Here is a 72,089-nt window from a genome sequence, read left to right as displayed (position 1 = left end):
TCACCCAGACTGAACCAAACCCGCCCTCACCAGCCCCAGTCCCAGACTGAACGAGACCCAAAATCACCAGCCGCTGTCCCAGACTGAAACAGAACCACACTCACCAGTCCCTGTCCCAGACTGAACTTGATACACCCTCACGAGCCCCTGTCGCAGACTGAAACAGACCATCCCTCACCAGCAACTTTCATAGACTGAACTAGCCCTTGGCTGATCAGCCCTTATTCCACTCTGAACCAGGCCCTCGCTCACCAGCCCATATCCCACACTGAAGAGGACCCACCCTCACCAGCCTCTGTCCCAGACGGAACCAAACGATCCATCACCCATCCTGTCCCAGAGTGAACCAGACCCACTGTCACCAACCCCTGTCCCAGACAGAAACTGAACCATCCTCACCAGACCCTGTCCTAGACTGAAATAGGCACTCCCTCACCAGCCCCTGTCACAGACTGAACCAGACCATCCCTCACCAGACCCTGTCCCAGACTGAACCAGAACATGCCTCACAAGCCCATGTCTCAGACTGAACCTGAACCACACTCACCAGCCCGTCCCAACTGAACCCGACCCACCCACACCAGCCCCTGTCAAAGACTGATCCCGACCCACCCTCACCAGCCCATGTCACAGACTGAACCCGACCCACCCACACCAGCCCCTGTCAAAGACTGATCCCGACCCACCCTCACCAATCCCTGTCACAGACTGAACCAGACCCACCCTCACCAGCCCATGTCACAGACTGAACCCGAGCCATCCTCACCAGCCACTGTCCCAGACTGAAGCAGAACATCCCTCACCAGCCCCTGTCCCAGACTGCACCAGACCCTCCCTCACCAGCCCCTCTCCCAGACTGAACCAGATCCTCCCTCACCAGCCACTGTCTCAGACTGAACTAGCGCTTTGCTCATCAGCCCTTATTCCAGACTGAATCGGGCCCACACTCACCAGCCCATATCCCACACTGAAGAAGACCCACCCTCACCAGCATCTGTCCCAGACTGAACCAGAGCATCCCTCACCAGCCCCTGTACCAGACCGAACCAGACCCACCCTCACCAGCCCCTGTCCCAGACAGTACCAGTCCCTCCCTCCCCAGCCGCATCCAAAACGTAACATGTCCTCCCTAACCAGCATCTGTCCCAGACTAAACCAGAACATCCATCACCAGACCCAGTCCCAGACTGAACCAGACCGAACATCACCAGCCTCTTTCCGAGACTAAACCAGACCCAACTTCACCAGACCCTCTCTCAGACTGAACCAGACACAACCTCATCAGCCCCTGTCCCACACTGAACCAGACCCACACTCACGTGCCCCTGTTCCAGTCTGAACCAGACCATCCCTCACCAGCCGCTGTCCCAGACTGAACTAGACCCTCCCTCACTAGCCAGTGTCCCAGACTGACCCAGCCTTTCCCTCACCAGCCATTGTCCCAAACTGAACCCGACACTCCCTCACCAGCCCCTGTTCCAGACTGACCCAGCCGCTCACTCACCAGCCACTTTCGCAGACTGAACCAGATGCAACAACACCAGCACATGTCCCAGATTGAACCAGACCCACCCTCACCAGCCCCTGTCCCAGACTGAAACTGCATCACCCTCACCAGCCCCTTTCCCAGACTGAACCAGACCCTCCCTCACCAGCCACTGTCGCAGACTGAACTTGCCCTTTGCTCATCAGCCCTTATTCCAGGCTTAACCAGAACCTCACTCACCAGCCCATACCCCACACTGAAGAGGACGCACCCTCACCAGCCGCTGTCCCAGACTGAAACAAAGCATCACTCAGCAGCCCCTGAACCAGCCTGAACCATGCCGACACTCGCCAGCCCTGTCCCAGACTGAACCAGACGCACCTTCACCAGCCCCTGTCCTAGACTGAACCAGAACATCCCTCACCAGATCCTGTCCCAGACTGAACCAGAACCACCCTCACCAGTCCCTGTCTCAGCCTCAATCAGACCCACCCGCACCAGCCCCTGTCTCAGCCTGAACCAGACCCACACGCACCAACCCCTGTCCAAGACTGAACCAGACCCACCCGCACCAGCCAGTGTCCCAGAATGAACCAGATCCTCCCAGTCTGAACAACACTCTCCCTCAGCAGCCCATCACCCAGACCACGTTCTCACAAGCCGCTATCATAAACGGTACCAGACACTCACTCGCCAGACATTTTCTCAAACTGAGCCAGACGATCCCTCACCAGCCACTGCCTCAGACTGAACCAGGCTTTCCCGCACCAGCCTCTGTCCCAGAGTGAACCACACGTCCCGTCACCAGCCCCTCCTCCAGACTGAAACAGAGCCTCCATCAACAACAAATGTCCCAAACTGAACCAGATACTCCCTCACCAATCCCTGCCCCAGAGTGACACAGACCCTCCCTCACTTGCCCTTGTCTCAGAATGAACAAGCCAGCCTCATCGCACCCTGTTCCAGACTGAACTAGACACGGCCTCACCAGTTACCATCCCAGAACAAACCTAATCCACCCACACTAGATCCTTTCCCAGACAGAACAAGACTCAACAGCCCCTGTCGCAGACTCAACCAGACCCTCCCCCACCAATCCCTGTCCCAGACTGAGCCAGACCCAACCTCACCAGCCCCTGTCCCAGACTCAACCAGACCCACCCTCACCAGTCCCTGTCCCAGACTCAGCCAGACCCACTTTCACCAGTCCCTGTCCCAGACTGAGCCAGACAATCGCTCAAAAGTCCCTGTCCCAGACTGAGGCTGAAGCACACTCACCAGCGCCTGTCCTAGTCTGAACCAGAACATCTCTCACCAACCTCTGTCCCAGACTGAACACGACCCACCCTCACCAGCAAATGTCCCAGACTGAATCCGAACCACACTCACCAACTGCTGTCCCAGACTGAACCAGAACCTCTCTCAATAGCCACTGTCGCAGACTGAACTAGCCCTTGGCTCATCAGCCCTTATTCCAGGCTGAACCAGACCATCCCACACCAGCCCATATCCCACACTGAAGAGGACAAACCTCACCAGCCTCTGCCCCAGAATGAACCAAACGACCCATCACCCATCCTGTCCCAGACTGAACCAGAACCAATATCACCAGCCCCTGTCCCAGACTGAAGCAGACAGACCCTCGCCAGCCCCTGTCCCAGACTGAGCATGATCCACCCTCACCAGCCCCTGTCCTAGACTGAACCAGAACATGCCTCACCAGCCCCTGTCGCAGACTGAGCATGAACCACCCTCACCAACCCCTGTCTCAGACTGAACTTAAACCACCCTCACCAGCCCCTGTCCCAGACTGAACCAGAACATGCCTCCCCAGCCCCTATCCCAGATTGAACTTAACCAGAACCTCACTCCCTAGTCGCTGTCCTAAACTTAACATGTCCCTCCCTAAACAGCACCTGTCCCAAACTGAACCAGACGACGCGTCACCCATCCTGTCCCAGACTGAACCAGACGCAACATCACCAGCACCTGTCCCAGACTAAACCAGACCCAAAATCACCAGCAACAGTCCCAGACTGAACCAGACCCACCCTCACCAGCCACAGTTCCAGACTGAACCAGAACATGCCTCACCAGCCCCTGTCCCAGACTGAACCTGAACCACTCTCACCAGCCCATATCCCACACTGAAGCTGAAACACCCTCACCAGCCCCTGTCCTAGACAGAACCAAGACATTCCTCACCAGCCCCTGACCCAGACTGCACCCGATCCACCCTCACCAGCACATGTCCAGAACTGAATCAGACCCTCCCTCCCCAGCCGCTGTCCAAAACTTGACATGTCCCTCCCTAAGGAACACCTGTCCCAGACTGAACCAGACGACCCATCACCCGTCCTCTCCCAGACTGATACAGACCCGCCCTCACCAGCACCAGTCCCAGACTGAACGAGACCCAAAATCACCAGCCGCTCTCCCAGACTGAAACAGACCCACCCTCACCAGTCCCCGTCCCAGACTGAACTTGACCCACCCTCACGAGCCCCTGTCGCAGACTGAACCAGACCATCCCTCACCAGCAACTTTCATAGACTGAACTAGCCCTTGGCTGATCAGCCCTTATTCCACTCTGAACCAGACCCTCGCTCACCAGCCCATATCCCACACTGAAGTGGACCCACCCTCACCAGCCTCTGTCCCAGATGGAACCAAACGATCCGTCACCCATCCTGTCCCAGAGTGAACCAGACCCACTGTCACCAACCCTTGTCCCAGACAGAACCTGCACCACACTCACCAGACCCTGACCCAGACTGAAATAGTAACTCCCTCACCAGCCCCTGTCAAAGACTGATCCAGACCCTCCCTCACCAGACCCTGTCCCAGAATGAACCAGAACATGCCTCACCAGCCCCTGTCTCAGACTGAACCTGAACCACCCTCACCAGCCCGTCCCAGACTGAACCCGACCCACCCTCATCAGGCCCTGTCAAAGACTGAACCAGACCCACCCTCATCAAGCCCTGTCACAGACTGAACCCGACCCACTCTCACCAGCCCCTGTCAAAGACTGAACCTGACCCACCTTTACCAGTCCCTGTCACAGACTGAACCAGACCCACCCTCATCAACCCCTGTCACAGACTGAACCCGACCCACTCTCACCAGCCACTGTCCCAGACTGAACCAGAACATCCCTCACCAGCCCCTGTCCCAGATTGAACCAGACCCTCCCTCACCAGCCCCTCTCCCAGAATGAACCAGATCCTCCCTCACCAGCCACTGTCGCAGACTGAACTAGCGCTTTGCTCATCAACCCTTATTCCAGACTGAACCGGGCCCACACTAGCCAGCCCATACCCCACACTGAAGAAGATCCACCCTCACCAGCATCTGTCCCAGACTGAACCAGAGCATCCCTCATCAGCCCCTGTCCCAGACCGAACCAGACCCACCCTCAACAGCCCCTGTCCCAGACTGTACCAGTCCCTCCCTCCCCAGCCGCGTCCAAAACGTAACATGTCCTCCCTAACCAGCATCTGTCCCAGACTAAACCAGACGACCCGTCACCCGTCCTGTCCCAGACTGAACCAGACCCAACATCACCAGCCCCTGTCCGAGACTGAACCAGACCCACCCTCACCAGCCCATGTCCCAGACTGAACCAGAACATCCATCACCAGACCCAGTCCCAGACTGAACCAGACCGAACATCACCAGCCTCTGTCCGAGACTGAACCAGACCCAACTTTACCAGACCCTCTCCCAGACTGAACCAGACACAACCTCATCAGCCCCTGTCCCACACTGAACCAGACCCACACTCACGTACCCCTGTTCCAGTCTGAACCAGACCATTCCTCACCAGCCCCTGTCCCAGACTGAACTTGACCCTCCCTCACTAGCCAGTGTCCCAGACTGACCCAGAACCTCCCTTAGCAGCCAATGTCCCAAACTGAACCCGACACTCCCTCACCAGCCCCTGTTCCTGACTGACCCAGACGCTCACACACCAGCCACTGTCGCAGACTGAACCAGATGCAACATCACCAGCACATGTCCCAGATTGAACCAGACCCACCCCCACCAGCCCCTGTCCCAGACTGAAAATGCATCTCCCTCACCAGCCCCTTTCCCAGACTGAACCAGACCCTCCCTCACCAGCCACTGTCGCAGATTGAAGTAGCCCTTTGCTCATCAGCCCTTTTTCCAGACTTAACCAGAACCTCACTCACCAGCCCATATCCCACACTGAAGAGGACGCACCCTCACCAGCCTCTGTCCCAGACTGAAACAGAGCATCCCTCAGCAGCCACTGAACCAGACTGAACCATGCCGACCCTCGCCAGACCCTGTCCCAGACTGAAAGTGAATCACCCTCACCAGCCCCTTTCCCAGACTGAATTAGACCCTCCCTCACCAGCCACTTTCGCAGACTGAACTAGCCCTTTGCTCATCAGCCCTTATTCCAGACTTAACCAGGACCTCCATCACCAGCCCATATCCCACACTGAAGAGGACCCACCCTCACCAGCCACTGTCACAGACATAAACAGAGCATCCCTCAGCGGCCCTTGAACCAGACTGAACCAGGCCGACCCTCACCAGCCCCTGTCCCAGACTGAAACAACCCTCACTCCCCAGCCGCTGTCCAAAACTTAACATGTCCCTCCTTAACCAGCACCTGTCCCAGACTGAACCAGACGACCCGTCTCCCGTCCTGTCCCAGACTGAACCAGACCCAACATCACCAGCCCCTGTCGCAGTGTGAAACAGACCCACCCTCAACAGCCCCGTCCCAGACTGAAGCAGACACAACCTCACCAGCCCCTGTCCCCGACTGAATCAGACACACCCTCACCAGCCATTTTCCCAAACCGAACCTGACCCTCCCTCACCAGCCCCAGTCCCAGACTGAACCAGATCCAACATCACCAGCCTCTGTCCCGGACTGAACCAAGCACTCTTTCACTGGTCCCTGTCCCAGACAGAACCATAGCACCTGAGCGACAACTGTCCCAGTGTGAACCAATCCCTCACACACCGAGTACTGTCTCAGACTGAAATAGACCCTCCCTCCCCAGCCCCTGTCCCAGACTGAACCAGATGCAGTGGAACCCGTTCCTGTCCCCGACTGAACCAGACCCACACTCAGCAGCCATTGTCCCAAACTGCACATGACCCTCCCTCACCAGCTCCTGTTCCTGCCTAAAACGGCACTCCCTCACCAGAATATGTCCAAGACTGAAACGGACCATCCCTCACCAGCCCCTTTACCAGACTTAACCAGACCTACCGTCAGCAGCAACCTATCCCAGACTTACAAGACCCAATCTCATCAACCACTGTCCCAGATGGAAAAACCCTCCCCCATCAGTCCCTGTCATAGATTGAAGCAGACCCAAAATCAGCAGCCCCTGTTCCAGACTGAAGCAGACCCTACTTCAGCAAACAATGTCCCAAACTGAAACAGACTCTCGCAAACCAGCCTCTGTCCCAGGCTGAACCAGAACTACCCTCACCAGTTGCTGGGCCAGACTGATCCAGACCCGAACCACCAGGCCCTGTCCCAAACCTAACCAGACCCTCCCCCACCAGCCACTGCCGCAGACTGAACTGGCCCGTGGCTCATCAGCCTTTATTCCAGACTGAACCAGACCCTCCCTCGCAAGCCCATATCCCACACTGAAGAAGACGCACCCTCACCAGCCTTTGTCCCAGGCGGAACATGAACCTTCCTCCCCAGCCACTGTCCACAACGCAAAATGTCCCTCTCTATCCAGCACCTGTCCCAGACTGAACCAGACGACATGTCACCCGTCCTGTCCCAGACCCACCCTCACCAGCCCCCGTCCCAGACTGAACCAGAATATCCCTCATCAGCCCTTGTCCCAGACTGAACCAGACCCAACCTTACCAGGCCCTGTCCCAGACTGAACCTGACCCACCCTCACCAGACCCTCTCCCAGACTGAACCAGACTCTCCCTCACCAGCCCCTCTCCCGGGATGAACCAGACCATCCCTCAACAGCCTCTCTCCCGGACTGAACCAGACTCTCCCTCACCAGCCTCTGTCCCGGACTGAACCAAGTACTCTTTCACTGGTCCCTGTCCCAGACAGAACCATAGCACCTGAGCGACAACTGTCCCAGTCTGAACCAGTCCCTCACACACCGACTACTGTCTCAGAATGAAATAGACCCTTCCTCCCCAGCCCCTGTCCCAGACTGAACCAGATGCACATTAACCCGTTCCTGTCCCAGATTAAACCAGACCCTCCCTCACCAGCCGCTGTCCCAGACATAAACACACCATCGCTCATCAGTCACTTTCCCAGATTTAGCCAAACACAATCTCACCAGCCCCTGTCCCAGATTAACCAGACCCTCCCTCATCAGCTCCTGTACCAGCCTGAAACGGCACTCCCTCACCAGAATATGTCCAGGACGAAAACAGATCATCCATCACCAGCCCCTTTACCAGACTTAACCAGACCCGTCCTCAGCAGCAAACTGTCCCAGACTTAACAAGACACATCCTCACGAACCACTGTCCCAGACGGAAAATAACCTCCCTCACCAGTCCCTGTCATAGATTGAACCAGACCCAAAATCAGCAGCCCCTTTTCCAGACTGAAGCAGACCCTACGTCAGCAACGAGTATCCCAAACTGACACAGACTCTCGCAACCAGCCCTTGTCCCAGACTGAACCAGAACTACCCTCACCAGTTCCTCTGCCAGACAGAACCAGACCCGACTCACCAGGCACTGTCCCAAACCTAACCAGACCCTCACTCACCAACCCCTGTCCCAGACTGAACCAGACCCACCCTCACCAGCCACTTTCGCAGACTGAAGAAGAACCACCCTCACCAGCCCCTCTCCTAGACTGAACCAGAACATCACTCACCAGCCCCTGTCGCAGCCTGGACCAGATCCACCCTCACCAGTCCGTGTCTCAGTTTGAATCAGACCGGTCCTCACCAGCCCCTGCCCCAGAGTGAACCAGACCCTCCAGCACCAGCCCCTGTCTCAGCCTGAACCAGACCCACCCGCACCAGCCCTGTCCAAGACTGAACCAGACCCACCCGCACCAGCCACTGTCCTAGATTGAACCAGATCCTCCCAGACTGAACAACACTCTCCCTCAGCAGCCCATCACTCAGTCCACGTTCTCACAAGCCGCTGTCATAAATGGTACCAGACACTCACTCGCCAGACATTTCCTCAGATTGAGCCAGACGATCCCTCAGCATCCACTGCCTCAGACTTAACCAGGATTTCCCGCACCAGCCCCTGTCCCAGGATGAACCACACATCTCGTCAGCAGCCCCTGTTCCAGACTGAAACAGAGCCTCCATCAGCAACCAATGTCCCAAACTGAACCAGACACTCCCTCACCAGTCCCTGTCCCAGACTGAACCAGACCCTCCCTCACTTGCCCTTGTCGCAGAATTAGCAAGCCCCCCTCATCGCACCTTGTTCCAGACTGCACTAGACACGGCCTCACCAGTTACCATCCCAGAACGACCGAAACCCACCCAGGCAAGACCCTTTCCCAGATAGAAAAAGGTCTTCCCTCAACAGCCCCTGTCCCAGAATCAACCAGACTCCTCCTACCAGTCCCTGTCCCAGACTGAGCCAGACCGTCCCTCACCAGTCCCTGGCCCAGACTGAGCCAGACCATCCCTCACCAGCCCCTGACCCAGACTGAACCAAACCCTCCCTCACCTGGCCCTTTCCCAGTCTGAACCAGACCCTCCCTCACCAGCACCTGTCCCAGACTGAACCAAGCCCACCCACACCAACTCCTGTCCCAAACTGAACCAGACCAGCCCTCAGCACCCAATCACCCAGACTGAACTAGATCCTCCCTCATTAGTCCCTGACGCAGACTGAACATTACCTTCCCTCACCAGCCCCAGTCCCAGACTGAACCAGACCGTCCCTCACTAGTTCCTGACCCAGACTGAACCAGATCTTCCCTCACCAGCTCCAGTCGCAGACTGAACCAGACCCTCCCTCGCCAGCCCCTGTCACAAGAATGAAACGCACCCACCCTGACCAGCTCCTGTTCCAGACTGAACCAGACCTACCCTCACCAGTTGCTGTCCCAGACCGTACCAGTCCCGACTCACCAGTCCCTGTCCTAGTCTGAACCAGATCCTCCCTCAATTGCCCCTGTCTCAGAATGAACCAGAACCATTCACCACTCCTGTCCCAGACTGAACCAGACACGGCTCACCAGTCACCATCCCAGAATGAAGAAGACCCACCCGCTCAAGCCACTCTCCCAGTCAGAACTACACCTTACCTCAATTACCCCTGTCGCAGACTGAACCAGAACTTCCCTCACCAGCTCCTGTCCCGGACTGAACTGACCCTCCATCACAAGCTCTTGGCCCTGACTGAACCAGAGACAACCTTGACTCTCCCCTGTCCCAGACAGAACCAGACCCACCCTCACCAGCCACTGTCCCAGACTGAACAAGACCCTGGCTCACCAGCCCCTGTAGTGAATTAAACCACTCTCTCTCTCATCATTCCCTGTCCCTGAATGAGCCAGTCCGTTTTTCACTAGCCCCACTCCCAGCTGAACGGAACCCTCACTGACCAGGCCCTGCTCCAGACTGAACCCGACCCGAATCAGCAGCCCCTATCCCAGAATGAAGAAGACGCTCCGTCAAAAGGCCTTGGCCCGGACAGAACCAGAAAAACCTTCACCAGCCCCTGTCCCAGAACGAACGAGACCCTCCCTCACCAGAAGCTGTTCCACACTGAACCTGACCCTCCCTCACAGCCACTGTCCCAGATTGAACCAGAATCTCACAGACTGAACAAGACACTCCGTCAACAGCCCATCGCCCAGACGGTACCAGACCACGTTCTCTCAAGCCTCTGTCTCAGACGGAACCAGATCTTCACTCACCAGACATTTACACAGACTGAACCAGACGATCCGTCGCCAGTCCCTGTCCCTCACTGAACCAGACCCAACCTCACCAAACCCTGTTCCAGAGTGAAACAGGCCCTCCGCCTGCAACCAATGTCTCAAACTGAACCAGACTCTCGCTCACCAGCCCCTTTTCCAGACTGAACAAGGATCTCCCTCACCAGCCCCTGTCACAGACTGAATCAGACCCCTGCTCACCAGTCCCTGTCCCACACTGAGCCAGACCCTCGCTCACCAGTCCCTTCCCCAGGAGCAACCAGACCCTCCCTCACCAGCTACTTACCCAGACTGAACTAGACCCTTCCTCATCGGTCCCAGCCAAGATTTACCAAGACACTGGCTCACCAGCCTCTGTCCCAGACTGATCCAGACCCTCCCTCACCAGTCCCTGTCCCGGACTGAACCAGGCCCTCGCTCACCACATCATATCCCAGATTGACCCAGAAACCAATCACCTGCCCCTGTCCCGGACGGAACCATTTGCGCTTTCACTGGTCCCTGTCCCAGACAGAACCATAGCCACTTACTGACTGCTGTCCAAGTCTGAACCACAGCCGCACTCACCGACTACTGTCCCAGACTGAATCAGATCCCCACTCACTAGCTCCTGTCCCAGACTGAACCAAACCCTCCCTCACCAGCTCCTGTCCCAGACTGAACCAAACCCTCCCTCACCAGTCTGTGTCCAAGTCTGAACGAGACCCGCTTTCACCAGTCCCTGTTCAAGTCTGAATCTGACACTCCCTGACCGCCCGCTGTCCCTGATGGAACTAGACCCCTCCTCACATCCCCCTGACCTGACGGAACTAGACCCCTCCTCACTCGGGCACTTTCCCAGACTGAAAAGGACCCTCCCTTACCAGCCACTGTCCGAGTCTGAACCAAACGCTCCCTTGCCAGTCCATGTCCCAATCTGAACCGGATCCTTCCTCACCAGTCCCTGTTCCAGACTGAACCAAACCCTTCCTCATTAGTCCCTGTCCCAGAATAAACAGACCCTCCCTCACCAGTCCCGGTCCCAGACAGTACCAAGCTTTCCCTCACCATTCCCCGTCCCAGACTGGACCAGACTCTCATTTAACAGTCCCTGTCCCAGAATTAACCAGAACCACCTCACCAGTCCCTTTTCCAGACTGAACCAAGCCTTCATTCACCAGTCCCTGTCTCAGACTGAAACGGACCCTCCCTCAGCAGTCCCTGTTCCAGACTGAACCAGCCCTTTTCTCAGAATGAACCAGACCAGCCCTCAACAGTCCCTGTCCCACACTGAAACAGAACCTCCCTCACCAGCCATTTCCCCAAACTGTAACATAGCCCCTCACCGACTTCTATCCTAGTCTGATCCAGACCCACCCTCACCAGCCCCTCTTCCAGACTAAAGAAGACCACTCTCTCAGAAGCCGCTGCCCCAGACTGAACAAGACTCTCCCTGAACAGACATTGATCCAGACGGAACCAGACACACCCTTACCAGCTCCTGTCCAAGACTGAACCATACGCTCCCTCACCAGCCGCTGTACCAGATTCAATCATAGCCCCACACTGACTGCTGTCCCAATCTGAACCAAACCCTCCCTCACCAGTCCCAGTCCAAGACTGTACCAGGCCCTCCCTCACGAGCCCCTCACCAGCCCCTGATTAGAGATTTCTCCCCTGCACCGAAACAGAATAACTGCATATTTCTTATAATATCTACATCATTAAAGCAATAGATCATTATATAACTTTATAAAGAGGCCACATGGAAGTGTGCGTGCATCACCCTCAGTGATACGGGTACCAGTTCCACATGGGAACCCATCACTGACAAGATTATCTACTTACAACTTCCGCAACAATTATATCCAAATCATACATTTCATTCATTATCACTGACAGTATCACCGATCGTGTTGAACTATAGCCTGGAGATTACAGTTAACTGTATATTTATGCATAATATTATATCATTCAAGAAGTTTTCATTTGAAGGACAGTGTTTCATACAGAGAATATGTGATCCTATATGGTCCACAATACCTGCAGGTGGATGCAGTGGTTTGGTAATTAGCTTTAGATTCCCAAGTGTTAGAGCAAAAGGCGCTCAGTGATGGTCCGGGTGAGCACTGCTGTGTTCAGGATTTATGGGGAGGGGTATGTGAGGGGTTGGAACAGAGTGTGGCAGTCTTTCGGATGAGCCCTGTCCGCTTGCTCAGGTGGGTGTAAACGATTCCATGGCATTATTTTGAAGAAGACCCCGATGTCCTGCTCATAATTAATCCCTGAACAAATATCACGAAAGCAGATTAACTGTTCATTTGTCTCATTGCTGTTTTTGGGACCTTGCTGTGCGTAAATTATCTGATTGTTTCCTATATCACAACATTTCAAAAAATGTACTTCAGCGGCTACAAATCGATTTGGGCCTTCAAGGAAGGCGATATATAAATGCAAGTCTTTCTTTAGTCGCTTTTTCCACATGCCTGATATCATTAATTTAATTACCAACAACATTCACACTATTCTCAAACCAATAACCGCTGCACTAATCTATCCCTTATATACCAACACAGTAGAAGCAAGAGTAGTAATCCACACCAATTAATTATAATGTCTACATCATTAAAGCAATAGATCATTACATACCATACCTAATTTATCACATTAATAGAATCATAGAATCATTCTGCACAGAAAGACGCCATTCGGACCATCGTCTCTGTGCCGGCTCTCTGAAAGAGCTGTTCAATTAGTCCCACTACCCTGCTCTTTCCCCATTGTCCTGTAAATGTTTCCTTTTAACTATATATCCAATTCCTTTTTGAAAGTTACAATTGAATCTGCTTCCACCACTCTTTCAGGCAGTACATTCCATATCACAACAACTCGCTGCGGAAAAACAAATCACCTCATCTCCCCACTGGGTTTTTGTCAAATTTCTTAAATCTGTGTCCTCCAGTTACCGACCCTCCTTCCAGTGGAAACTGTTTATTTCTATCTACCCTTTCAAAAGACCGAATAATTTTGAACAACCCTATTAAATCTCCCCTTGACCTTCATTGCTGTAAGAGGAACAATCCCAGCTTCACTATTCTCTCCACGTAAATGAATTCCCTCATCCCTGGGACCATTCTGTTAAATCTCCTCAGCATCATCTTCTAAAGCGTGATGCCCAGAAGTGAATACAATACTCCAGCTTAGATCTGACCACTGATTTGTAAAGGTTTAGCATAAATTCCTTGATTTTGTACTCTATACCGCTTTTAATAAAACCAAAGATCCCGTATGATTCATTAACCACCTTCTCAACTTATCTTGCTACTTCACAGATTAGTGTGTGTAAACCCCCAGGTCTCTTGTTCTTGCACCCCCTTTAAAATTCATCCGTTAACTTTGCCGATTTGTATCAGTGCATTCTCCAGACTGTCCCCTCAGTGTCACACAGCAGAGTTTGATCATTTGTCATGATGAACCCCATGGAACTTCTTGGAGATGTCAGTCTCGGTATCATTACATTGCACCTTTCTCTGTTTCCTGTTTGCTGTTCATCTCCACCAACCCCCTCTAAGTTTGTATGGTTCAGAATAAATTTGCAGGTGTTGAACTGCTCATCATGGCACGGGTTCGCCCCCGATTTTCATAATTACTTATGTTTTTATGTTTGCAGGAAATCAGAATTAAGAAGTCAGACACAAATGTTGCCTGAACTAAAGAATCCAATTAGAAATAAAGATTTTACACTAATCATTTCAGCTGAAGTGCGATCAGGTGATAGACAGCCAGCAAGAGTTGTTACTATCTGCTTTAACCTGTGTGCCTTTCAGTACAAACACTTATTTAGGATCTAAGTTTTAGGAGTAAAACCTTGTTCATTTGCTGCAACATAGCGCTCAGCTCGCAGAATGCAAGTTACTGAGCCTTAACTGAGCAGTGGTCCCAGACCAGCCATCTGTAGCGTGTCAGCAGATTGTGACCTACAGCCGAATAATACAAGAACTGGTGCCGAGAAACATTTGAAATGTTGGTTCCTGGCTATGCTGTGCGATATGGTTGCAATGCTTTGACCTATTTGCCATGATCACTATTCTTAAATAGTCATCAGTCTGTGCTTCCCATCAATAAAACTGTGTGATCCACTGTTAGTCGGTTTCTCAATTACGCTGTATTCCATTAAGATCCCAAATATGTTAGGTACTTTTCTCAACCATTTTCCACAAAGAAATTGCAGAGCTGAGATGTTTAACCAACGGCTCTTCTAAATTCTTTCCGAGATTATTGTACCTTAACGTCGACAAATGCTGCCTGGAAATGTTGTCAGAGGAACTGAGCCATTAGGACCTGGGCTCGGATCTTGCCGTCTCAGCCATAACTTGGAATGTGTATTTTCCAAACAACCTGAAGCTCACTTACTTTAAATCCAGTGATAAGGACAGAAAGTAGATCAGCTTTAGATATATGATATCATCTTATTGGGTCTGTCACAAGCCGATTGTATTTTACTAAGTTGAGAAGATTGTTCGGGATGGTGATTGATGTGAGGAACGGATTATCATTAAAAGCTGATGATATGGAAGCTGGAGGTCATGGCGGCCACACACAACGAATGAGTCAGTTCCTTGTTTTAGTTCCCGTATGATACGGAAACTTCAGGCTATAAGTGACATCGGGGCGAACCCCGCCTGTGAGTTGCGGTGAAAGCCGTCAACTTTGATTGGCTGAAATCAAGCCAGTATTTACTTGGTAAACACCATTAGGGTTGAAACTACTTCGACTCTATTTATGGATTAATTCGTTTTATTTGCTTTATTATAAAAATATAATCTATATTAGCACATGAGCGAATGGAGATATAAACTTCATTATATGTAAAAGAATTTAATTTGCGCATTCCACCACCTCAAGACGTCACTAAGTGTTTCACAGCCACTGAGGCTCTTTGTGATTCACCGTTGTATAAGAAACATGTTTATATTTTGTTAAAGTCCCAAAATTTGGGTTAAGAGCCGAGGTGGTTGTTCACTTGGACCTGCATTCCTTGATATTTATTCACAGAGCAACATTCAAAAATCACAGGTGTTCAGTGCAACTTGGCCACTGAGTCATTATTCCTGAAATAAAGGTGTTTATTTTTAGCCATTGGACCGCGTGCCCTTTCATTAGGCTCCCTGCTTGGATCACACTCGAGAAAGGATGAGTTGGATTAGGAATCCTAAACTTGGGAGCGCCCATGGAATCTCAGTCCAGTCAGAGTTACCGCGTTGTGGAGAAGATGGGAACATTCTGCATCAGTATTGCTTTGGACTGATGCAGTTGTTGATATCAGTATTCGGGGTGAACGCTGCCAGGGCTGGCCCAAATTGTGGTGGCCAATGCGGGTAAATTCAGTGTTAGTTCCAATATGAACATGAAACTGAGGGGATTAACAATACTGAGCATAAACCTGCGAAGTGTTGTCAGTGTTACTGTCACTGGGTTAGTGACATGGCTGATATCAGTGGGATAGAGTTCAGACATAAAAAAACAGTGAAGAGGAATTCTATTCTTCCACCTCATCCTTCCTTAGAAATCCCAAATTCCTCTTGTATGGTTTAAGGATCTTGCTCCCACTTCCCTCCTGGAAGATCATTCCAGTGATTGGTCATTCTTTGTGTACAGAAGTCTTACCTTACGTCACTCCTGAACTTGCCTTTTACCAGTTTGTACCTGGGTCTCCTTGGCCAGCAGTCATGGTTTAACTTGAAGTAGAGCTCGACTTTTCTATCCCACTTATACATTCGCCTCTTTACAGACAAATAATCCAGCATTTCCTGATCTTTGCTCATAAGCTGGACTCTGACAGTGGAGATACCCTCGGTGATCCTACTTTGCTCATAACCTGGCCCTCTGACAGTGGAGATAACCTCGGTGACCCAACTTTGATCATAACCCGGCCCGCTGACACTGGAGATAACCTTGGTGACCCTACTTTGCTCATAACCCGGCCCTCTGACAGTGGAGATAACCTCGGTGACCCTACTTTGCTCATAAACCGCCCCTCTGACAGTGGAGATAGTCTCGGTGACCCTACTTTGCTCATAAACCGGACTCTGACAGTGGAGATAACCTCGGTGACCCTACTTTGCTAATAGCCTGGCCCTCTGACAGTGGAGATAGTCTCGGTGACCCTACTTTGCTCATAGCCGGGCCCCCAGACAGTGGAGATAACCTTGGTGACCCTACTTTGCTCATAGCCTGGTCCTCTGACAGTGGAGATAACCTCAGTGACCCTTCTTTGCACCGCCCCCAGTGCTTGGACCTTTCTTTGGCGCCACAATGACTCAAACTGAAATCTGTATCCAAGGCGTGGCCTGGCCAGCTCATTGTGCATCCTCAACATGACCATCTTCCAACCGCACTGCACTGAGATGGCAATCTTGCTCAGTATTCAGTTTCATTCTTAAATATGGCTCAGTTCTCTACCATATTTCAAGGTTCCATATCTCACCTTTAGCACCTGCCTGGGAAGAAATGTCTGGGCAACTTTAAATGAAATCGCGCAGGGAGTATCACATGCTACTAATCTAAGTAGGAAGCACATCGAACCAGCTCCTCTACCAATTTGCAATTCTTTCCTCCTCAATTTCCTCTCTCCGCTGGCGGTACTTTAAGCCCAGACCCTGAATACACAATCCTACCTCCCACCTTTCAGCTTTTCTTTCCAGAGAGTTACATACCATCAAGTAAACATGTTCTGCATTTTACTTTAAATATTAGTTAGCTGTCTTACAATTAATGTGTCGTACAGGTGTTGAAAATCATTAAGGATTTAGATAGTGTAAATAAAGAAAAGCTGTTTTCAATTGCTGAAGGGTCGATAACCGGAGGACACAGATTGAAGTTTGCTGGGAAAAGAACCAGAAGCAACACGGGGAAAAACTTTTTTACACAACAAGTGGTTAGGATTTGGAATGCACTGCCTGATAGGGTGGTGGATACAGATTCCATAGTAGCCTTCAAAATGGAATTGGATAAGTACTCAAAGGAGAAAAAAATGCAGCGATATGAGGAAAGAGCAGGGGAGTGGGACTAACTGCATTGCTCATCGAAAGTGCTGGCACAGGCCCGATGGGCCGAATGGCCTCCTTCTGTGCGGTGCAATTCGATGATTCTATGACTCTAGTCTGGCTCACATTAAATATTAGGAAACGGTATGCATATGCTTGTGTTATGGATGTACGGGGAAGAGATAAGGCTGCAAATGCTGACTCATGGTGGAATGTCCGAGTGTAATAAAGCACCTAAGACATCAAAGGCATTCGCTGAAAATGGTAGCAGTTAACCTTACTACTAAACGAGCTTTCGTTTCAACGGCATACACACAGAATGTGATGCTCTCTGGCACACACATTTATCTTACCTAATTAAAGATATGATAGGTATAACACACTGGAGCTGATGGGGAACTTCCATCCTAAAGATGTCCTTGGCATGTGAGTAGTGGTGCCTATATCTCAAATGCACTGCATTCAAGGGGTTATATCTTATTGACTTGAGTTATTAAAATAATATTAACCAGACGTTTCAGTGTTTCTTAGTCCTCGAAGTTGTTTCCTCTTGTGTGGAAGTCCAAAACTAGGAGCCATAAATATTAGATAGCCAGTAATAAATCCAAGATGAATTCAGGAAAAACGTCCTTAGTGAGCGAGTGGTGCGAAGTGGAACTCGCTACCACATGGCGTAGCTGAGGCGAATAGAATAGATACATTTAAGGGGAAGCTAGAGTAAATGAGAGTCAGAGGAATCGAATGTTGATAGGGTCAGATGATGTAACGTGGTAGGAGGTTCGTGTGGAGCATAAATAGCGGCAAAGACCTATTGAGCCGAATAGCCTGTTTCTGTGCTGTACCTTTCTCTGTAATAAAGTTCAACATTCCATTAGCATTCTTGATTGATTTTTGTACCTGTTCACTAGCATTTAACACTTTGTGCACTTGGACTCTCAAGTCTCTTTCTTCTGCAATAGTTCCTACTTCCTCAGCATTTAGAAAATACTGCGATTTATTTTTCTTGGGTAGATCTCACACTTGCCCAAAGTGATCGCCAACAGCCATAGTTAATCTGTCTCTGTTTCTCTGAAACGTTCTGCCCCCATCTTCACTACTTACTCTCCCTCATAATTAGTGCCATCTGCAGACTTGGATATACAGCTGTCTACTCCTTCAGCCAAGACATTAATCAATATGGTGAGAAGTTGAGTGTCCAGAACATATGCCTGGGGAACGCCACTTGTCAATCTGAATACATAACCTTTGCCCCCATTGTTTCTATCCTACCTTTTGCTAATATTTTTATTGTGCGGAAACTTATAGAATGCCTTCAGGAATTCCATTTGGATGACATCCATAGATACATCATTCATTACATTATTAGTGACCTCCTCAAAAGTTCAACTCGATTATTGAGACCTGACTTACCCTTAACAAGGCCAGGTTGAATCTTTATGATCAGCTGATATTCGTTAGCATGCTCACTCACTCGATCCACAAATGACAGATTCTAGCAGCTGCACCACAACTGACAGGTTTGTAGTTACTTGGTATCTCTGTCCCACACTTCTTAAATAATATTAGCAATTTTCCAACCAAAGTACACACTTCGCGAAGCGAGAGAGCTTTAAAAGATTCTGACTAATGCGGTTGCAATTTCCTCACCTACTTCTTGTAATACGCTGGGGCGGAAATCATCAGGCCTTGGAGATTTATCGATCCTAAGTTTCATTATTTCCTCCATATCTGATTATTTTTGCTAATATTGAAAACAATAATTTCCTCCACTTTATATATATTAGTTTCCCTTCCATCACCTGGAATTTTATCCTCTTCCTCTATTGTGAAAACAAAACACTCGTTTAACACTGCTATGAACTCGTTATCTATTACAGTATTAGCTATGTCGGTCTTTAATAGAAACATAGAAACATAGAAGGTTGGAGCAGGAGGATGCCACTCGGCCCCTCGAGCCTGCTCTGCCATTTAATGAGGTCATGGCTGATCATGCATATTCAGCACCCTGTCCCTGTTTTCTCCCCATATCATAGAAACATAGAAGATAGGAGTAGGAGTAGGCCATTCGGCCCCTCGAGCCTGCTCCACCATTCGATGAGATCATGGCTGATCATCCAATTTTCAGTACACTGTACCTGCCTTCTCTCCATATCCCTTGATCCGTTTAGCCTTAAGAAATATATACAACTAATTCTTGAATATATTTAATGAATTGGCCTCTATTGCTTTCCTTGGCAGATAATTCCATAGGATGGCCACTCTCTGGGTGAAGAAATTGCTCCTCATCTCTGTCCTAAATGGCTTACCCCTTATCCTTAGATTGTGACCCCTGGTTCTGGACTCCCTGAACATCGGGACAATCCTTCCAGCATCTAGTCTGTCTAGCCTTCTTAGAATATTATATGTTTCGATGAGATCCCCTCTGATTCTTCTAAAGTCCAGCAATAACAAGCTCAATCGACCTAATCCTCATACATCATTCCTGCCATCCCAGGTATCAGCCTGGTGAATCTTCGCTGCACTCCTTCCATGGAAAGAACATCCTTCCTCAGATAAGGCGACCAAAACTGCACAGAATCCTCAAGATGTGGTCTCAACAAGGCCCCGTACAACTGCAGCAAGACATCCTTGTTCCTGTACTCAAACCCTCTCGCTACGAAGGCCAACATACCATTTGCATTCTTAACCGCCTGCTGCACTAGCAAGCTTACCTTCAGCGACTGCTGCACAAGGACGCCCAGGTCTCGTTGCACTTGCCCTTCTCCCAATCTATTGCCATTCAGATAATAACCTGCCTTCCTGTTTTTGCCACCAAAGTGGATAACCTCGCATTTATCCACGTTATATTGCATCTGCCACGCTTCTGCCCAATCACCCAACCTGTCCAAATCATACTGGACTTTCTCGGCATCCTCCTCACAGCACACACGCCCACCCAGCTTTGTGTCATCTGCAAACTTGGAGATATTACATCTAGTTCCCTCGTTCAGATCATCAATATATATTGTGAATAGCTGGGGTCCAAGGACCGATCCCTGCGCTACCCCGCTAGTCACTGCCTGCCACTCAGAAAAAGAGACGTATATTCCAACTCTTTGCTTTTTGTCTGCCAACCAGTTTTCTATCCAAGTCAATACCTTGCCCCCAATCCCATGTGCCTTAATTTTACAGGCTAAACTTTTATGTGGGACCTTATCGAAAGCCTTTTGAAAATCCAAATACACCACAGCCACTGGTTCTCCCTGAACAATTTTCCCAGTTACATCCTCAAAAAATTCCAGTAGATTTGTCAAGCACGATTTACCTGTTCTAAATCCATGTTAACTTTGTCCGATCCGGTCACTTTTTTCCAAGTGCTCTGCTATTACATCCTTTATAATGGACTCTAGCATTTTCCCCACTACAGATGTCAGACTTACTGGTCTGTAATTCCCCGTTTTCTCTCTACCACCCTTTTTGAACAGTGGGGTAAAATTAGCTATCCGCCAATCCATGGGTACTGTTCCAGAGTCTATCGAATTTTGGAAGATGACCAGCAATGCATCTACTATTTCTAGGGCCACTTCCTTAAGTACCCTAGGACGTAGATTATCAGGCCCTGGGGATTTATCGGCCCTCAGCCCCATCAATTTCCCTTACACAATTTCCCTACAAATACTGATTTCTATCAGTTCCTCCCTTTCATTAGACCCTATGTTCCCCGACATCTTTTGGAGGATATTGTGTCCTCCTTTGTAAAGACAGAACCAAAGTCTGTATTTAATTGATCAGCCATTTCTTTGTTCCCCATTATAAATTCCCCTGATTCTGACTGCAAGGGACCTACACTTGACGTCACCGATCTTTTTCTCTTCACATATCTAGAAAAGCTTTGACAGTCAGTGTTTATGTTCCCTGTAAGCTTACTCTCATACTCTATTTTCCCCCTCTTATACAATCCCTTTGTCCTCCTTTGTTGGATCCTAAACTGCTCCCAATCCTCAGGTTTACTGCTTTTTCTGGCCAATTTATATGTCCTCTCCTTGTATCTTATGCTATCCCTAATTTCCCCTGTTAGCCACGGTCGAGCCACATTTTTTGTTTTATTTTTATGCCAAACTGGGATGAACAGATTCTATAGTTCATCCATGCGATCTTTGAATGTTTGCCATTGCCCATCCACTGTCAGCCCTTCGAGTGACATTCCCCAGTCAATCTTACCCAACTCGCACCTCATACCATCCCAGTCTCCTTCACTTAAATTCAAGACCCAGTCTCTGAGTCAACTGTTGCACTCTCCGTCTTAATGAAGTGTTCTATCATATTATGATCACTCCGACCCAAGGGGCCTCGCACAACAAGATTGCTAATTAATCCTTTCACATTACATAATACCCAGTCTAAGATGCATTGATCCCTTTAGCCTTAAGAAATATATCTAACACCTTCTTGAATATATTGAATTAATTGGCCTCAACTGCCTTCTGTGGTAGAGGATTCCACAGGTTCACCACTGTCTGGGTGAAGAAATTCCTCCTCATCTCAGTCCTAAATGGTTTACTTCTTATCTTTAGACTGTGGCCCCTTGTTCTGGACTCCCTCGCCATCGGGAACATTCTTCCTGCATCTAGTCTGTCTAATCCTGTTAGAATTTTATAAGTATCAATGAGATCCCCTCTCATTCTCCCAAACTCCAGCGAATATAAGCCCAATCGAACCATACGTCATTCCTGCCATCCCAGGTATCAGTCTGGCGAATCTTCGCTGCACTCCCTCCATGGCAAGAACATCCTTCCTCAGATAAGGCGACCAGAACTGCACACAATGCTCAAGGTGTGGTCGCACCAAAGCCCTGTACAATTGCAGCAAGACATCCTTGCTCCTGTACTCGAATCCTCTCGCTATGAAGGCCAACATACCATTTGCCTTCTTAACTGCCTGCTGCACCTGCATGCGTACCTTCAGCAACTGGTGCACAAGGACACCCAGGTCTCGTTGCACTTCCCCTTCTCCCAATCTATTGCTGTTCAGATAATAATTTTCCTTCCTATGTGATGCGCTATCAATTACTCAAAAGACTGAGGTTAAGCGAGTAACTAACAGGCTTTTATTAACAAGAGAATGAATGTGTGCCTCGAGTGGTCGACCAGTCCAGAATACAGAGGGACTGTGGAGCAGTCACCTTTATACCTGGACTCGTGGGAGGAGTCAGCCGAGGCATGTACAGACATGTACACAGTGGAATACAAACACACACACAGGCAGGTATAACAGTGGTTTACCACATTCACCCCTTATTTAAAAATGAGACCGGCGGGGTGAAGTGTATTAAAAGTTTGTGTATTGGAGTCTCTCCGGAGGTCTTGTCTGCCGCTGTGATCGACGTGGTGATGGCAGGGGTAGTGAGGCTTCCGGTGTCGAGTCCCGCGTAGGCTGGGGCACTGGTGTGTAGTCCTCGTGGGTGTCGAGTGGGGCGCGGGGCCCAGGCGTGCCATCTGCTGGGGTTGGATATTGGATCGTGGGGGGGGGAGTTAGTTGGTAGTGGGTTACTGGGGCCCCGAGGGTGCGAGGTCTCGTATGGAGACTGTGTCCTCCCGCCCGTCCGGGTACGCAATGTAAACATACTAGTGGTTGGCGTGGAGGAGGTTGACCCTCTCGACCAGGGGGTCCGTTTTATGGGTCCTCACGTGTCTTCTCAGTAGGACCGGCCCTGGGGACGTCAGCCATGGTGGTAGCGATGTCCCCGATGTGGACTTCCTTGGGAAGACAAACATTTTCTCATGAGGGGTGGCATTAGTGGCAGTGCAGAGCAGTGACCGAATAGAGTGGAGCACATCGGGAAGCACATCCTGCCAGCGGGAGGCCGGAAGACCCCTAGACTTTAAGGCTAGCAGGGCGGCCTTCCAAACTGTCGCATTCTCTCTTTCCACCTGTCTGTTCCCCCGGGGGTTGTAACTGGTGGTCCTGCTTGTGGCAATACCCCTAGCGAGCAGGTACTGATGGAGTTTGTCGCTCATAAACGATGAGCCCCAGTCGCTATGGATATAGCTGGGGAAACCGAACAGGGTGAAGAGGTCGTTCAGACATTTAATGACCATGGCACTGGTCATGTCCGGGCAGGGGATGGCGAATGGGAAGCGGGAGTACTCATCAATAATGTTAAGGAAGTACACATTGCGGTCGGAGGAGGAGAGAGGCCCTTTAAACTCAGCGCTCAGGCGCTCGAAGGGGAGAGTGGCATTTATCAGGTGAGCCCTGTCTGGTCTATAAAAGTGCGGTTTGCACTCAGCACAGACTTGGCAGTTCCTGGTCATGGTCCTGACCTCCTCCATGGACTAAGGCAGGTTGCGGGCCTTGATGAAGTGGAAGAACCTGGTGACCCCCGGGTGGCAGAGGTCATTGTGCAGGGCCCGCAGTCTATTGATCTGCGCACTGGTGCAGGTGCCATGCGATAGCGCATCCGGGGGTTCATTGAGCTTCCCGGGCCAGTACAAGATCTTGTAATTGTAGGTGGAAAGTTCGATTCTCCACCTCAAGATCTTGTCGTTTTTGGTTTTGCCCCTCTGCTTGTTGTTAAACATAAAAGCAACTGAACGCTGGCCAGTGAGCAGGGTAAATCGTTTTCTGGCCAGGTAGTGCCTCCAATGACGCACAGCCTTCCCAATAGCCTGGGCCTCCTTCTCAACAGCGGAGTGTCTGGTCTCCGGGCCCTGGAGGGTTCGTGAAAAGAAGGCCACGGGACTCCCCGCCTGATTAAGGGTAGCGGCCAGGGCAAAGTCGGACGCGTCACTTTCCACCTGGAAGGGGATGGATTCGTCCACTGCGTGCATGGTGGCTTTGGCAATGTCTTCCTTGATACGGTGGAAGGCTAAGCGGGCCTCTGCCATCAAGTGAAAAGAGGTGGACTTGATCAGCGGATGGGCCTTGTCCGCATAGTAGGGGACCCACTGGGTGTAATAGGAGAAAAACCCTAGGCACCTCTTCAGGGCCTTGAGGCAGTGGGGCAGTGGGAGTTCCATAAGGGGATGCATCTGGTCGGGGTCGGGACCGATGACTCCGTGTTCCACAACAGAGCCAAGGATGGCGAGGCAGCTTGTGCAGAATATGCACTTCTCCTTGTTATACGTCAGGTTCAGGAGTTGGGCGGTGCAGAGGAATTTTTCGAGGTTTGCGTCATGGTCCTGCAAGTCATGGTCCTGCAAGTCATGGCCGCAGATGGTCACATTGTCCAGATATGGGAAAGTGGCCTGCAACGCATTTTGATCGACCATCCGGTCCATCTCCCTTTGGAAGACGGAGACCCCGTTGGTGACGCCAAAAGGAACCCTAAGGAAGTGATAGAGGCGGCCGTTTGCCTCAAAGGCAGTATACTGGCGGTCCTCAGGGCGGATAGGGAGCTGGTGGTACGCTGATTTCAGGTCAATGGTCGGGAAGACGCGGTACTGCGTGATCTGGTTGACCATATCAGCTATGCGGGGGAGTGGGTAAGCGTCCAGCAGGGTGTAGCAGTTTATTGTCTGGCTGTAGTCGATGACCAGGCGCTGCTTCTCGCCGGTCTTAATGACCACAACCTGGGCTCGCCAGGGGCTGGTGCTGCCCTCAATAATCCCCTCCTTCAGGAGCTGCTCCACTTCGGTTTTAATGAAAACCCTGCCCCCGGCACTGTATCGCCTGCTCTTTGTGGCGATGGGCTTACAGTCGGGGGTGAGGCTAGTGAACAGTGGGGCGGGGGTGACTCTGAGTGTGGAGAGGTTGCACCTGGTGCGCAGCGGGCAATTTGGAAGCTGCTGGCTGCGGACTGTGTGTGGGGGGAGGGGTCCACTGTACGCCATCGTAACACTTTTAAGGTGGCACTGAAAATCTAACCCCATTAGAACGGCAGCGCAGAGGTGGGGCAGGACCAGAAGTTTAAAATTATCGTACACAGTCCCGTCTACTAAGAGTGTCACCATGCAGTAGCCGCCAATGTCCGCTGACTGGGACTCGGAGGCCATAGAAATCCGCTGGTGCACAGGCAGGACTGGGAGAGAGCAACGCCGCACCATGTCGGGGTGGATGAAGCTCTCCGTGCTCCCAGAGTCAAAAAGGCAGGTTGTTTCGTGACCATTTACCTTAATTTCCATTGTGGACCGGGCCAGTTGGTGCGGTCTCGCTTGGTCCAGTGTAACGGAGGCCAGCGTAGGGGTCGGTGTGTCGCTGCGGGTATCAGATGAGGCGGTGTTGGGGGCCTGCTGCGTCCCGGCTGGCGTCCAAGATGGCGGCGTCCATGATCCACATGTGGCTGGAGGCGTCCAAAATGGCTGCTGTTCCGGTGGTTCGCACATGGCTGGGGAGGCCCAAGATGGCAGCCGGCACGGCCCACACGCGGTGCTGCTGGGGTTCGGGGTGGCTTTGGTCCTGCAGACGCTGGCGTAGTGTCCCTTCTTCCCGCAGCCCGAGCAGATCACATTTTTCGCCGGGCAGCGCACTCTGGGGTGTTTGGGCTGGCCACAGAAGTAGCATTTCTGGCCTTGGGACACTGCTGCGGTAGTTGGGCCGTTGCTGGGATGTGGCTGGGGTGGCATGGCGCTATGAGACGGTCCTACCATGTCCCAGGCTGTCGTTCCCCACGACGTCCACGGTGCAGAGGAGTAGGCATCCATGCCCCGGTAGGCTGCGTCCAATGATACTGCGAGTTCAGAGGCCTTGTTGAGGTCGCGGTCACTCTGCTCCAACAGTCGCTGTCGGGTGTAATTGGACCTGTGGCCCGCTACAAAAGCGTCCTGGATAAGTTCCTCTGTGTACGCGGCGGCCTTTACATCCTTACAACCACAGGCCCGGCCAAGCACAGACAGTGCCTGAAGGTATTCCTCGGTCGATTCCCCCGGTTGTTGATTACGACTCCCCAGGAGGTGCCTGGCGTACACCTCGTTCACTGGGCACGTGTACTGGTCCTTGAGGAGCTTGAGAGCAGCCGTGTACGAGGTCGCATCCTGGATGACCGAGTACGCTCGGTGGTTCACTTTGTAGATCAGGACATCCAGTTTATCCTCATCCGATTTGACCGTTGCAGCGGAGGCGATCAGGAATCTTTCAAAGCACTTAAGCCAGTGAGCAAACTTGGTGGATGCATCCACCTCCCGATGGTCTAAGTCCAGGCATGCTGGTGTGAGGATCTTCTCCATTATAAAAAATGTTGTTAATAAAATTGATGCGCTATCAATTACTCAAAAGACTGAGGTTAAGTGAGTAACTAACAGGCTTTTATTAACAAAAGAATGAAGGTGTGCCTCGAGTGGTCGACCAGTCCAGAATACAGAGGGACTGTGGAGCAGTCACCTTTATACCTGGACTCGTGGGAGGAGTCAGCCGAGGCATGTACAGAAATGTACACAGTGGAATACAAACACACACACAGGCAGGTATAACAGTGGTTTACCACACTATCTTTGCCACCAAAGTGAATAACCTCGCAATTATCCACATTATACTGCATCTGCCATGCATCTGCCCAACCTGTCCAAATCATACTGGAGTTTCTCAGCATCGTCCTCACAGCACACACGCCGACCCAGCTTTGTGTCGTCTGCAAACTTCGAGATATCACAGCTAGTTCCCTCGTCTAGATCATTAATATGTTCTGTGAATAGCTGGGGTCCTAGCACCGATCCCTGCATTACCCCACTAGTCACTGCCTGCCATTTGGAGAAAGAGCCGTTTATTCCAACTCTTTGCTTCCTGTCTGCCAACCAGTTCTCTATCCAAGTCAGCACCTTACCCTCAATCCCATGGGCTTTAACTTTACATGCTAATCTCTTATCTGGGACATAATCGAGAGCATTCTGAAAGTCCAAATACACCACATCCACTGGTTGTCCCTTATCTATTCTACCAGTTACATGCTCAAAAAATGCCAATAGATTAGTCAAGCACGATTTACTTTTGTAAAACCATGTTGAATTTTTCCGATCCTGTCACTGTTTTCCAAGTGCTCTGCTATTACATCTTTTATAATGGACTCTAGCATATTCCCCACTACCGATGTCAGGATTACTGGTCTACAATTCCCCGTCTTCGCTCTACCACCTTTTATGAATACTGGGGTTACTTTAGCTGCCCTTCAATCCATGGGAACAGTTCCAGAGTCTGTAGAATTTTGGAAGATGACCAGCAATACATCTGCTATTTCTAGGGCCACTTCCTTAAGTAGCCTAGGATGTAGATTATCAGGCCCTGGGGATTTATCGGCCTCCAATCCGGTCAATTTCCCTAACACCATTTCCCTACAAATACTGATTTCATTCAGTTCCTCCCTCTCATTAGACCCTATGTTCCCCGACATCTCTGGGAGGATATTTGTGTCCTCCTTTGTGAAGACAGAACCAAAGTATGTATTTAATTGGGCAGCCATTGCTTTGTTTACCATTATAAATTCCCCTGATTCTGACTGCAAAGGACCTATGCTTGACTTCACCAATCATTTTCTCTTCACATAGCTATGGAAGATTTTAAAGTCAGTTTTTATGTTTCCTGCAAGCTTACTCCCATACACTATTTTCCCCTTCTTAATTAATCCCTTTGTCCTCCTTTACTGAATCTTATATTGCTCCCAATCCTCAGGTTTGTTGCATTTTCTGGCCAAGTTATATGTCCTCCCCTTGGATCTTAAGCTATCCCTAATTTCCCGTGTTAGTCACGGTTGAGTCACTTTTTTGTTTTATTTTTATACCAAACAGGGATGAACAAATCCTTTAGTTCATCCATGCGATCTTTAAATGTTTGCCATTGCCTATCCACCGTCAACCTTTTGAGTAACATTCCCCAATCCATCCTAGCCAACTTACTCCTCATTCCAACATAGTTTCCTTTATTTAAATTCAGGACCTTAGTCTCTGAGTCAAATACTTCACTCCCCATCTTAATGAAGAATTCTATCATATTATGATCGCACCACCACAAGGGGCCTCGCACAACAAGGTTACTAATTAATCCTTTCCCATTACATAATACCCAGTCTAAGATGGCCTGCTCTCTTGTTGGTTCCTCCACATATTGGTCCAGGAAACCATCCCATAAACACTCCAGGAATTCCTCTTCCACAGTATTGTTACTAATTTCGTTAGCCCGATCTATGTATAGATGAAAGTCACCCATGATCACTGCTGTGCCCTTATTGCACGCATCTCCAAATTCCTGTTTAATGCCACCCCCAAACTCAGCATTACTGTTTGGGGGTCTGTATACAACTCCCACTAACTAATGGGCCTGCACCTCGCTTAGCCACTGTCTTACTGTTAATAAACTCATAACTTTTTTCACTGTTAGTTTTTCTATTACTTGGCAGTATTTTTGTATTCCCTTATTACAGCAGTTAATATTGCCTGTCTGTCTCTTTGTTGTTTTCTCTCAGTCTCCCATCCTTTGGATTTCTACTTTACTTGGCATTTGTGTAAGTGTAGTATCCTGCAATGTATTGAAAGTGAAACATGATTGATTATTTGCAAAGTTCAGCTCAGTGAAGCCAATAAGGAAATATTGAAGTAAACAAGAGCAAGTGAACCACCTCGGAAATGAAATGGACTTTGGAATAATCGACTTTCAAAGTCAGGAAGATGGCCCAGTCCTGACGCGGCTGAAGACAGTGTCAAGCGCACAGGCTTTAGGAGGAAGCGGAAATACCATTGCTGAAGTCTGCGCTGAGTTTAAGAAAGAAACACTTGCATTTCTACAGCGTCTTTCACGACATCAGGACGTCCCAAAGCGCTTTACAACCAATGAAGTACTTTGGAAATGTAGTTAAGTTGTAATGCTAGAAAAGGGCAGACAATTTGTGTACAGCAAGCTCCCAAATACAGCAATGTGATAATGACCAGATATTCTGTTTCAGTGATGTTGATTGAGGGATAAATATTGGCCAATGGAATTATCCTTTTCCAAATAGTACCATGGGATGTTTTATGTCTACCGGAGACAGCAGACATCTCATCTGAGAACCCCATCAGACAGTGCAGGAGGCAACGCCTGATGTAGTCTCCAGGATAAGAAGCCCAAATTGTTTGAGAGCAACCTGGCTCACAGAAGATAAATGTATTTCTCTAATCAGAGCCTCATTTTATGCGACATTCGACGCCTCAAGCATCAATAAAAAACATTATCGAGGATAATTAATCCCACTTGACAATTTGATCCACCTCGCAGACACAATTATCATCAACTCCCCCTCTCCCATATGAGATCATTTTAATAACTTGCCTAATATTTACCTTTTTCAGGATTAATTTGAAGCCCCACACAGTTAAGGTTTGCAGTTGTACAATCGCATGTGCAGGGGTGTGAAGTGGTTGGGGTTTGTACTCGTAGCGAAAGTGCCAGTGCAGTGATGGGGGGCAGTGTGCAGAGTGCTCAATAGATGGGAATGTCTTTGCAGCGGGTGAGATTGCCAATACAGTAAATGAGTGTTGTAAAACCAGTTCCAATCGGCAGCACCAGGTACAGTATAACTGCAGTCCAATGAAGAGAGACAGGTTAAAATGCCAAGGATGTAAATGTGGAACTCCTACCCGCATTAGCCTAACATTACAAAGTATCTGCCCGGGGAATGGAGCTCACTCAATGTCCCTCTGACCCTGGACTTTGAGCAAGGTGCAGGTGACTGTGTCTCTCACTCAGCCACTTGGACATCACCCCACCCATGGCGATCTAATACTGCTACCTGTCCTATAATTGTACTCACTGACTCATCTCCTAGTTTTACTTCCTCAAAGTTATTTAAGAACCTCAGTCTATATGTAGCACGGGTCACACCCGATCTCCGATGTTGCGGCTTCTGCCTACACAACAGATGGTTAATAACTGAGAGTAGAACTGAAGATAGGAGCGAAGAAAACGCGTCCTTATAACATTCCTCTTTCCGTTCCAAAAATGGGTTTAACCAAGCAATATCTGTGTTAAAACAGCGAACAGAGGAAACGCTTCCCAACGCTGGAAATATTGCTTCACCACCGTCATCAACACTGATCTCCAGGCGGTGATATCCGGTGGAATGGATGTTCATCAGATACCCGGCTGAGTTACTATCAGTAATAATCAGATCGGAAATAATTGTCACGTTGTGAACCCTACCCTGGGCCATTAGCACTTGCATGTTGCCAGGTTAGATTATCGAGGTTATGAATGACAACCCCCTCCAGGTGACACCGCTTTTCAGGACATGATCGTTATTCTGGTGCGAGTTGAATTATTGGACGCACGTTCCAGCAAATATCGATCAAAAACAATTGGGATCCTGACGTCTGAGGAGATCATCGGGAGATTTTCCGCTCCGGGAGCGCGTATCAAAACATTTCCAGCCAGTAACTTACCGCCCATGGTTATTAAAAAAGCGGAAAAACACGCGGGCGGGGCGCAATTTCACGGTTTGCGCTCCAGGAGCACGTGCACAGGGCAGAGGCGGAAATGCGCCCTTTCACTCTCGCAGAGAGACCAGCATCGGTAGAATAACTGCAGCCCGTGTGTGCCTGTAGACTCGGCTACCCTGAAGGGTTCAGAGAGAACACGTCTCTACTCTAAAGGGAAATTTACACACAAGCCTTCCAATGGGAATATGGTTTGGTGCTTTTCAGGATGTAGTGCATGTTAGAATCATACAATCGTTGAAATTTACAGCACGGAAGGAGGTCATCTTGTCTGTGCCGGTCAGAAAAGAACTATCTAGCCTAATCCCACTTTCCAGCTCTTGGTCCATACCCTTGAAGGTTACTGCACTTCAATTCATATTCAAGTATTTTTTTTAATGTGATGAGGGTCTCTGCCTTTACCACCCTTTCAGGCAGTGAGTTCTAGACCCCCACTACCGTCTGGGTGAAAAACGTTATCCTCAATTGCCCTCTAATCCTTCTACTATTACTTTAAATCTAATCCCCCTGGTTATTGACCTCTCTGCTAAGGGAAATCGATCCTTCCTATCCACTCTATGTATGCCCCTCATAATTGTATACACCTCAATTAGGTTTCTCCTCAGCCTCCTATGTTCCGAAGAAAACAACCCCAACCTATCCAATCTGTCCTCATATTCTCCAGTCCTGGCAACATCCTCGTAAATCTCCTCTGTACCCTCTCTACTACAATCACATCTTTCCTGTAACGTGGTGACCAGAACTGTACGAGCTACCCTAGCTTTGGCCTAACTGGTGTTTTATACACTTCAAGCATAACCTCCCTGCTCTTGTATTCTATGCCTCAGTTAATAAAGGAAAGTATCCCGTATGCCTTCTGAACCACCTTACCTACCTGTCCTGCTACCTTAGGGGATCTGTGGACATACACTTCAATGTCCCTCTGATCCTCTACATTCTCAGTATCCTATAATTAGTTGTGTATCACCTTGTCTTGTTAGCCCCCCCCCCTAAAAAAATGTATTATCTCACACTTCTCCGGATTAATTTCCATTTGCCACTTTTCTGCCCACTTGACCAGCCTATTGATATCTTCCTGCAGTCTACAGCTTTCTTCCTCACTGCCAACCACACGGCCAATTTAAATATCATCTGTAAACGTTTTAATCATTATCCCTACATTGAAGATTAAATCATTGATATATACCACAAAAGGCATGGTACCCAGTACAGAGACCTGCGGAACTCCACTGGAAATAACCTTCCAGTCACAAAAACACCCGTCGACCATTACCATTTGCTTCCTGCTATGAGTCAATTTTGGATCCAACCTGTCACTTTCCCTTGGGTCCCATGGACTTTTACTTTTCTGACCAGAATGCCGTGTGGAACCTTGTGAAAACTCTTGCTAAAATCCATGTAATCTAAATCAAACACACTACCATCACCAACCCTCCTTGTTACCTTCTCTAAAAATTCAACCACCTTAGTCAGACATGAACTTCTCTCAACACATCCATGCTGACTTTCTTTGATTAATCCGTGATTTTTTAAATGGCGATTAACACTGCCCCTCAGAATTTTTCCAGTAATTTTCCCAACATCGCGGATATGTAGACTGACCTGTCATTACTCGGTCTATAATTTCTCTCGTTTTAAACAATGATACAACGTTAGCAGTCCTCCAGTCCTCTGGCATCACACTTGTAGGCAGAGTGGATTTGAAAATGATGATCAGTTTCCTCCCTTGCCTGCCTTACCAGCCTGGGATACATTTCATCCGGGTCTGGGGATTCAGCTACTTTCAAATATGCTAAACACCTTAATCATTCCTCTCCCACTATGTTTATCTCATCTAATATTTCACACATCCTCCTCCTTAACTACAATTCCTGCATCGCCCCTCTCTTTTTTGAAGGCAGATGCAAAGTAATGATTTAAAACCATACCCACGTCTTCTGCCTCCACGCACAGTTTACCTTTACGATCTCTAATAGGCCCTGCTTTTCCTGCTCTTGCTCTTTAAGTATTTATAAACCATTTTTGAGCTTGCATTGATGTTACTTTCCAATATTTTTTCATGCCCTCTCCTTACATTCCTAATTTCGTTCTTAATTTCACCCCTGCACTTTCTATATTCCTCTAGGTTTCCTGCTGTATTTATCTCTCTGAATCTAACATAAGCTTCCCTTGTTGCCTCATCTTGCCTTATGTTGTTTCAGTCAGAGCCATTGAAGCTGAGTCCTTGTGTTCTGCCACAGAGATAGGCCTACGGTGTCGCAGCTCAGCACCAGTTAAAGTCTTTTACCGGGTTCGTGCTGATGGAGGGCCTTCCGTCCACCCGCCCCATTACTTGTAAGGCACTCAGTCAGATGGCCATTCCCCTTTCACCCAGCAGGGGTCCATGTTCGCATTGGTCCTGTCGCTGGTCCACAGAGGTTAAATAATGTTATTTTTAATTTTAGGCAACTAAATTCACAGATGACATCAAGCTAGGAGAATTATGGAATTCGCTAATGCAGCCAAAATAGTAAATAGACGGCTCCCCGCGTTATGCAGCTAATACGTAGAAATATCTTGAAGTTACAACACGGAATCAGACCTTTAGACCCAACCAGTCACTTTCGCCGTTTACCCTCCACACAAGCAAGTAGTTCTAATCACATTTACCCGCCTTTATCCACATCCCTTCAACCCCTTTCCTTCATCCACCTATCCAATCTAATTGTGAATGTTGACATAATTTCTGCCCCAACCACTAACCCTGGAAGTGAATTCCACAGCCTCATAACTCTCTTTGTGAAGAGGTTTCTCCTGATTGCTGTTCTAAATCTCTTACATTTAATGTTGCATCTATGTCCCCTCGTTCTTTAGCCCTCAGCCATTAGAAACAGCCTGCTTATATCTACCATGTCCTGTCGTTCATAATTTTAAATATTTCTATTTTATTGACCTATAATCTAATTACCATAATGATAATTGAGGAATTTTCGCACCTTCCTTCATATTTATATTTCATCATACCAGGCAGTATTCCAGTGAACCTGTGTTGTACAATCTTTAAATCCTCAATATTCATATTATAGCGAGGAGCTGAATTCTGCAAACAGTACTCTAACTGAAGTATTATTCGTGGCTTATATAGGCTTACCATTACCTATTGGTTTTTATATTCTATATGTCTTATGATAAAACCTGGAATACCATCAGCTTTTTTTTACAGCCTTATCAAGCTGCGGTGCTGCCTCACTCTTCTCTTCCACAGCACCGAGCCTACTTCCATTCAGAGTATAATTACTATTCCTGTTACAAAAATCCATCAGCTCATACTTGCTGATGTTGAATTCCATCTGCCACCTTTCAGCTCATTCTTCCATTGTAACAATATCACTTTTCAGCTGCCATTGGTCTTCCCAATAATTACCTTTGCCTCTTATTTTGGTAAAATGTTCAAATTTCGAAACATTCTCTTTAGGCCTGGACCCAAGTCATTGATATACGCAGCGAATGGAAGAATCCCCAGAACTGATTCCTGTGCCATGCCTGTACCCACTCCCAACCGCTCTCAATATAATGAGCTCTCTGTTGTCTCTCTTCTAATCTCTATTAATCCAGTGTGCTCTCCTCTCCCTAATTCTGTACCCATTACCCGTTACTTAATGTTCGCTATAGTAACTTGTCCAAGGCATTCTTAAAGTCCAGTTACATTACAAACTAGGTTATTAAAGATCGAGAGACCATAGCACAATCCAAACTGTAGTTCTGTTTCTATTAACGCAGCCGGTGTCAAGCTGGTTGTTCGTGGTTACCGCGGGGCGGGCGCTCGGTCTGTCACTGTAAAGGAATTAGAGTTTCAGTAGGAATAATTTGAGAGAGCGCTTTTTGCTGCGTTCACCGTGTGAAGCTGACATATAAGCGCAGAAATTATTATTAACATAGCTTTAAAGTATCGCCAAATTATTAAATTAGGAATGTATGGAAACACAATCAGCGTGGATGCAAACAAGCCAAACACAGTTCCTGTGAAGCGTGTTCTCTAGATCTCCACTGATATGTTCATGTTAATTGGTGCAGATGCCACCAGTGTGACGATGGGTATAGGGGACACAATGCAGCCTCCACAGCCCGTGAAGTATACTGACTGCTATTGGTCCCTCACTCCACCCCATGCAAATGAGCCCAGTCTCTCGAGGCATATAAGGTCGGTGCTCAGACACACACGGTTACACAGAGCATTCGGTGTTGGGGTCTGGACTTCGCTCTGTTTAAAGTGCTCCCTGCTGGTGAAGAAACAATGAATATTATCTGGGTTTCGGTCCTTTTAGCCTGGTTACCAAGTAAGTGCTGTATAATAAAGAGAGTAAATGTTAATTGAATAAAATTGTGCAGCAGCCTCTATATTGCAGAAATTTCCCTGCCTTTAAACTCTTGCATTGTTTCAGATACGCAATGTATTAAATATATTTTCTCCATTCAGATACCTTCGGTACAAGAGTAGACCAAACACCAAGGGCAGCAACGAAAGAGACAGGCGAATCACTGACCATCAACTGCGTCCTAGCTGATACCAGCTATAGCTTGCACAGCACATCCTGGTTCTGGACAAATCCGGGTACAACAGATTGGGAACGCATGTCGATTGGCGGCCGATATGTTGAGTCAGTCAACAAGGGAGCAAAGTCATTTTCTCTGCGAATCAAGGACCTCACAGTTGCAGACAGTGCCACGTATTACTGCAAAGCCCAAGCACACAGCAATAGAGGAGGCGGTCCCTGCAATACACAAACTATCAGCACACTTTGCTGTAAGAAGAAGGGTACAATTTATCTGTTGCTTAACCAGGAAGAGAAGATCCTCAGTGTTTTGGAGGGATAGCACTCTTGTTTATAAAAGAAAGCCTGAGAAGAAGTATTGAGGTAAGAATCTGCTTTGCAGTAAGTGTCTCGACCTGAGGCTCTTGTACTAATGCACATGGGACCTTTTTGCACTGGTCTCTGTGACTGTGTGTATACATGGCCCACAGTAATGAATCTTGGATTCCCGTAATACATAAACTGTCCTCACACCTCTCAATACAAAGTTAATACAGATTATGATCTCGGTGGCTAATAACCTCACGGTTAAATACTCATTGTCTCTGTCACATACTGGCTGACATATTAAAGCCTTTTCTCTATTAATTTCTGTGATTTTTCTATCAATGTTATGATCATTTTTATACTGGAACATTGATATTTCTCCAGGACTTTTATGAGCGGCTGGGAATTATAAACATCTACGGGGATCCCAATATAAAGGCAATGATTTAAATCATATTTACTGCAATTTTCAATTAGTATCTTGGAATATCCGAAGGTTTTTCTGCGATGTTTGCAACAATGGAGTTCTTGTGCTGGTGTGAAATGATGTGTAACTACACTGACACAGTGAATCGAGCCATAGCACAAACCTCTCCAACAGTTACTTGTTTTCCTATCGTGAAGGTGGCTGCATAATGTGCTTCTTACCCAAGGATGTTACAGCATAGAGCGTGAAATCAATTCCAATTCGACCCTTGGTTGAAATCTATCCGCATTCCCTGATATTAAATTAGTGGATTGTCATCTTATTTATTACTGGACTTCGCATGCACATAAAGAATAACTGGATGGATAGAAACTGACAGAAATGAAGACTTATTAATGACGCCAGTATATCGGAAACAACCTAGGAGTGGCGTTCTTTTAGTGTATTTATTACCGGACATTTGCTTCAATGACCCTTTTTGAACTGGGCTGACTGGGAGCTGACTTACTGTGTTACTGTTGGTATGACGGAGCTGGCACCGTGCTGATTGTGAACTCTGGTAAGTGACCTCTCTTGCTGCTTTATTGCTAAGATTTTAATCGTAGAAGTTATAAAGAATCAATTTTGTCGTTAAAATGGCCTGAAGCACAAAACGCAATAGCCAAAGCTCGTTTGAAGACTCGGTTAGGTTCACTGTCAATTTATTTAGCATAAACTTAAAAATGGTTTTCAAAAGAGATTTTGCTCAACAATAAAAGAAACCTGTATTTAAATATATAAATTACCTGTCATGCATTATTTAAATGGTTATTTGAATAGATTGTGATAGTTTAAATAGTTGAAACGGAACCAGCCCAGTAAAGCTATTCCTTACTGAGGTGTCCCAGTACATCCCTGATATACAGTATTTCTGATTCTTAGAATTAAAACAACTCTTGGGCGAGGAAAGTTTGCAGCAACCAAGGAATGAATACAACGCGTAATTTTATAAAATGTTGCCTGACAATTTCCTTCCCCTTCGAAAATCGCCCCTTACTATATAAAACAATAACTACTAAATTAATATCAGCGCAGATCCTGCAAATATGTTGTCCCTTCGAATCTTGTCATTTGTGGCTCTGGATTAATGGCGCACACTTCAGTGGCCGAGCTGTAACCCTGTGGAAGCTGTTTACATGGAAGCCAGTCCCCTAGACACCTGCATTTGAGCTCATCGACGCACTCTGCGTGTAAGATTGAGCGAGCAGCAGAGAACTTGGAAACCACAGTGTTATAAGTGGGCTTGCTTTGAGTGTCAGCTGTGGCTCAGTTGGTAGCACTCTCGCCTCTGAGTCAGGAGATTGTTAATTGAAATCCCACTCCAGAGACTTGATCACAATAAATCTAGGCTGACACTCAGTGCAGTGCTGAGGGAGCGCTGCATTGTCGGAGGTGCCATCTTTTGGATGCGACGTTAAACCGGGGCCCCATCTTCTCTCTCAGATAGATGTGAATCGATCCCATGGCACTATTTCGAGAGAAGATCAGGGGAGTTACCCCCGCTGTCCTGCCCAATATTTATCCCTCCATCAACATCACAAAAACAGATTATCTGGTCATTTTCACATGGCTGTTTGTGAGAGCTTGCTGTGTGCAAATTGGCTGCGTTTACTACTTTACATCAGTGCCTACACTCGAAAAGTACTTAATTGGCTGTAAAGCGCATTGGTACGTCCGGTGTTCGTGAAAGGCGCTTTATAAATGCAATATTTCTTTTTAATATATATGCATAGCAATAAAGTAAGCGGTATCTTCGTTATTTAATGTTTCGAGGAGTATAGTGAAGTCTCTGACTCACTATTTGTACTTTTTATGTTGGTTTACGTTTTTTTGTTGAAGAAGCAATTAGTTTAATTAGAGCCTGAGTCTGGGTCTGAGAGCCTGTAAATTCAGTCAGCTTTTCCAGGAGAGGAGAATCCCGAAGTTGATGTGCAGAGTCAGGGTTTTTTGTTAACAATCCATGGTCTGGCTATCGCGTGCCTGGAGATTGGGCCGGTTAACCTTCGGTGCAGATGATCGGAGTGGGGTACACATACATGGGTAGCAATCGGACACTGAATCCGAAAAAAAATTTATACCATCAAAATCCTAAAACGTGACAAATTTAAACCCGATCTGCAGCATCGCAACAAGTAGTTCCAGGTCAGGTGAATCTGCTCCACACTCTCTCCAGAGGAGAAGATGCACTGCGAATATCCCACCAAATAGTTCCAGGTCAGGTAAAGCTGCTCCACACACTCTCCACAGGAGAAGGTACACCGTGAATATCCCACCAAATAGTTCCAGGTCAGGTGAAGCTGCTCCACACTGTTTCTGAAGAAGAAGGTACACCACGAATATTACAGGACGACAGATCAGCTGATCAGAGTGGCCCCTGACCTGAGAACATGTCTTGTGAAAAACCCCGAAACTGTGGGAGTCAGTAATATGAGAAGAACAATGTTTATTTGAAGGGTGCGTTGGGATACAGATTGGAACAGAAACATTGCTGAGGTTCAGGGTTTCCTCGCAGAGTTAGAACACATCACTGAGCGAAAGGAAACACGTTCTAAGAAGGCGAGGATGTGCGCGTTGAGAAAGGCTGATTGGTTCATTTACACGGCTCCATGGGGATTGTTCCATCATGGAATTCTCTCCCCAAACAACTGGGACTCCCCAGTTTAAACAGCGCTAAAACAAGCACCTTTCCCATGTGACATTACAGGGCCAACCGCTTTACTCTATCCGCTAAATTAGCCTAGGCCTTAACTGGTTTATTTAAAATGGGTTCACACCTCTAGTAGAACAGTGAAAGGAGGAGAGTCAAGCATTAAGTTGAGTCGAGAGTCAAGTTCCCATGGATTGGAGGATAGCTAATGTAACCCCACTATTAAAAAAAAAGGGTGGTAGAGAGAAAACGGGGAATTATAGACTGGTAAGCCTGACATCAGTAGTGGGGAAATCGCTAGAGACCATTATGAAAGATGTAATAGCAGAGCACTTGGAAAACAGTGACAGGATCGGACAAAGTCAACATGGATTTACAAAAGGTAAATCATGCTTGACTAATCTACTGGAATTTTTTGAGGAAGTAACTGGTAGAATAGATAAGGGAGAACGAGTGGATGTGGTGTATTTGGACTTTCAGAAGGCTTTCGATAAGGTTCTGCATAAGAGATCAGCGTGTAAAGTTAAGATACATGGGATTGGGGGCAAGGAACCTACTTGGATAGAGAACTGGTTGGCAGACAGGAAGCAAAGAGTTGGACTTAATGTGTCTTTTACCGAGTGGCAGGCAGTGACTAGTGGGGTACTACAGGGATCATTGCTAGGACCCCAGCTATTCACAATATATATAAATGATCTAGACGAGGGAACTAGATGTAATATCTCCAAGTTTGCACAACACAAAGCTGTGTGGGCGTGTGTGCTGTGAGGAGGATGCAGAGAAACTCCAGTATAATTTGGACAGGTTGGGCGTTTGGGCAGAAGCATGGCAGATGCAGTATAATGTGGATAAATGCGAGATTATCCACTTTGGTGGCAAAAACAGGAAGACAGATGATTATCTGAAGGGCAATAGATTGGGAAAATGGGAGGTGCAACGAAACCTGGGTGTCCTTGTGCACCAGTCACTGAAGGTAAGCAAGCAGGTGTAGCAGGTGGTTAAGAAGGCAAATGGTATGTTGGCCTTCATAGGGAGAGGATTAGTGTACAGGAGCACGGATGTCTTGCTGCAGTTGTACAGGGCCTTGGTGAGACCACACCTTGAGTATTGTGTGCAGTTTTGGTCGCCTTATCTGAGGAAGGATGTTCTTGCCATGGAGGGAATGCAGCGAAGATTCACCAGACTGATATCTGGGATGGCAGGAATGACGTATGAGGAGAGATAGGGTCGATTAGGCTTATATTCGCTAGTGTTTAGAAGAATGAGAGGGGATCGCTTTGAAACTTATAAAATTCTACCAGGACTAGACAGACTAGATGCAAAAGGATGTTCCTGATGGCGGCGGAGTCCAGTACCAGGGGTCACAGTCTAAGGATAATGGTTAAGCCATTTAGGACTGAGATGAGGAGGAATTTCTTCAGCCAGAGAGTGGTGAACCTCTGGAATTCTCTAACACACAAGGCAGTTGAGGCCAATTCATTAAATATATTCGAGAAGGAATTAGATATATTTCTTAAGGCTAAAGGGATCAAGGGATATGGGGAGAAGCAGGGACCGGGTACTGAATTTGGATGATCAGCCATGATCTCATTAATTGGCGGAACAGGCTGGAGGGGCCCAAAGCCTAACCCTGCTCCTATCTTCTATGTTTCTATGTTTCTATAAGCCTGGCTCCCAGAGATGGGCAACGATGATTTTAGAGTTAATTTCCTTCATTTCCTCCTATGACTGAACACAACGAGTGAAGCAATGGTATTAATGTCTCTGTCAATGATATACACATTCACACTGTCATAAGGTAGTAATTTTATATAATCTTCCAACTTAGCCAACGATTGGGAATTTAGTGCCTGTATTTACAGTCGTTGTCCAGCTTCATGACGTGTTTACTTCCACCTCGACATTTCATTACTTCCTCTGTCATTGTTTTAAAGGCCTGTGTCATTGTCTTCACTCAGCCTTTTGTAAAACTTCATCAGTTGTAATTTAAGATTCATCCCCTTTTTTCTGACAGTTCCATTTTTTCAGCTGCCATTATTTTCAAGGCTCTTGGACGGACCCAGCCCAATCCTGCCTATGTTCAGTTCCTTGCATATTTGAAGTGTATTTCCTTTGTTTGTACATTTCACTGTAACACATTCAGGACTACAAACCCCTCTAGCCCACAGTACATATTGCAAATTCCGTCTGATGCTTCAGAACAATTGCCCATCTCTTCATTTTGCTGGTTGGCAGATTGTGAGCAGCAGAGTCCTGAATACTGGAGTGTGATTTTATTAAACTAGCCCCGGCCTTGTGAACTTCCACGAAACCATTGTGTTCTGTATTGTGTGCTTCTTTCAAACGAATGGGAGACGGCACACTCCCAGCACCTGGTTTTCAGTCCATTGACATTAATAGGGCTGGGATTGTACAAATTCCAGATATGTGACCCTCATCTGTGCTAGAAATGCAGAATGGTAAACCTTGCCCTATAATTAATTTCTTCATCACCTGTAACATCCTTAAGCAGATTCCATCTTTTCCCGTTGATCTAGCTTTGACCGAAGTTTCACCATTTATTTTCACTGTAACGCTCCCGACAGCTTCAGAATTTGTATTTTGTACAATGTATTTAGACTCGTAATGTTGTTCCTTGGCCTCACAATTGAGAGAAATCTCGAATATAACAATAATTATTCTGCAACGTTCAAGTTACAAACCAGTTCCTGAAGTCAGCAAGAACACTTGCATTTATACCGCGCGTATTTAACTTAACCTGTGGCGGGGGGTTCAGGGCTAAAGAAGGTTACAGAAGGAGAGAGGTAAAGACAAGGACACCAATTTTAAATTTAAGGCATTCGAACGCAATAAGGATCAGTGCAGACGGGACTGGTGGTCCATTGGAACTGGTGTAGATTGGATAGGGGTAGCAGTGATTTGGATAAACCGATGTTTCTGCATGGCGGGAGATGTAAAGATGGCAGGTAGAGCATTGCAGGAACCAAAGGAGAGGAAGGCATGTCTGACGGTTCCAGTTGCAGGGGATTTGAAATAGAATTGCAGGCGGGTGATGTTACGGAGGCTGATGTAGACAATCATTGCGATGGAAATATATGGGGTGAAACGATATGAGGCTCCATTATGAAGTGCATGCAGAGGCTGCAAAGAGTTTGCTTGTGCCTGAGACCGTGGCCAGGGACATGGGTAGAATTAGTGGTCCAGGAACAGAGTTTGTGACAGGGATAAATATTAATGGTAAAGCTAGCATATACGATATGCTTTGGTAGCCTGTCACATATATAGTGAGAAGAAACAATCACTGATTACCTAAATAAATATATTTGTATTTGGAGCCTTGCCTTCAAATTCTCCTTGGTGTATTCACTGAGCCCTTCGGATGTGGCATTAGATTAATAATTTGCAGCTTTCTAATGCTTTGCTCATTTGCCAGAATAGTTCTCCATGCAATTTCTTATTTGTGCTGATCAGCAATTCATAAAGTGCTTTGTTTATCACAGTCACTTCTCTCCCTATTGGTTTATTCTTAACGCTCCTGCTACAATATGCACACCTTGCATCATTGTCATGTCATTCTATGTGAGTTAAAGCACTTCTTCAATAGGACCACTACCTGCAAGCTTGCGATGGCCGAATGTTACATGTGAGGACTCCAAAAATCTAACCTTTAGTATTGCACAAAGAGATTCCTGAAATGTTGAGGAGGTTATTGGGAAGTTGTGGAAGGTTATGGAGCATATTATTGTGAAGTCCCTTGGATAAGTAGAAAAACTAAGAGGAGAGTTAAAAAGTGCCATGTGAGAAATCTAAAGCAAGGATTATATTAAAGATGAAGAATGGAATCTTCTTCAGGAAGATGAATGAATGAAGGAGATGCTAACCAACGACTTTGTCTCGGCTTTTACAAAAAATGCGTTAGTGGGATTTGAAAGGTGCAAGGGGAGGATGCGGAGCAGCTTAATATGATAACTATAGATAAGGAAGGGGTGCTGAAACAAATGATGAAAGTCAAAAGATGGCCTGTATCCTAGAATGTTGAGAACAGACATGTAGCAAAAAGTAGATGCTCTGACCACAAACTTCCAAACATCCGAGGATATCAAACTTGTGCCAGAGGAGTACTATAATATCTTTGTTCAAGAAGGGAGAGAAGTATAACTGTGGGGTAGTCAGCCAATCGCCGGTAGTGGGTCATTTTCTATAGTCAGAAATTAACATTCACTAAAAGAGACGTCGTTTAATTAAAGACACTGATCACGGGTCTGTAAAAGGCAAGTTCTCCCTGACAGATACATAGAGTTCTTCGAAGAACTCTGTACATTTCCAGTTCAGTTCTGGGCACCACACCTCAGGGAGGATATATTAGCCTTGGAGGGGGTGCAGTGCAGATTCACCAGAATTATACCAGGGCTAAAAATGTTAAATTATGTGGATAGGTCGCAGAGACTAGGCTTCTATTCCCTTGAATATAAAAGATTAAAGGGTGATTTAACTGAGATCATTAAGATGATTAAAGGATTTGATAGTGCGGATAGAGAGAAAATATTTCCTGGGAGAGTCAAGAACCAGGGGACACAAACTTAAAATTAGAGATAGACCATTCAGGGATGAATCCGGAAGCACTTCTTCACAAATTTGTAGAGGAAATCTGGAATTCTTTCCTCCAGAAGGCTGTTGAGCTTATGTCAATTGAAAAGTGCAAAAATAACATCGATAGATTTTTGTCATGTATGGGTATTAAGGTTTACGGAACTTAGGCGCGTAGATGGAGTTAAGATACACTTTGGCCTTGATTACACTGAATGGCAGAACAGGCTCGCGGGGCTGAATATCCTATTCATGTTCCTACAGAATAATGGAGCGTGTAAATAAAGCAAATGCAGTAGATGTTGTGTACATTGATTTTCAAAAAGCGGTTGATACAATGCCACATAACGGATTCGTTGATAAAGTACAGGTGCTTATTATTGAAGAGAGTTTAGAACCTTCGGTAAGAGCTTCACTAAAGGACATAAAGCAGAGGGCAGTGGTTAATAAAGTAAAATCGGAATGCAGAATGTAAGCTCGAGTGTTCCTAAAGGGTCCGTATTCGAACTATACGTAATAGGATTCGAGTATAGGAGGCTCAATGTCATAATTTGTAAAGGAATTCAGCAGTTCCCAGACAGTTTAGTAGATTGGGCAGGTAGATGTCAGATGACATGCAATGTGCAAAATATAAAGTGATATATTTTGAGAGGAAGAATTAGGTAAAATGTTCATTAAATTGTAACGCTTTAAAAGGAGAAGACGAATAGAGAGACACGGGTGTTCAGACAGACAGATCTTTAAAAGTGGAAGGCTGTTAAATCAACGTACGGGATTCTCGACTTTCTCATCAGAGGTAGTGAATGTTAAAGAGAAAGGAAAGATAACCATACATTTAAAAATCTTTGTGTAGGCCCAAGTTAAAGATTGTGTCCCGTTTTGGTGCCTTACTTTAGGAAGGCTGTCACGGCAATGGACAGGGTGCAGAAGGGATTCACCGAGATAATAACTAAGATGAGAAGTTTTAGTTATGAGAACAACATAACAACAGCAGCAACTTGTATTTATATAATGTATTTATTGCAGTAAAACGTCCCAAGACGCTTCTCAGGAGGCTTGCTGAAGAAAATTTGACAGCGAGACACATAAGGGGATGTTAGGACAGGTGACAAAAAGCTTGGAAATGAGGTCTGTTTTCAGGAGCATCTTAAATGAGGATAGAGAGAAGAGCGGTGTAGAGGTTTATTGAGAGAAATCCAGGGCTTAGGACCTAGGCATGGCCACCAGTGGTGAAGAAATGGAAATCAGAAATGCGCAAGAGGCCACAGTTGCAGGAATGCAGATATCTCGGAGGGTTTTAGGACTGGAAGATCTGACAGAGATAACACAAGGATAAGATGTAAATGTAGGTCAGCGAGTACTTGATGTGACTTAAGTTACAGACAGCAAAGATTTGGATCAGCTCAAGTTTACGAAGGGTGACTGTTGGGAGACCAGCCAGGAGAGCGTTGGAATATTAAAGTCTAGAAGTGACAAAGGCATGGATGAGTTTCCAGCAGCCGATAGGCTGAAGCAGGGGCAGAATCGAGCAATGTAACGGAGGAAGAAATAGGAGCACTGACGACGGCGAGGATGTGGAGTCGAAAGCTCAGCTCAGATTGAAGTTTGACGTGGAGGTTGCAAACAGTCTGGTTGGGCCTGAGACAGTGGACATGGAGGAGAATGGAGTCGGTGGTTAAGGCATAAAGTGAAACTTGTGCTCTTTTCATGAGAACAAACTGTAAGAGGCAGTAAAATTATGAAGCCTTTTGATCAGCTAAATGGAAATAATCTACTTGCATTGGTCGGTAACTAAAGGGTATAATTTCAAAATCATCAGCCAAAGAACGAAGAGAAAGATAATGAGAGTTATTTTATTTTGGAGAGGGTTGCTAGGACACGGGACGTCCTACCAGAAACAGCAGTGGTAGCAGAATCAGCACATTCATTTAAAAAGGAGGTAGACAAATATATTAAACTCGAAGTATGGGGAAAGGAAAGGGAAATAGGACTTAAGGATAACATTTCTGCTGCGGGAACTGCGCAATTCCAGCCCTGATTCTCCATTCACCATAGTGCATAGATATAAAATACAGGCCGGGAATGGGCAATTGCTCCATGTGCGCTCCCGACGTTCGCCACCAGGGGCGCAGCGGAGTTTCTACTCCAAAGTGGATTGCTCTTGGTCTTGCATAGAGCCGGCAGTGGCGCCCTGGGCTGAATGAATCCTTCAGTGATGTAAATGCTAGGATTCTATCGGTCCCTCAGCTAACATTACCAAAACCTCACTGCTGTCTCTGATCTCCGAGTAACGAAATCAAACTGCTCCATAAGCATGAAAATTAAAGTAGGTTATTGGTAACAATAATCGATATACATATAATATCTGACCGTCAGAGCACGCCACATCGAAAGTGCGGATGTTTTCGGCAAGGTGCATTGATCATCTTTCAGTCCGAAATTAACAAGTGATCAGAACATTATTTGAATGTTCATTCATTACCAGAACATTTTTATCCCAACACACCCACTGTAATATCGCCACATTACCTCCCAGCTTCAATACACCACAGCCACACTGCAATAGTAAACTGTAGTGTGTTAAATAGAGAGTCACTGGGAACGTGGCAACGCCAATTAGCAACATCCCTTGTCAGATTGTGGCCTTGGACTTTGTCCTTTTCCGTAATAAAACAATGCAACTAGTAAAACAATAATATATTGTTGAAGGTGAATGGATTTGTAACATTTCAGATGCGGTTAATTTCAATAATAATCTCTTATATATCACCCTGTGTGTTAAGTATTGCCGAGACTGTGCCTGCGAGCCAATCGCATTGGCCCAGAAATTCGGGTCGGGGGCTTCCCGCGTGTGCAAGCCCCCGACCTGCACTTACCTTGCTCGCCGGCCGTTGATCTGTCGGGCCCCGTGGAATTGCGATCCTGGGCCTCCTCCAACTGCCAGCACGCAGTGCTTGCGTATCCCAGAGGCGCAGTTAGTTCAATGCATCCCCTGGGATCACTTGGGCCATGGAGAGCCAATGGTAGCTGGGAATGCTTAATTCATAAGTTTGACAGGAAGACCTGTCCAACCTATAAATACTACAAGCTCCAAAAATCACTAAATCTTCAAATAAATTCAAAAGAAACTATCACATTTGTGAAAATAAACTATAAGTTGCATGAAATAACTATTTTAAACAATAATTTAAATTTTTGAAAAGATTAATTACATTTTCTAACGGGGCTAAAAATAAACTTACCTTTCTTTAAATATTTAAAAATAATAAACCTGTGGAAAAAATGTTTTAATTTTAATTAATTCACCACTTACCTTCTAAAAAGCAGGCCTTGCGACTGCTTTTTTCATGTCTAACTTCTGGAGACTTACACTCCCGGGAAAACCTGCAAAAAAAGTAAGTTCGATGCGCACGTGCAGCCTCTCCTGCGCATGCGTTCGTCCTCTGAACCCCTGCTTTCAGGGGAACGGACGTGCCATTTCCCACGCATGCGCAGTGCGTACAGGAAACCGGCATTTCCATTGGGCTTACGGGTGAGTACCCCATGCCTACTCACCCGTGGAGACCCGAATTTCTGTGCCATTATCTTACTCAATAGCTGGACACTATTTTTCAAAGTACTTCAGGTGGTGTCAAATTTCACAGCGATGTTAAGGGAAATAAAAGAAACGACAAATAGCAACTGACAATAAGTTCAATACATAAACGAAGAAAGACATGAATTTCAATCGCGCCTTTTCGACCTCAGGACATCCCAAAACACCTTACAGGAAATGGCGAACTTTTTGAAATGCAGTCACTGCTGTAACGTAGGAAACACGGCAGTCAATTTGCGCACAACAAGCTCCCACAAACAGCAATGTGATAATGACCAGATCATCCGCTTTATACGTTGGTTGAGGGATACATATTGGCCAGCACATGGTAGAAATGGTCTGATCGTCATTATGGAGAGAGTAAGACCTTTTTTGTAATTTTAGCAACTCAACGTACTCCACCAATCATCAGTCTCATCTACTCTGCAACTGACGAACTGAGAGAAAAGGGTTTTGTGCAACTGGTTTGCCTCATCAACGAATACCAGCCAGAAAGCATTGGAGTGAGCTGGGAGAAGAACGGAAATGCCATACGGTCTGGCTTTACTACATCAACCCCAGTTAAAAATTCGAAAGGAGATTTTAGCTCCACGAGCCTTCTTCAAGTCCCCCTGCAGGAATGGGCCAGCGGTTCCGTGTACAGCTGCCAAGTGTCCCACTCTCCAACCAGCAGTAACCAGCGGAAAAAAATTAGATCAACATCAGGTGAGCAAATGTAACCAATTCACAAGCTTGCACAGATGAAACATTCTCACTTTCTTTATCAGTATTGGATTAATTGGGATGTTATAGTGATAATTTACCGATGAGGAATAAATTTCCCTGAACTGGTCCTGAGTGAGTTCATTGCCAGTTTCAGGGGCAGTGAAATGCTACTGTAAAGATATTTGGATTTGTTTCAGAGGCAATGGCCGAGGTAAGTGAAGGCGATCGCTCAAAGAGCTGGCACAGGCAGGATGGGCCGAATGGCCCCCTTCAGTCCTGTCTCATTCTATCATTCTAAGTTTCTTCGGCATGGCTGTGGTACCTGACGGCTCTCGCTGCCTGGTGGTTGTTGCAAAAAGCAGTTCTAAGAAGTCTTGAAACATACACGAATATTGTGCTGCGGTCACCGAACACATCTAGCATAATCTTTTATGATATTATAAGCAATTTATAACGGATTGTGATACACCCTATTGAATTCATTTACCAAATCAATCCGGGCGAAACAGAACAGAAAGATAGAGCGTTGGGCATATTTTACACAATGAGGATCAAATTTTAACAGTGCGGCTCCATTACTCGTTACACTTGTGAGAATTTATTGTAGTTGCTGCTAGATATCAGCACAAAAATGAAACGGGTGAGAGAGGGATGGAGCAAAAAAGGACAGAGAGAGAGAGTGAGAGAGTAAGAGAGAGAGAGACAGAGAGAGAGAGAAAGAGCGAGATTCAGAAAGTGAGAGAGAGACAGAGAGAGAGAGAGAGAGAGAGAAAGAGAGAGAGAGAGTTAGACAGCGAGATAAATCTGTCACTAGATTAAACCGACAGATACGATCACAAAACCAGGCAACCATAAGCTGTTCTTTCTTTTAAAGATATTCTTTAAAAATGCATGGGTAAGGGCCAGGGGCATATGACTAAATGGAGAGCACTTTCAGGGAGCTCCCAAACACGATGGACCGAATGTCTTCTACCCTGTCGAATTCATTCATTCTCTCTGTCTTCCTCTCTATATCTATCTTTGTCTCTCTGTCAGTCTCTGTCTCTCTGTCCCCCTCTATCACACTTTCTATCTCTCAATGTCTGCCTCGGACTCACTCTCTCTGTCTCTCTCCCCTCCCCGATGTCCCTGTCTCTCCCCTCCCCTCCCCAACACCCTGCTCTCCCTATATATGTCTCTCTCTCGCTCTCTCTGCCTCTCACTCTGTCTCTGCCTGACTCTCTGACTGCCTGTCTATCTCACTCTCTGTATATATCCATCTCTGTCTGTCCCTCTTTCTCTGCATCTCTCCCTGTAACTGTCTGTCTCTCTGTCTCTCTGTTTTTCCTATGTATCTCTCTCTCTGTCTCTATTTCTCTGTCCGCCCGTCTCTCTCACTCTCTTTATATATTTGTCTCTGTCTGTCCCTCTCTCTCTGCCTCTGTCTGTCTGCTTGTCTGTCTCTCTGTCTGTCTCTCTATCTCTCTGTTTCTCCCTATGTCTCTGTCTCTTTATGTCTCTGTTTTTCTCTGTCTCTGTATCTCTCTCCTCTTTATATCTCTCTGTCGCTCTCTCAGTTTAGTTGAGTTGTACAAAGTTATGATGCGACTCCACACAAGTGGAAAAAACAAAATAATGTTTTAAATTCAATAATAATCAGTGAGAGACATGATCCCATCTTGCCATGCTATCGATTATCATTGAAATTAAAATCCTTGTTAATGGTCCGAAATCGTTAACACTAAAACATTGCCCCGGTTCTGAACCTCTGGTTTCTCACTGACAGAGCTCGCAGTATTCCTCAGAGATCCTTCCGTGCAAGACATTTGGATCAATAAAACTGCCACACTGGTGTGTGAAGTGGTCTCTACAGTTCCCACGGAGGTTGCAATCTCTTGGACAGTGGATGGAAAGATAAGGACTGAAGGAGTTCTGACCAAACCAGCTACAAAGTATGGAGACCAGTACTTGACCATCGGCCGCTTGACCAGCAGCGTAGAAGAATGGGAGAGCGGGGTTGAATACTCGTGTTCAGCACAGGAGGGCCAATCATCGACTGCGGTATCAAAACGAACAGGAAAGGCAAAAGGTGGGTAAAAATCTACAGCCTTGTTTTCGCGTGGCAGTGGATGGGAGACTAACACTGGGTGAACTTCTGTTACAGTCGAGCCAGTAGAGCCAAAGCTCCGCCTCCTGCCTCCATCGCCAGAGGAGATTCAAACTACGAGCGCCGCTACTCTCACCTGTTTGATAAGAGGATTCTACCCGGACAAAATATCCATTTCCTGGGAGAAGGGCGGAGCTGCTTTGAGCCAGAACGTCACCACTTTTCACAGTGCTCTTGAACAGGACCAGACCTTCAGCACAAGGAGCCTCCTCACTTTACCTTCAGCGGAATGGATGAGTGGATCAACATACACCTGTGCCGCCTCACATCCACCTTCGCAATCCAACGTGAAGGGGACCATCAGCAGCCCGAAAGGTAGGGACAGTTCCTCAAAATATATTCACACAATCAGCACTTTGTACTTAGATCTAAGGCCAACATTGAACAACACAAGCCCTAGTGAACAGATCACTCTAGGGTACAGGTATAACAAACCATATGGACATCAATTAATGCGCTCTTAACTCACAGGCGGCAAGTAGACGATAAAATGATCAGCGAGCAATATGTGCGCCGCCACAAGCTATGTGAGGACCAATGGTCAGAAGGGTACGGGATCAGAATTTGCTAGCTTCACTGCACGGTACCCTGGTGATCGTGGGCTGTCTTTAAACAGCAATATGCAGTGGCTAAAAACACACCGTGCCCCACACTATGTGGGGATTAGACTTTGAATGGTGTTTGCTTCACTCTGCACTTCCTGACTTAGGTCTGTCACAACACTGAGTGGTTGCAGGCAGTGAATCAAAAGACAAAATCAGCCAGTTATCAGGGGGCGCAACCAATTGATTTGAGTAACTTTGTACGTTTCAAGCATTCAAATCTTCTGCACCGCCAGCGCTCGATGGCACAGGCGGAGACAAATAATGTCTTCGTGTTCTGAACCCAATTATGTGACCTTCAGTTTTGCTGATTACAAACTCGGCTCCTGTGCTCACCTTTTCATCTCTAACTGTTTTTACTCAATCAAATCAAAATGTTTGCACAATAATGGGCCCAGCACCCCCGTGCAAGGACGGGGAAGCATTCAAACTTCCCTAGATCTTAGGTTGGATTCCCGTTTTCTGCTGAGTTCGTTGATTTCACCTGGTGGCTTTCGGGGCCTTATAATCGGTCTCAGTGTCCCTAAATTGACGAAGTAGCAAAGCGCCGGGTTCCGCTCCTGATCTATGGTAACTGTGCCTGGGATCATTCTGGTGACGGCACGGTAGAACTTGTATGCGATGCCCTCGCGATACAACAGCCTGCTGATACTCACTGTGTACGCGGACACCCGCAGCATATTCCATTGGCTGAGGTACCGGAGGGTGACCAACAGATCTCAAACAGCAGTGAGGAAAGCAGACGATACAATAGGGCAAATAGTGCTGTTAGGCGTAGTCATAAACTCTTAATACTCGAGCTCCTCCGACTGCTAAGCACCTGTTCAGTGTAAAGACGAGCCATGTACACTAAGAAGCCCCTGTGTTCCGCCGCCGGTCTTTGCTGAGAGAACTGATCTCAACTGGTGCCTTTTTGGAAGTTGCAGTGGCCTAGGCACATCCGGGTCACTGAGGAGACACCCGTTCTTTTCTCTTCCTCCGACCTGAGGAGGCCTGGTGGAAGTCAGCATGCTTGTACCTCTGTTGAGGGCAGGACTGGACGGGGCACTGATGATTTCACTGTGGAATAGGCTGTTGATACTCAGTCTTTCTGCGGATCCACTAAGAATGGCCACTTGAGAGAGATACTCAAGGCGACCTTCCTCAGTGGAGCCTGTACCGGAGTAACAACAACAGCAGGCATTTAATTAGCACCTTTAAGGTCCTTGTGCCGCTTCACAGAGTTGTAAGTAAACCGACAGGAAATGAATGTAAAGTTGCCCATTCTCTTTATTTTAGAAGACTGGGGTGAAGATTTCAGTGTTGAAATCAGCCCATTTCCTACACGTGAAATGTCTGCTGTTGATTGCTTCAAAGTAGCTCCGTGTTGAAACTCGGTTTACTGTTTAAACTTGTGGAGATGATTCATTTTATTACAATCAGCCATCTGACATTTTCAAATCTGCTCATCCTCCTAACATTTTGTTTTACTGCCAAAGGAGAGTAATCTTTGGTAATGAAGATTGCCAAACCCTTCAAAAAGGAGTGATCTTGTAACATACACTGTGAAGTATGTCCCACTGTTTTCTAAAGGTATGCTAACTGAACGCGAATCAATCAGGGATCCCAGTAGAAAAGAACATGTGAGAGTTTGGGAGGGGAGACAATGGAAGTGATTATAATCAGTCCAGCAACAGCTTCTACTACACTCTCCTCCGGAGCATTATTATCATTGAAACCAATGTTATTGTAAGATTACAAAACAAAGTTACAATGTTGGACTTGTGCAATGGACACGTCATTTTGGGGGTGCTGGGAATTTCAGAGTTGACGTCCTATGGAATATAATGAAGGCAGCTTCTATCATTTTCAAGTAATACATTAAGCTTTTAGTCAGAACAAAGGGGGACAATGTTCATTCTTTTAGATGTTTTTGTCATGCATAAAGAAAGGAAGGATTTCTACTTCGAGAGGGCCATTTTACTTTAAAACTGAACGCATGTTTTCCAATTTCTGGTATTAATTCCCTTTCAGTTGTCAAGGTACGGATACTAGAGAAGATCTTCCCTCTGTGACTAATGTCAATATTGAGTACTTCCGGTCAGATATCTCATGGTAAAATTATAGACTGTCTCACTTTACACTCTTCAAAAAATGGTGTCTTCAACCTCAGCTTTCGCAACAGCGCTCCTTCCTAGTCCTGAGTGGTAGCTCCTATGTTGTTTCTAAACACATTCCACTCTCTAAGTGAGAAGCGAAATCGGTGTCAAATGATGCAGAACAGCTGCAAATTGGTGCTGATGCTGAGGGCATATTTCCCATTGGACGAGCTCATTTCAGACGCAACTTTTAGGACTGGAATAGAGAGGACTTTTAGTCACTTTTGTCGAGCTGTATTGTAACGCGTCACATACAGAGCACAGGGCAGCGTTTGGCCTCCAGCATCAGTCTGTGTGATGGGTGAAGGTTTGAATCACGGGAGCGGGGACAATTAGCCCCCATTAAATCCCAGGCAGGACAAAACTCGAGCTGTGGCATAAATGATCGGCAATATTATTGAAGACATCACCAAAGAAGCCAGAGGGACGAAAGCAATGAGTGCAGAAGGGTGCTGTGCCATCTTATTAGCTAAGCAGCAATAATCTGAGAAAACTCATAGCTCACTACAGTAAGTGGAATTATTTAACATCTCTGTGAGTGTGTTGCATTTGTTGTTACCCGTGGTTTCAACCTGACAGTTTGAAATAACCACTCCCTCTTTTTCCAGATGATTGTCATGAGGCAGACATTTCTGTCAACATACTGAACCCTCCCTTTGAAGAGATTTGGACCCAACGGACAGCGACCATTGTTTGTGAAGTTGTTTACAGTGATTTAGAGAACGTCAGCGTGTCTTGGCAAGTGGATGGGAGTCGGAGAACGGAAGGAGTCGAGACTCGGACTCCTGAGTGGAGTGGAAGTAAAACCGCCATCGTTAGCAAACTGAAAGTCACCAGGGCAGAGTGGGACAGTGGGGTTGAATATCTCTGCTTCGTAGAAGACAGTGAATTGCCAACACCATTGAAAATTTCCACCAGAAAAGTAAAGGGTAAGCACAGAAAATACTCGTTCCGAGACTGATCCGATGGTCAATGGTCGGAAAAAATCATCCGGTGTCTACATTAAATGTTCATATAGTCAGTGAAATATAGTCTGGGATCACTTGCCATTCACCACACGGGTAAAGATTAGCATGAAAAATATAAACGGTTTGAAACTGTTGCGTCCCAACAGTGTCGGTGATTCTTAAATATGTGATTGTCTCCAACTCGTTACAAACTAACATCAGCCCACAATAAAAAGCACCTAAAGAAGGAACATGAAAGACATCCCTGACCGCACAGAGAAATATGTAAACTCTCACAGATTGGAAACAATTTCAAATGCCCAAGTGTGCAACATTATTAATAGAGGGGGATGTGAAATGAATATCGTACAAGAGACAGGCTCAGTTTAACAAATATTCCTCTCTTTGCAGTTGGTGAAATGTATCCTCCTAAAGTCTACGTCCTGCCTCCATCGGCGGACGAGATTGACACCGAGAAGACGGCTACCCTGGTGTGTCTAGTCACCGGATTTTACCCCGCCGAGATTTACATCGCTTGGATGGCCAATGACACCCTTTTGGATTCAGCTTACCCGGGCCAACCAGACACCGAGAAGACAAGCGGTTCCAGCTCCATTGGCAGCAGACTGAGACTGACCGCGGCGGAGTGGAACAGCGGCACCACTTACTCTTGTTTAGTGGGACACCCGTCCCTCAAAATGAATTTAATCAGAAGTATAAATAAATCTCACGGTAAACCTACTTTAGTGAATGTTTCACTTGTCCTAACCGACAGTTTTAAATCGTGTGCATAACCCCCCCTGGTTGAGTAGCTGTTTCCTATAGAAGTGTTACCGCTGTTCTGTTCATCACTGTTTGAGCATCTGAGTCAGCGAATCTCCCATTCATCCAACCTCACTGTCACCCTCCAGATCAGAGAGCGATTGTTAAGATTGTTCACTAATATATTAAACTAATATCAGTCAACGGGGGATAAATATGGTTAGAATCTGAAAAACACGAATAATCTTAGTACCGTTTATATAAGTTGCAACATTTTTGTAGATCCCTTGAAAGGTTCAGTGACGTTATTGGATAAATAGGAAATGGCGCTTTAGTCTGTATGTGGCTCCGCTAATTGCAATAAATGCAGAATGAAAACCTTCTGTCTTCCAGAATCTTTGTTTGTGTGCGTTTTATCCTCCTGATGATGATTTACAACTTGATCCAGATATATCTGGTGTCCCTTGTCTACTATTGCACCTGTGCAGCACCTTTCCATTCCTCATTTTTAGAGACATTACGGGTGCTTTGAATCAGGTTGCACTAATCCTCACCGTTCTTGGCAGCTTCCGGAGCTCCTGTGATTTACAATTGGCCAATGAGATATCTACTTGTAGAAAGGAGTGAATAAAGTTGGACGAACATCCGGCCCCCCTTTAGAACGCCAATTACTCATCAAGTTTTCCGATTGCCTGGTGTCACGCTTACTTATCCACTGTTAGACAGAGAATCTCCTGCAATGGCGTTTCTTCCGGCGCCCTCACCATTACCTTTGGAGTCTCCAGAGGATCTATCCTTGGTGCCCTCCTAATACTCATCTATTAGCTGCTACACGGTGATATCATCCAAAATCAGATTTCACATGTATGCTGAAGGCACCCAGCTCGAGCTCAACATCACCACTCTCAATCCTTCCACTGCCTTTGATTGTGATGGTGTTTGTCCCACATCTAGAATTGGATGAGCAGAAATTTCCTCTAATTAGATATTGGGATGTTCTTCAAACCACGCCACAAACTCCAGTTCCCAGCTACCGACACCATCCCACTCCCTGACAGTTGTCTGAGGCTGAACCAGACGGTTTGCAACCTTGGCATCATAACTGACCCTGATCTGACCTTCCGACCATATATCCTCTCCGTCACCATGACCACATACTTCCACCTCAGTAATAGCACCTGTCTCTGCCCCTGTCCCAACTCATCTGCTGTTGAAACACTTTGTGACCTCCAGACTCGACTATTCAACGCACTCCTGGCTGCCCTCCCATCATTTACCCTCTATAAACTTGCGCTCGTCCAAAACTATGCTGCCCATATCCTAAATCACACCAAGTCCAATTCAGCCATCACCCATGTGCTCATTAACCTACATTGGCTCCTGGTCCGGCAACGCATCAGTTATATAATTCTTATCCTTGATTTCAAACCCCTCCATGGCCTCACCCCTCCCTACATCTGTAAGCTCCTCCAATCCTAATACCCTCAGAGATTTTGCGTTCCTCCAATTCTGCCCTTTTGTGGATCCCTGATTTCCATCACCCACCAATTAGGTTGCGCACCTTCAGCTGCCTAGCCCCTAAGCTCTGAAATGTTCTCCTTAAACATCTGCGCATCTCTACGTCTCTCATTTAAGATGCTCCTGACAGCCTACCTCTTTGACCTAGTTTTTGGTCATCTGCTATAATATCTCCTTATTTGGCATGGTGTCAAACGATGTTTGATTACACTCCTGTGAAGCGCCTTGAGACGATTTGCAACGTTAAAGATGCTATATGAATGCAACTTGATGCTGGTGTATTGGACTATCAATCTGCAGTTTCCAATGGTTTCACTTCCAAGGTATGTCTGGACTTTGGAAGTATCCTCTTATCAATTTAATGTCAGCTTGGTTCATTGGCAGCTGCCTGGCTTCTGAATCAGAAGGTTGTGAGTTCAAGCTCCTCTGCAAGACCTCGACCCATAATCGTGGCTGACAATCCAGTGCAATGATCACGGGGTTGCTGCATTGTCAAAGGTGCGCTGTTCCGGATGAGGAACTTTTGGGAGCTCTTGGGACCTCCTGAATCCCTGAAAGGTGATCTATGAAGTGGAATCTGCCTTTCTTATCATGATCAGTTAAATCACAGGTCAGGGACAAGTACTGATTCGGCCTGTTTATCCAATGGAAAGCTGAGCCACATAGACCAAGAATATTCTAAGTGGATCCCAGTCTATAGTGAGTCAGCTGATCCGATCCTTACCTCAATGGTGGCGTTGCATTTTCTTCCAAAGTGAAAATAAGCCGTTATTTAGTGTGTTCTCTTTATCTTCATATGTATAGGCCTGTCCACATCGAAGCCCCACATTCTGAAATCTTGTGGAATCAATAACACAGCGTATCATATGGTGGCTCGAATATTCTACAATATAAACACAGCATATGCATTTGCCCCATGATTTATTGCGATGGAAGTTCGCCTGCAATCTGCATTGGGTAATGACAGCGAACTGTAAGCGTTTGCTATCAGTACCCCTCTGAAACTGACCGTAGAATCAATAATTAGTGCATGCGCATCTAAACGTAAGGATGCTGCAGTTGCGATCAGTCATTCACTGTTCGGACACTGGCTGCGCTGTGGATCTCCTCATAGCTGGCAATCAGTGTAATCAGTGTAATCAGTGAAACTGACAACAACGATGGCCCTTTCCACGGTAATACCGCTGCTAATATAGCACATTAAATGTTAAACCTTGTTGGAATATGTGTAACTGGGGGTTTAATAGCTTACTGACTGCGAAACAACCGTTCTGGCCCTGAAAAAGTTTTTTTTTTACATTTTTGAACTGTCAAATTTCTCCATTATGTTCAAAATTATAAGATTAAAAAAACTTTTTTTTAAATTAGATTTCTCATGATATTTCAGCTTGTGCCTTATACCCGTGTTAGACTCCCAATCTTTATTTCGCTGTCTGTAGCATTTTTTTAAAGTCCGGATAAAAGCAGCATCTCATTTCCTGGTTTGCTGACAGTGAGAATTCTTCAATGTGATTGGCTGCTCAGACACATTGGGCCAGAAATTCGGGTCACCACGGGTGAGTACGTACGCAGTACTCACCCGTAGGCCCAATGGAAGTGCCGGTTTCCTGCATGCACTGTGTATGCACGGGAAACCGGCACTTCCGTTCCCCTGAAAGAAGGAGTTCAGAGTTCGAACACGTGCGCAGGAGAGGCTGCGTGTGCGCATCGAACTTACGTTTTTATTGCAAGTTTTCCCCGGAGGGTAAGTCTCCAGAAGTTACACATATAAAAAGCAGGCGTAAGGCCTGCTTTTTACAAGGTAAGTGGTGAATTAATTAAATTAAAACATTTTTTCCACAGCTCTAATATTTTTAAATACTTTAAAGCAAGGTAAGTTTATTTTTAACCCCCGTTAGGAAATAAAATTACTTTTTCAAAAATTTTAATTATTGTTTAAAATAGTTATTTCATGTAATTTATAGTTTATTTTAAAAATGTGTTTTAAAAAAATGTATTTGAAGACTTAGTGATGTTTTGGAGCTCGTAGTATTTATAAGTTTTGAAAGGTCTTCCTGTCAAACTTATGAATGGACATTCCCTGCTCCGATTGGCTCCCCATGGCCCATGTGATCCCAGGGGATGCATCGAACTAACTGCGCCCCTGGGATAGGCAAGCACTGCACGCCGGCATTTGGAGTTGGCCCAGGATTGGAATTCCGGGGGGCCACAGCTCAACAGCCAGCAGGCAAGGTAAGTGCAGGTCGGGGGCTTACACCCGCGGGATGCCCCCGACCTGAATTTCTGGGCCATTGTTAGCGTCACTACTGCAGCACTTCACTTGTGACCCCCTGTTCACAGCACTGCAATCAAATGCGGGCGAAGAAGGCAAACTTCTCGCAGCTTTTTTCGGGGCCAACGGTGAACACCTTGGCTTTGCTGCTGACCGCAAATTACGGGCCATTAAAAACAATCGATAAAGCAGGAATTGTAGAAGTGATATGTCGCATTAGTAATCAGAAATCTAACAGTATGGGAGCGCCAGCATCGTGAGTCATAACTCACAGTGAGGCGGGTCAAGCGCACTGTGTAGATGATAATGGCCCAGCAAGTCGTGTCGGAGGCTTCCCGGGTGCAAAACTCCGACCTGCACTTACCTAGTGCGCCGGACTTTGTGCTGTGGGCCCCCGTGGGATTCCAATCCTGGGCCTTCTCCAACTGCCGGCACGCACGCAGTGCTTGCATATCCCAGGGGCGCAGTTAGTTCAAAGCATCCCCTGGGATCATGTGGGCCATGGAGAGCCAATGGTAGCACGGAATCTGTATTCTTGATTTAACAGGTCAAATCTATGAATACATTTCAGCCCCAAAACATCACTAAAACTTCAAATAATTTTTTTTAAAACATCACATTTTAAAAATAACTATAAATGACATAAAATAACTATTTTAAACAATAATTTAAATTTTTGAAAAAAATAATTACAGTTTCTAACAGGGATATAAATATACTTACCTTTCTTTAAAGTATTTAAAAATAATAAACCTGTGGAAAAAATGTTTTAATTTTACTTAATTCACCACTTACCTTGTAAAAAACAGGCGTTGTGACTGCTTTTTGCAAGCGTAGCTCCTGGAGACTTACCCTCCCGGAGAAACCTGCAAAAACAATGGGAGTTCCAGGTCGAGGCGCTGCCTCCCCGGCACATGCATTTGACCTGTGAACCCCTTCCTTTAAGGGAACAGAAGTTCCGGTTTCCCGCGCATGCGCAGTGCATGCACGAAACCGGCACTTTCGTTGGACCTACAGGTGAGTACCCAGCCCGTACTCACCCGTGAGGACCCGAAGTTCTGGCCCAATGTAAAACAGTGCCATGTCAACCGATTGAAATCCTGTCACAGAACTTGCCTGTATCTGCGAGTCACTTTTGTTTCCAAATGTCAATGTGTTTCCATAGTCAACATAAACTGCGCTGATCAGACCGAGTTGAATCTTTAGCCCAAAATGTGACACCGTCCTCGTTTTACTGGTGATCTCTTATATAAGTTTAGCAAGTGAATCGCAAGGGATTAAATCCTATAATCAGTCCATCCTTCTGTTCAGAGTGGCGTCGTGTTTCATTATTTTAAATAGATTTTAAATATTTTTTGTTGTTATCAGCCGCCAAAAGAAAAAAATATTTTTAATCAAACGCGCTTGTCAGCGCCCTGAAGCTTTTTTTATGGTAAAAGTGTTGGATATATGTGCGGTTTTAACTCAATCCTCCGTCCTGTATACTCTGTCACACAACAACCATCTCCTCAGTCTCCTGAAAATCACTTTCATCCAAATCGAGCTGGTTAATGTATGAACTATATGTTCACGTTTCGTCAGTTCAAATTCTAATGCACCATGTCCCTCGCGTCTTCCGGTTTCATGTCATCACACTGCCTTTGTGTTTATTCTGTTTTCAACATGAACACATTTATAACAATATCCATCTACTGATTCCAGAAACTCCACCAATAAGTGAAGATCCAGATGACCACGAGGTAGAGGAAGAAGGATTAGAAAACTTAGATGAGGATGCCGGCACTGCAGCAACAGTGATCGCTCTTGTGATCCTGTTTATTCTCAGTATCCTGTACAGCACATTTGTAACCGTCCTTAAGGTAATACCGACCTTCAATAGCACAGTGACACTGTGCAAATTCATTTGAAACTTGAGTTAATACTTTAGATATAGGTAAGGTGCTAATGATGAACTGAATATTCCAATATCAGCATAATTCCTACCGTCCCCACAGTATCAGGTTGCACTTCATTAGTCATTCCCATGTGATTAACTGTCACATTTAATAATCCTGCTGAATATGATGACTTAACAGAGGAAGGCATGCATACGAGGATTAATGGGACATATAAGAAGCAGATATATATATTTCAACAATGGAAATTATTACTTTGCACCTAGATTGTGGGTCGTTAGAAGCACAGTGAAAAGGAAAGCGTTTTATCGAATGTTTACGAGTAATATTTAGAGATATGGGGATAAAGAAGCATCCTGGGAATAGTGAGCATAACAGGTTTGAGAGAGAGAGAGAGAAAGGTTCTGCACGTAGATCTGGATCACTGTGAAGAGACGAGGAAAGGATTGACTGCGGAAGGATGAGTGAACATTTCAGTTGGTAAATCGATGGACATATTTTGCAATGTATTCAAGAAGGTGATCAGTGCGCACAAAAGTACACAATCCCAAAAATAGAAATTCTAAATGAACGAGTAAATTATGTTGAAAGAGAACAGGTAGGGCCAGGATTAAACCAAAGCAGGAAGGTTATGTCAAGGCGAAGAAAATGGCAAGTTTGACAGCCGGGAGTCCTGTAAAAAGCATAATGAAAAGACATAAGGAAATTAAAAAATACAACGTGCGGAACGAAACAATTATAGGGACATGAAGGATAACATCAAATGTTTTACAGGTACATAAAGAGAAAGAGAACGAGAACGAGCAGCTGAGGTTGTTGCATAGGAACATAGGGTCAGAGGAAGGCCATTCAGCTCCACGAGCCTGTTAAGCCGCTCAATTAGATCATGGCTGATCTGTACCTTACCTAAAGATGCTCACCTTGTTTCCACGTCTTTTAATAAAGTTACCTAACGTAAATCTATGAATCTCAGTTTTTAAATGTTCAATTGAACCCCAGCCTCAACAGCTTTGTGGGGGAGAGTTCCAGATTTCTATTACGCTTTTTGTGGAGAAGCGCTTCCTGACATCACCCTGAACGGCCCAGCTCTGATGTTATCGTTATTCCCCCTTGTACTGGTGTCGCCCGCCAGAGGAAATAGTTTCTCTCAATCTAAATTTTAACTCCTTTACTCACCAGAAACACATAAATTAACTCACCCATTAATCTTCTCTATCCTACGGAGCACAACGCTCGTCTAAGGAACATGTCCTTCTAACTGTAACCGTTTTAGCACCGGTATCATTCTGGTGAATCTGCGCCGCACCCCGTCCACGGCCAATGTATCATTCCTGAGATGCGGTGCCAGGAACTGACCGCAGAAACCGCAGCTTTAGAAAACTATAGCATAACTTGCACCCCTTTGTATTCCAGCCCCACTGAGATAAACGCCAATATTTCATTAGAGCATTTAATTATCTTCTGTGCCTGTCCACCAGCTTCCTGTGATCTCTGTACTTGGTTTCCTAAATCTGTCTGCTCCTCCACAGCTCCCAACTTCTCACCATGTACAATAAAACTCTGATCTACCTTCCTGAGCTCCAAACTGGATGACCTCACTCATTCCCAACACACGGAAATCAATCTAGCACAGCTTTGCCCACTCATTTAATTTACCAAAGTCCCTTTGCAACTTTATGTTCCCATCTACACTATTTACTATGCCACCTGACTGAGTGGATATATGGCTCTCTATTCTGTCGTCTAAGTCGTTGATAAATAAAGTTAAAAACTAAGGTCATAATGCAGATCCCTGGGGGCACCACTCGTCACAATCTGCCAAATGGAGCACATTCCCAATATCCCTTCTCCCTGACTCTGACCTCCTTACCCATTCCCCATCCAAGTCAATAGGTTTCCTCCCATTCTATGCGCTCTCATTTTCATTTAAAGCAGATTGAGGGTCGACAATAATTGAGGATAAGGACAACGGAAAACAAAAACGAAAGTATATGTTGCTACAGCCTTCAAATGAAAATGGACCCTACAGTGCCTAAAGCAACTTGGAACACGATAGATTAGAAATTGCTTTTAATGCCAAAACAACACGGCCAAAGACAAACTATTGGAATTGAAACCAGCCAAAATCTCCTGATGAAGGCGGGTTTCACCTGAACGCATTAAAATAACTAGATCTGTGAACTGGCTATGAATGAGTTACAGCCTCCCGAGGATCGCTGGTTTCAGGACTAATTTCAGGGAGAAGAGAGACAGTAACCGTTACACCATGAGTCACAAATGCAACTAACTAATGGCCAGTGTGTTTAACCACAGCAGTGTAAAGTGTTTGGAACTTGCAGCAAGGACATTGAGCACTGGGAAAGAATAAGGTGCTTAAGAAGAGTATCCAAGGCTTTATGTAACTAACCTTATATAGTTTTCTCTTAGAGACACTGCAGTAGCCCACAGGGCAGGTTCCGTGAATGTCAGAAACATGGATTTCCACAAGACAATAATTAATGTTTCCGACAGATATTACTGAAAAGGTTAAAGCACGTGGAACTGAAAACAACCTCGTGTGATTGATAGGGAAATGGATTTCCTTGAAGGAGTTAGAAAATTGGGATAAAAAAGGATATTGCGAACTCAGACAAAGCAAACCAATTGGAACTTGATAGAATCACGAGCGCCATCTCTGGGGAATCTGCTGGAACCCGAGCAGCAGCACTGTAGCCCGGCATAATAATGTTAATGTTTGATATGCAATATAGGAAAAATCGTACGTTTTTCTGCAGTTTCTGTATGAGCTATTTTTAAAAGTTGAATTTCGATGCCAAAATTTATAACTGAAAATATCTCTGTAAACTGGTTAGGCTGTAATGAGACCCTCTAGTCATTGGATATTCTATATGTCTCGCCTCTCAGGGATACTCAGCCTGCACAGCAGATAAACACCAACCAACCATAGATCTTTGGTCCTCAAATTGTTGTTAGTTCGTTTCAATTTAACTATGATTGGTGACATAATATCAAATTATTATAGAAACCCAAGGATAGAGTGTATGCATTAGAATGGAGACGGCAATATATTAGCGGGCTTTTGTCCAACTATACCTGTTGATTTGAATAGAGGCTTAACTCATAGATTAACTTTCAGTTTCTCTCCCTCTGTGCAATGCTACTGCAGTGTAACAACTTCATAGAGAGAGATATCAAATTATGAACAATTACATCATAAAATGAGAATAATGTCTGTCTGTCTGCATATCTGTCTGTCCACCTATCTACCTATCTAGCTATCTATCTAGCTATCTATCTATCTACCTATCTGTCTATCTATCTGTCTAATCTACCTAACTACTTGTATTTAAATTGATAATTTGTCATTTAATCTTCCCTTTATTCTTTCCTCATCTCCTCCCATTTCCTGCCCCACACTTGCTTAAAAATCAGTTACTTCTCCAATTCTTCCAGTTCTAACTAAAGCTCATCGATCTGAAACTTCAAGAATATAAGAACATAAGAAATAGGAGCAGGAACAGGCCACTTGGCCCTTCGAGCCTGCTCCGCCATTCAATAAGATCGTGGCTGATCTTGGGCTCAAAGTCACTTCCCAGCCCGATCCCCATAACCCTTCACTCCCTTATCTTGCAAAAATGTTTCTATCTCCACCTTAAATGTATTTAATGACCCAGCCTCCACAGCTCTTGGGGGCAGAGAATTCCACATATTTACGACCCTCTGAGAGAAGAAATTCTGCCTCATCTCAGTTCTAAAAGGGCGACCCTTTATTCTGAAACTATGCCCCCGAGTTCTAGATTCCCCCACGAGGAAAACATCCTCTCTGCATCGACCTTGTCGAGACCCCTCAGTATCTTATATGTTTCAATAAGATCACTTCTAATTTTTCTAAATTCCAATGAGTATAGGCCTAGCGTGCTCACCCTTTCCTCATAAGTCAACCTCCTCATCTCTGGAATTAACCTGGTGAATCGTCTCTGAACTGCCCCCAATGCAAATATATCCTTCCTTAAATAAGGATACCAAAAACTGTATGCAGTACTCAAGGTGTGGTCTCACCTTTATAGTTGGAGCAACACCTCCCTGCTTTTATACTCCAACCACCTTCAAATAAACGCCAACATGCCATTTGCCTTTTTGATTACTTGCTGTACCTGCATGCTAACTTTTTGTGCTTCATGCACAAGGACCCACAGGTCCCTCTGAACTGTAGCATTTTGTAATGTCTCTCCATTTAAATAATAGTTTGCTTTTTTAATTTTTCCTGCCAAAGTTGATAACCTCGCACTTTCCCACATTATACTCCATCTGCCAAATGTTTGCCCACTCACTTAGTCCGTCTATATCCCTTAGGAGATTATTTGAGTCCTCTGCACAGCTTGCTTTCCCACCCATCCTACTATCATCCACAAACGTGGCTACATTACACTCCGTCCCTTCATTCAAGTCATTAATGTAGATTGTAAATAGTTGAGGCCCCAGCACCGATCTCTGTGGCACCCCATTAGTTACCGTTTGCCAACTGGAAAATGAGCCATTTACCCTGACTCTCTGCTTTCTGTTAGTTAGCCAATTATCTGTCCATGTTAATATATTACCCCCAATTCCGTGAGCTCTTGTCTTATGAAGTAACATTTTTGTGGCACCTTATCGAATGCCTTCTGGAAATCCAAATACACTACATCCACTGTCTCACCTTTGTCCACCCTGTTCGTTACATCCTCAAAGAACTCCAGCAAATTTGTTAAACATAATTTCTCTTTCAAAAAACCATGCTGACTCTGCTTGACTGCATTATGATTTTCCAAATGCCCTGCTACTGCTTCCTTAATGAAAGACTCCAGCATTTCTCCAATGACAGATGTTAGGCTAACTGGTCTATAGTTTCCTGCTTTCTGTCTCCCTCCTTTCTTAAATAGGGGTGTTATGTTTGCGGTTTTCCAATCCGTGGGACCTCTCCAGAGTCCAGGGAATTTTGGTATATTGCAACCAATGCATCCACTATCTCTGCAGCCACTTATTTTATGACCCTGGGATGCAGGCCTCATGGTGCAGGGGACTTGTCGTCTTTCAGCCCCATTATTTTACCAAGTACTATTTCTTTAGTGATAGTGATTGTCTTTAGTTCCCCCCTCCCTGTGGCCCCTTGATTATCCATTATTGGGATGTTGTTAGTGACTTCTACCGTGAGGACAGAAACAAAATATTTGTTCAGAGTCTCTGCAATTTCCCCGTTCTCCATTTTAATTCCCCAGTCTCATCCTCTCAGGGACCAATGTTTACTTTAGTTGCTCTCTTCCTTTGTATATGCCTGTCGAAGCTCTTACTATCCGTTTTAATGTTTTTTGCCAGTTTACTCTCATAATTCATCTTCTCTCTCTTCATTAATTTGTTAGGCATCCTTTGCTGGTTTTTAAAACTTTCCCAATCCTCTGATCTCCCACCAAATCCTGGGAAAAGTGTATGCCTTCGTTTTCAATGTGATATCATCCTTTACCTCCTTAGTTAGCTACGTATGGTGCTCCCTTCTCTTAAGATCTGTCTTTCTCACTTGAATATATTTTTGTTGAGAGTTATGAAATATCTCCTTAAATGTCTGCCACTGCATTTCAACTGTCTTACACTTTCATTTATTTTCCAGCCCACTTTAGCGAGTTCTGCCCTCATTCCGTTGTAATTGTCTTTGTTTAAGATCAGAACACTGGTTTGAGATACAACTTTCTTACCCTCCAAATGAATTTGGACTAAACTGAAACGTTAACTCTGTTTCTCTCTCCATAATGCTGCCGAAGCTGCTGAGTATTTAAAACATTTTCTGTTATTTTTTCAGATTTCCAGCATCCGCAGTATTTTGCTATTGTCTACCTATCTAGCTATCTATCTACCTATCTCTCTACCTCATTATATCTTTCTCATGCACACACGAAGAACTCACATGACATTGTACACGGAGAGTCGAGAGCAAGTGGCGTCTTCACAGATAGACGGATGGGGATAATAAGACCAGGGTGTGAGGATGTAATTATATTCCCTTTCCAAAGTCATGCATTCTGCACTTATTGTTCTATTGCCATTACAAATTCCTAACACCACATTTGTGCTGTAGATTGTCAACCTACACTTATCACGCTGCAATTACGCATTCCAGCCAGTAATAATGCTGTAGTTTTTCAGCATCTCCCCACCTCACCTGATTCGACTACAGGGAAAGTTTTATGCTCCAAACAAATGCACTTCCCTGCTCTCGAAATTGCTGTAGGTTTTGCTATTGAGCTATAATAATGCTGATGTAAAATCAAAGTATTATCTGAAACTTAGAACACGGGGCATGACATTAAAATGGGAAATGAATGCATTTACGCATAATGTGAGATTTATAGCTGAAAACACTTCACCGGAAGACTAAGGTGCAGGTGGGTGTATATACAAGATTACTGATAATACAATCCAAGGAAGTACAATAGACTGTGAACAGACCAGCATATTGCAGAAGAAGGTTAAGTGGTGGAATAGAAGGCACTCAATGTTTTGAAGGGGAGACTGGATAGGCACTTGAGGGAAATATATATTAAGCTTGTGGATAGATGGATGACTGATCCGGTTCACTGCAACAACGTGAGATTGTGCACTTTACATATAAGGATGGTAGATGGGAATAATATGGAAATGGCGAAGTTCTGGGGAGACATACATGAATAAGCGATGTCGTTGTCCAGGTCAATATGTCACTGAAAGCTAACGGGTGATAAAAAGGACTAATGGGTTTCCGGGTTTCAGATCTAGAGGTACAGAATAAACAGCAATTTAAACAGACAGCCAATCACAACTCTTTTGAAATATTGGCCCGGATTTTCCGTGGCCACGGCGCGTACGATGCCGTAAGTGTCTCTCAAGTTCCGGGTTTATGCATGGGCTGCGCATGCGTGGAAACCCAGGACTTGCGATCTCTCAAGAATCTTTTTGGCAGACCCTCCGCATCCCCGGGAAATTGACATTTGCTGGCGGAGATTTGAGTCATTTGCCCATCTCTTGCCCAGCGAATTTCCATGAAACTCTTACACCTGGTAAAAACAGGCATAAGGCATTCTTTTACCAGCATAAGGGTGACATTAAATAATAAAATAACATTTTAAAATTAGTTTAACATTCAAAACCTGTAAAATTATTTTGTGTTATAGAGTCATAAAGTCATAACGGCACGGAAGGAGGCCATTACTCCCATCGAGTCGGTGCCGGCTTTCTGTAGAACAATCCAGTCAGTCCCATTCCCCCGCTCTATCCCCGTAGCCCTGCAAGTATATTTCATCAAGTGCCTATCCAGTCTCCCGTTCAAAAAATTGAATGCCTCCAATTCCACCACTTCAGTCGACAGCGAGTTCCAGCTCCTCAGCACTAGCTGTGTAAAATAGATTTTCCTCAAATCCCCCTGTATCTCTTGCCCAAAACCTTAAGTCTGGTTCCCCTGGTCCTTGTACCATCAACTAGTGGGAACAGCCTTTCCCCGTCTAACCTATGCAAACCCGTCATAATCTTCTCCACCTCTATCAAGTCACCCCTCAACCTCCTTTGCTCGAATGAAAACAAATCCCGCTTCTCCAAACTGTTCTTGTAGCTAAGATTCCCCATCACCGGAAACATTCTGGTAAATCTCCTCTGCACCCTCTCAAGTGCCTTCATATCCTTCGTAAAGTATGGTTACCAGAGCTGGACGCAATACTCCAGTTGTGGCCTAACCAGCACTTTATAAAGGTTCAGCATAACTTCTCGACTTTTGTACTCAACACCTCTATTTATGAAGCCCAAGATCCCATATGCTTTGTTAACCACTCTCTCAATATGTCCCGCCACCTTCAGTTCCTCTGCACATTAACTCCCAGGTCCCTCTGTCCCTGCACACTCTTTAAAACTGTGCCATTAAGTGTATATTGCCTCTCCCTGTTCCTTCTGCCAAAATGCATCACCTCACATTTCTCTGTATTAATTTCCATCTGCCACTTGTCTGCCCATTCTGCCAGGCTTTCTATGTCCTGTTGTATTCGATTGGTATCATCATCACTGTTTGCCACCCCCCACCCCCCAAGTTTGGTGTCATCGGCAAATTTAGAAATTCTACTCTGTATTCCAATATCCAGGTCAATTATATGTATGCACTGTCTACCATCCTCCAGTCTGAAAAACAGCCATTGACCACAACTCGCTGTTTTCTGTCCTTAAGCCAATTCCTTATCCAAGCTGCCACTGACCCATCTATTCCACGAGTCTCAATTTTGTTAACCATCCATCTATGTGATAATTTGTCAAATGCCTTCCTAAAATTCATGTAGACAACATCCATTGCATTCCCTTCATCAATCCTCCCTGTTACTTCCTATTTTTGGCAACTTAAAAAATGTTATCATTTATTTTTCAAAAAGCTAATTAAAAAAATGTTTAATGATGTTGTATTGTAATTCATTTTAAACATACGGCCCTCTATTTGCGGTTGGATGCTTCAAGTGTGGAAATGCCTCCGATCTGCAAATAAGATGCCCGCCTACCTGGTAGTCCGGGAGGTACGGATACGCATGGACCTGGGCATCTCTGGGTACCCGCGGGCAGAGGCCCCTGTAGTTCAGGGGCGCATGCGGATTCCAAGCGCCCCTGGGATCACGTGGGCTGGCCCAACGAATGAAATAAGGGCATCCCCATTCATGCTTATTGGGATTCTGTATGTACGGAATCTCCATACGCATGAATGGGAATACCCCAATAAGTACATGTACACATCAAATAAATAACAATAAATTACATATTTAAAATTAATTAAAATGCCATTCAATTAAATATTTAAAACAATAATTAAATTTTCTGAAAAATAAATGTAAAAGTTTTAAAGGGGCGAAAAATAACCTTACCTTATTGTGTAGATTTTTTAACGTACAAAAAAGTTGCAATTTTTTTTTTGTTCATTTAAACTCTGAAGCTGGTAAAAAACTGTCCTTACGAGCGCAATAACCCGAAACTTGCGCGGCCCTTACAGGCAATTACGCCCATCGTAATGATTTATTTTTATTTCAACGATGTGTACATGTATTTTTGCGTGATTCCTATTACGCTTATGGAAACTCCATGCGTGAATGCAATTTCCTAAAGCATAAAGGGAAACCCCTTTCTGATTGGTTGGGCCGGGCCCACGTGATCCCGTGGTCGCTTGCGAACCGAGTTTGCTCCTGGGATACGTGGGTCATAATGCAGTTTTATGCCTAGAGGCCCAGGAGGGCGAACCTCCGTTGATACAGGACCATCAGGTAGGTGCGTGATTTGTTGCGGTTCGGAGGAATCCGCCCGCGGGAAGCCTCCGACCGCAAATTCAGCCCCTGTTCAGTATTTAAGAACCTTACAGAGACAACCCTAGGTTTGCTAGGAGTCCAGCGACAATTCACATGGATGGTCACATTTTTCTGAAAATTGTATAATTATTGCGGTATATATAATCAGGGATAACACATGATTCCCTTGTCATTGATACACTCAAGCAGACACGCGACTAGTGAGGCTGCCTGGTCTTAGAGGTGTAGCCATTTATTTCTGCAGGATAAATGTCCAAACCCAGAAACCTCCTCACATTTCAGAACAATAGTCCATCATCCTGTCTTTTATTGCACGTTTTGACTATTCAGTCTGATTGGGCATCATTTGTCTCACTCTGTTACTCACTGGGTTATCATCCTATTGTTTCCACTGCAGGTGCACTAGCGCTCGCTTGGCCAGAAGGCACTGCGGTTTATAATTAGGGTTATTACGGGAACCTCCGTCGGATGCTTACCGCAGACGGGACTGGATTGCTTCACTCCCTCACCATTATCGGCTGGTGCACGGCACCACTTCATCTCGTATTCCTCTATAGTCTCACCCAAACCGTAAAAACTGTTTTCTTTCTTTTCTTTCATGAGCAAATTTCTTATTCTTGAATAGTTAAGTGTTATTGTTGAATAGAATTTCGTGCAACTGTGGCAAAACATTGAGCCTGGCAAATCCCACCGAATCCTTTAATATAAGCTAATAGTTCAATGTCCAGCAGAGACAGGTTGTAATTTAATGTAACTGGAGAAAATTCGATGATTCGATGTAATATTGTATTTAAATGCTGCACCTTGGACAAAGGCTCAATTTATTAAGACATTAGTGATTGGCGCCCTCTCCGAATATTCAATAGTACAGAACCAGACGATCTTCCGAATTATTAAGCATTTTGTTCAACATCTTTTTATAAATATAACTTTAATTTTGCTAAAGTTTTATGATTGATCTGCAACCAATCAACAAGAATGACTTCACCTTTATCGGTTCAATGCTCCCCTGCAAGATTGGCTGATTGGTCGCTCCCTTATTTTGAACCAATCAGGCGGTGGATTCAAGTTCTACTCCAGCACTACATCCCATAATATAGTTTGATACTCGCAAAGCAGCACTGGGGGAGTACTGCATTGTCACACATGCCCCATCAATCGGCTGAATCGATAAAACCAGGCCGTGTCTGCCGGTGCAGAGCTGCAGACGTATACAGTGATCAACATTCCCACTTTCAAGAAATAACAAATACAAACCATCATTTTGACTTGTCTTTCATCATATTTGAAGGATCTAACTGTTTATAAGTTGCCTAAATAACAACAGTGACCGAGGTTTGCTGGAGTATTCGGCTTCCCAACAAAGTAACCACATTGTCCGCTTCAAGGCCGACTCTCAGTGCATAATTCCCGAAAAGAATATATTGAGTATTGCTTCCCACTGTGTGTATCATTATTTACAGCCTGCCGTGAGCGTCTGTATTCCGCCAGCCTGTGACTGGGGGAAGTTGCTCCTAAAGCCAAGTTACTGATATTTACTCCAACAATGGTTCCGCCGCCGCACGAGCTGCAGCAGAATCGCACGCATCGTATTAAAGACCTCGGGTGACACGTCCCAGCTGAAATTTCTAGGCTCCAATTGTGAACTGGGATTTTTAAAATCGGTTACTAAGTGTTTTGATGGATTATGGAGGATTTAGTCATTGTATAATTAATTGGATCTGAAAATAATTGTGGCGCAGATTAGATGTTGGAAAGGCCTTTGACAGGGGATAAAGAGTAGATGAGATTGGCATGTGTATTTTACAGGGGCAGAGGCTGGTGAGGGCAAATATACAGCACTGAAACACCCCACTCTTGTTATATCACATGACAGAAAACTAAGATCACTGGGCTTTCAGCAGGGACTGGCGGAGAAGCTCTGTTCGTGACGCTATTTGTTAGCAGAATTTTGAAACGGCAGGAGTATTTCCTATGACGGCCATTTGTTAAAGATATAATCACGATGTGGCTGGGAATAGTAACCAGGGAAACTTTCCTACCGCTTTCATGTGGTCGTAGACACACAACCATGGTTGTAAATCTTCCCCGTGGAACTTGGATTTGTCAAGGCGGGTAGACTGTCCAGGCATTCCGTGTTAGCAAAGAGTGTATTGAAGCAATCTGAATATTACATGGTTGATCAGATTGGACACAAGATCTCCAATAAAAATTACCATTCCGCTGCTCGCTGTTTACATTGATAGCTCAATTGTGAAAATGAAGATTCCCTCTGTTCGGCATTTCTTGTGGAATCGTGAACAGGTGGTAGCTGAATGTGTTAACGATTTGGTTAGCTATTTTTAACGGAGGAAATCTTCACCAAAGTTTATCTGATATCTGAAACCCAATGGAAACAAAATACAGCCGTGAAGGCCAATTGGCGACACTTATATCCGGAAAGGTTTGCCAGGTCTGACGCTTTGTTACAATCCCTGGTTAAGAATTCCTCTGCAAGTGTGCTGCAGTGAGATCATGGCTGCCTTCCAATTAAATCCCCTGACATCCTATTTCTGGCTAAATCTTTAACATATTTTAAAAGAATCCGTTAACTATTTGTCAAGAAATACCGAGCAGAGAGGACCTACATCAGAGCCTGTGCAACGTCACTGCCCATAGCTAGTGATGGATCCTCCCCTTTATCTAATTTCAGCTGCAAACTATGGAATCTGATGTCGTCAGCAATTACATTGTAACTGGAGGGAAACTGTGATAGTAGGTTCGATGTGTTTTAATGTGACTTTGGGATATTAGGAACAGGAATAGGCCATTCAGTCCCTCGACACTGCTCCGCCATTCAATTTGATC

The 72,089-nt window shown here is 45.8% G+C and overlaps 1 gene segment (V, D, J or C); it reads left to right on the top strand.

The window, feature by feature from the left end:
• Window positions 1-35,016: 35,016 nt before the first annotated feature.
• LOC147119659 (Ig heavy chain C region-like) lies at window positions 35,017-54,606 on the top strand. The segment is given in 8 exon segments: window positions 35,017-35,111; window positions 35,252-35,542; window positions 36,560-36,619; window positions 47,313-47,633; window positions 49,399-49,701; window positions 49,777-50,094; window positions 53,128-53,448; window positions 53,878-54,606. Coding segments are annotated over 8 exon segments (2,040 nt in total).
• Window positions 54,607-72,089: the final 17,483 nt, after the last annotated feature.

Source organism: Somniosus microcephalus, chromosome 4, assembly GCF_052327205.1.
Source record: "Somniosus microcephalus isolate GS21.2 chromosome 4, FLI_Smic_1.0, whole genome shotgun sequence".
NCBI lineage: Eukaryota > Metazoa > Chordata > Chondrichthyes > Squaliformes > Somniosidae > Somniosus > Somniosus microcephalus.
Note: the sequence above shows the minus strand (reverse complement) of the source record. Positions and strands in the feature narration are given on the sequence as shown.